The 72089-nt window shown below is 41.8% G+C and overlaps 3 protein-coding genes across 5 annotated transcripts; 2 read left to right on the top strand and 1 right to left on the bottom strand.

Moving 5' to 3' along the window:
* The first annotated feature begins 26759 nt into the window (after positions 1-26759).
* On the top strand, positions 26760-32488 carry LOC306793089 (uncharacterized protein). 2 transcript variants are annotated; one of them, XM_079290542.1, is made up of 3 exons: positions 26760-26863; positions 30502-31025; positions 31392-32488. In XM_079290542.1, exons 2-3 carry the CDS (start codon positions 30508-30510, stop codon positions 31528-31530), a joined length of 657 nt encoding a protein of 218 aa, XP_079146668.1. In that variant the 5' UTR covers positions 26760-26863; positions 30502-30507; the 3' UTR covers positions 31531-32488. The 2 variants fall into 2 exon arrangements, with proteins under 2 accessions (XP_079146668.1, XP_079146667.1); XM_079290541.1 differs by having other exon boundaries at positions 26850-26975.
* A 794-nt stretch (positions 32489-33282) lies between these two features.
* chrna2b (cholinergic receptor, nicotinic, alpha 2b (neuronal)) lies at positions 33283-42049 on the top strand. Its single transcript, XM_079290540.1, has 6 exons — positions 33283-33441; positions 37635-37783; positions 38373-38417; positions 38610-38719; positions 39804-40971; positions 41360-42049. Exons 1-6 carry the CDS (start codon positions 33375-33377, stop codon positions 41483-41485), a joined length of 1665 nt encoding a protein of 554 aa, XP_079146666.1. The 5' UTR covers positions 33283-33374; the 3' UTR covers positions 41486-42049.
* Positions 42050-42178: 129 nt separating this feature from the next.
* Positions 42179-59175, bottom strand: ptk2bb (protein tyrosine kinase 2 beta, b). Of its 2 annotated transcripts, XM_079290539.1 has the most exons (31): positions 59056-59175; positions 54791-55020; positions 54254-54432; positions 54063-54150; positions 53746-53825; positions 53409-53471; positions 53108-53162; positions 52842-52982; positions 52666-52740; positions 51927-52028; positions 51648-51765; positions 51441-51480; positions 51173-51204; positions 51002-51046; positions 50813-50910; positions 50334-50415; positions 50142-50242; positions 49819-49934; positions 48802-48902; positions 48477-48566; positions 47190-47394; positions 46893-47001; positions 46718-46777; positions 46508-46633; positions 46201-46353; positions 45928-45963; positions 45081-45105; positions 44940-44974; positions 44566-44700; positions 44337-44417; positions 42179-43613 (listed from the first exon to the last, which is right to left on the bottom strand). In XM_079290539.1, exons 2-31 carry the CDS (start codon positions 54983-54985, stop codon positions 43398-43400), a joined length of 2982 nt encoding a protein of 993 aa, XP_079146665.1. In that variant the 5' UTR covers positions 54986-55020; positions 59056-59175; the 3' UTR covers positions 42179-43397. The 2 variants fall into 2 exon arrangements, with proteins under 2 accessions (XP_079146665.1, XP_079146664.1); XM_079290538.1 differs by having other exon boundaries at positions 45928-46353.
* Between the last annotated feature and the right edge of the window lie 12914 nt (positions 59176-72089).

Below are 72089 nucleotides of genomic sequence, written 5' to 3'. Positions count from 1 at the left end.
AGCAAATTTCATTCATCGACAGTAAAAGCCATATCATTCTCTGGGTAGCAATCTAATTCAATTCAGGTAATTTCAGTCAAATGGTGTTATTATCTAATTCAGGGAAAGGATGATATTACATCATTTGTTTGGGAAACGCGGTCCGCTTAACAACTCGGAGGCTTTGAAGTGTGAACAGTAATATTTTCTTTTGAGGCTGTCAACAAATAATAAAGACAAAACTGGGAGCTAACACTTGGGGAAACAATGCCTTTGTCCCAGCAGACACCCGGGAATTTAATTTAATTTCTATGTCCAGTGAACCTTCACAAATCTGTTATTCCACATTGCATGTTTAGAAACATTTCTTATGGGGAGTCTATTATAAGCTCTAAAAATATTGTGGAAATATCAAGGTTAAAAGTCGTTCTCAGAGACACCATCTAAGGTTACCGGTACTTATCTATTCCCCCTGTTGAGATAATCACTAAACCTCATCCTGTGATTCAGCCTGTAGGTCAGTTCACGCATGTCATCACACAGAGCAAGAAACGACAATAACACGATCAATCTTCCAGGTCCAGTTTTAACAAAATGACTCGGTAGATAAATGAAACATTGTAAAGTCTGCACCATCAAGGAGTCATTCGGTCGAATTCCATTATTGATCTTCGACACCTGTGTATAAGCTTACAACATTCATCACGCAGCACGGAGATCAATACATAGATTACCTTCAGAAACAATAACCCGACGCATGCCGAGGTCAAGCTATTTTTACTAGTATGTTGTAGAGGACGTACAGGATACGGCAAAATGACTTTCAATGACACATTCGATTATGTTCATGTAAAAACTAGAGACATGCATTGTTTGTTCCTTTAATGATGAGTATAATCGCCGCTGAGGTTTTCATTCTATTTGAATCTATTCTGTTTGGATGGACAATAGAAGATAGTGGAGGAGAGGAGCGAGAGATTCTGTGTACCGGTAAGTCAGGAAACAGCTTCAGAGCGAGAGAGAAAATAAAAAAACAAGGTTTAGTTCCAATCCGTCATCCATCAGGGGCCTCTGCTATTTGAGCGGCAGTCTCATTTACCAGTCGCCAGTTCAATCCGAGCATAGCCGCTGCATTCAGATACAGGCAAGCAGGTTGTCACTTTGAACATGTTTATTTATTCTCATTCCAGGAGGTCCGCATGCAACACGAAGACAGCCGGTTCAAATTGATTCTCTGGTACAAATAAGAAGTTGGGAGACGGAGTGGGAGTGAACCGTCAAGTGTGGCGGCTGCTCCCATGCACTGTTTCTATTTCTGCTGCTGCTCACAAAATGCACCCTGGTAAATAATAACCTTATTTTGTGAAAGGCTTTGCTCTTATTTTTTGAATTCTTATTTTGGGCAGAAAGAAACAAAGTATTATACAAAGTATTAAACAAAGAATATTGTTTTTTAGAGGCTAATACTGATATCAACATTTGATATTCAAATTATTATGTTTATTTGCATGAATGCACATAAAGTCTCGCATTTTTGAGAGGGTTCCTTAAGTTTAGATCATAAAGAATTATGATGAAGAAACTTGTCAGCTATCTCTGGTAGACACAATTAAACACAAGCATGTTACATTTAGCACAGACAGTGTAAGATGAGTATGATTTTAATATGTGATCATGTCAGCATGGTCCTGTGTTTAATACTTACTAACAGTGTAAGAACTCCACATGGTTTGTATTTACAGCTTTCCCTACTTTTTATCCACATAAATCTCTTGACGTTGCCAAAGAAAGTGCACCAAGCAATACGGATGTGTTTGTAATTACTTTTTCTATGTTAGCATTGAAAAAAAACGTGTATGTTGAAACTGATATCAAATGAATTGGAACATGGATGGCCACATACTTTGAAACATTCTACAATCTCAGTGTTTTCCTTAAAAGACGGTGAAGTCACTGAAGCGAGCAAGCAGTTCACTCATAAACGGGGAAAGTCGTTTTGAGTGCTCGGTGCAGCGACTGATGTGTCGGTGTGTGTCCATACATACATACAGCATAAACAACTTGCAAGCTGAATGTGTGTGATGTTAAAGAGTTCATCCACATTATCAGACACATAACCCCCTTCCTCATTCAGACTGCGCGCTGCTTGTGGCTTTGGTCATGTAGCAACAGAGAGGGGTGATTTCTGAAAGATCCCCTTGAGGGCATTTCACTTGTGAACTAAGCTTCTCAATATGGCAGTGCACTGCCGGGGCTGACAACTGAAATCCAGGCTTTTCACAACCACAGCCATATTGGCACTGTCCATTAATAACATTGATGCTTTATCATCTGGTCGTTGCTGTGGATGTTGGTATTGAACAGCTGTCAGCGCAGACAAATGAGAGGTTGTTTCTCATTTGATGTACAGTATCATTGTGCATACCTAATGACTGCCGTTCTGAGCAGAATAAGTAATGTATGTTCTTTGATAAATAACATGAATAATGCTCTTTTATGCATCAGTGCCACCGTATGTATACATATCGATAATTTGTCCTTCGTGGTCCAATTATTTCTATTCAAACATCTTTTAACCTTTAACAAGAAAATCAAGCTATTCAATACAATTTAAAAAATGTGTCTTTTATAACTCAGGATTGAAAAACTCATTCTGTCCAAAATGTCACAGAGAGCCGGACTTTTTCACAGCAAACAATAACCATGGCAGTGGATGATGAATGCCATATTCTGGCTGATTGAATGAATTCTTTTCCTTCCTCATGAATTTTGCTGCGTCAACCCTTATTTCACCCACTCTATTCTGGTACAGTCTGTGTTCTGAAGTTAATTCCTAAGCCATCAAATATATATAGCTGTGGAGAAAAGTCAGTGCTGGCTAAAAAAGAAGTCAAGCTACTTCTAAACATTGTAAATTGGTTCAAGTCCCACGAAGTTGAGAGAGTGGAGAGAATATGCACCCATAAAGAGAGAGGACAAACAATAAATCAATAGCAGCCATTGATGTACAGCTTTGACAAAAGCCTTCCAGTTTTATTCAGGTGCACTCAGTCTGTTAAGAAGCTACTGAAGACAATCATTGATCACACTCAGTAATCGGTGATTGGAAATGACAAATTAGAGCCCGACAATAAATTCAGACCACCACAGAGAGACCTCAAATGTGACTTTGTTACAATAAGAGAGAAACAAGGTTCATGTCTGTAGTGAAGTTGAAAAAGGCAGAATATTTACTGCCAAGATTTTACAGTTGTGCATTTCAGCAGTATCTGCATGTTCCAAATAATAAAACACAGTTAGCGGCTATAATTAATCATTTTCGATTCATTGTAACAAATTCCACATGAATGTGAAAGAGGTGGCTCGAATCAAACACACGGATTTTATCGCCAACTCTGCAGTTCCCCTAAATTCTACCAAAGAAAATTCTCTGAACTCACTGTATCATACCAGCCCAGCAACAAACAACAAACAGACAAAGTTAGTGACGAGCAAGAGAACATATGGAGCATTTAGTAGCTGAAGAGACTTTTTCAAAGCAGTTGGAGGAGACCAAAACAGAGCTAAAAGGAGAGTAAATATTGGACTTCCATACATCAGGTGGACACAAACACAAGCACAAATGCTATCTGACAGCTGTATGAATATGCTAACATGTTTTCCTTATCAAATGTAAAGGTGGATAATATGCCATCGTTGTATTAACAGCTTGTTTCAGTTGCTCTTAAGTGACCAAAGAGAGACGCTCATGGCTGAAGAATACATTTGGCACAGGAGATGGGACGTTTACTTGCACCACCAGTGACCCCACATTATCTGTCAACACAAAAGCTTGTGCCTTCTAGTACCAACCTGTAATTTCTGAAAACGTTTTTTTTATTGCAGACATTTAGGTTAAATACCCGCACATTTGAGGGTTCGTACTTTTCTTTTACTGGTTGATGCTCAGAGGGACTTTCAGTACAATATATCAAGTGATCCACGGATTTACAGAGGGATGAGCTTCACAATAACAGATGACTGGCTGCTGTCAGGGCTACAAGGCTGCTAATATATCTCCGTGAACGTCTTCAGACATGCAGGTCACAGGCATGACTGCGGAAACGTGCGTGCGCACTCACACACAAGCCATCTTCATCATCATTGTCTCAGCTCAGGTCAGCACTAAGTACTGCCATTTTGTTTCGATGGAACACATTTTTGTTCTGTGAATTTTTGCACCATTTTTCTTGAGGCCATACAGTACTACAGCATCTACCGAGGTCATAACTATTCCTGGCACTTTTCTGAATTGCAGGGACAGTTTGGTCTTAAATCACGGCCCCTGGCAGAATAATTATAAGCGTTAGCTGGGGGGGGGGGGGGGGGGGGGTCTGCAGAGGTGACTCAAGGCTGAGGCCTGGCCTTGGGGCAAAGCAGCACTCTTCTGTACATGTCACCGTGGCATTACTGATTTGATGGGTTGTTTGTGTGCTGTGTGTGTGAAGTGTGAAGAACGGTTGTGACAACAATTTTTTTTTTTTTCAACCAGCAATGCTTTGACCTGTTCCAGCCATTTACTGTTTATGAATAGAAAGCATTTATGGTGCCAGCGTTTTTGGTTTGAAGACTCTTCTATCTGCATAAATTGGAAAGGTGTGCTACAGATTTACAGAAAAAAAATACAGCAGTATTTAAACATGTCAAAGACATCCTTTTATGAATATAGGACATCAAAACAATCAAAAAAAAAAGTGGACACCCATCCCCATGGCGTTCAAGTTAAGATTGTTTCTCTGTTCATACTCAGCATATGAATTGCTCCTGTATCCTCAGACTGTATTTTGACAGTCAGGGAACTTCCTGTCAATGTTGATGACATATTCTTATCCCTTTGGCAAGGTTATAGGTGTCTGTGTATTACATTACATATTGGGTGATGCTCATGAAAAGGCAGTTCAGAATACAGATGACTTCTCTCTCCGTCAACCTGGGCCGATGATTAATACTGACTACAGCTACAGTGAGGACATTGGGCTGGACACCGTTTCATCCGTGAAGTGAATGACAGATTAGGAGCTAGCTACTGTTAGCTATCGTTGCCTCGAGAGTGATCAAAGGTAAGAGACATTGGGCATTTTGTTCGACTGTAGATGTCATAAAAAGTCAGAGTGGTTTGCATGCTCGTGTAGCTATCTCTCTGCAATATCTGTGACAGTGATACTGAATCAGGGTACGAACTCATTGATTGTCCTGTAATATATGACTCCTCTAGTTAAGCCATTGATTACTGTCTCAGCAGAAACGTGGGCCAGGGGATAATAGATGCGATCATCAACTCATTAATTACACTTCATTCCAACTGGCCTTCCTCCTATTGAAGCAGTAAGTCATATCTCAGCCACTGGACATCATACAATGCCACGCTGGTGATCAATAACAGCAACTATCTGCCTCATGTTGATTCATATTGAGCCACATGAGTGTCATCAAGAGGAATATTGTTACATTTGTGAGGAAATTCTTGTCGCGGAATAACTGAGACTGTACTTCCTCTGACATTAATTTTCCAACCAACAACTCTTTATTGGAAGTGACGCATTATAAGACGTGTTAGAAATCAACTACTTCTAAATAGCTTTGAGAGAACTGCTGTAATTGCATCTCGGTAGAATAAACGTCATGAGTTTTGTTTGGCAAGGTTGAGCGGAGTGAAGTATTAAGTCACTAAATTTCCCCTTGGTGAATTTCATTCCCCTGGTCAGCATTGCAAACAAAACGACAGCTAAGCATCTCACATACCTACAGCAAACTGCAAACAGCAGCATTTCTAAAAACAGCCTTTACGCAGGGGGCAGGGTTTTGATGTGGTCTGTTGCTATGACACTAGTCACTGGCCGACTGTGAAGTCAGTCATGATGAAACGCCTGCTGGCCAATATCGACAGCCTCCCACATCCATTTGAAAAAGACGCAAATTCCTCTAATTGTAATCACAGCGGTCTGCATGTCAGAGGGAAGAAACGAGTGGCCCGCGACTCGAGCTTTTCCAATTTAACAGCGACCCGAGCCTTAAAGTTAAAGTGATGAAGATCACAAACAGGTGGGATGAATTATTCAGATCAAGAGTAATCCCGGCCCCAGGTGACGATGAAGGTGGACTGTACATCAATCACGAGTCTGTCCGGTGGTGAAAGACGTGTTTCGGCCTGGATTCAGCGAGCAGTTTCAGATAGCTGTTGGTCGCTGTTGTTTACGGCAAGTAGCCACATATAACATGGGCGGAGGTGGGAGCAATGGAATAATTGACATGTCGCTCGTGAGATAGTACCTCCTCCTCCTTCTCCCCTCTGAAGGTAAGAGATTTATGATGCAGTGATTCACAAGCATTTACAGGTCTGCCATCATGCACTTAGTCTGCAGGAGAGCCTCCCTCTCAAGGCTTTGCAGTCTAGAGAGAATACAAAATAATAATTTGGCATTGCTCTGCAGATGTGACAGGAGAGAACCTGCTCTGTTGTCGCTAAGAGGATGCTGTGAAGGTGAAAGTGTTTCAGAAGGACCGTACTTTCTCGTGTCTGTCTATTACTGCCTCTTCAGGTCACCTAGCAACGCTTGTTAAGACAAACTTCAAGCTGACGGCAAACTTTGGGTTCAGAAGCAACAACAATCCAAGCAACAACAATCCAAGCAACAACAATCCATGCAACAACAATCCAAGCAACAACAATCCAAGCAACAACAATCCATGCAACAACAATCCATGCAACAACAATCCAAGCAACAACAATCCAAGCAACAACAAGCCAAGCAACAACAATCAATGCAACAACAATCCAAGCAACAACAATCCAAGCAACAACAATCAATGCAACAACAATCCAAGCAACAACAATCCAAGCAACAACAATCCAAGCAACAACAATCAATGCAACAACAATCCAAGCAACAACAATCCAAGCAACAACAATCCATGCAACAACAATCCAAGCAACAACAATCCATGCAACAACAATCCATGCAACAACAATCTAAGCAACAACAATCCAAGCAACAACAATCCAAGCAACAACAATCCAAGCAACAACAATCCATGCAACAACAATCCAAGCAACAACAATCCATGCAACAACAATCCATGCAACAACAATCCAAGCAACAACAATCCAAGCAACAACAAGCCAAGCAACAACAATCAATGCAACAACAATCCAAGCAACAACAAGCCAAGCAACAACAATCCAAGCAACAACAATCCATGCAACAACAATCCATGCAACAACAATCCAAGCAACAACAATCCAAGCAACAACAAGCCAAGCAACAACAATCAATGCAACAACAATCCAAGCAACAACAATCCAAGCAACAACAAGCCAAGCAACAACAATCAATGCAACAACAATCCAAGCAACAACAATCCAAGCAACAACAAGCCAAGCAACAACAATCAATGCAACAACAATCCAAGCAACAACAATCCAAGCAACAACAATCCAAGCAACAACAATCCAAGCAACAACAAGCCAAGCAACAACAATCCAAGCAACAACAATCCATGCAACAACAATCCAAGCAACAACAATCCAAGCAACAACAATCCAAGCAACAACAATCCATGCAACAACAATCCATGCAACAACAATCCAAGCAACAACAATCCAAGCAACAACAAGCCAAGCAACAACAATCAATGCAACAACAATCCAAGCAACAACAATCCAAGCAACAACAAGCCAAGCAACAACAATCAATGCAACAACAATCCAAGCAACAACAATCCAAGCAACAACTCCCCTGTCCTTGGACCTCTTGCTCTCTGTCGCTAACAATGCACACATATGTGTGTAATTAGAATATGCAAAATAGAGATGCAAAATAAATCAGTTGTTGATTAACAGTGTAGATGTATGTGTGCAGGCTAATGTTTTGTGCTCTGTTTAAAGCGCAAAGTCCATTTAATAAAAGCTATTATAACTGCCATGCTCGACAAATATGGTAATCGGAATAATGGCTAAACTCTTCAGTGTTGACTGCAGCCATAAAAACCAATTAGGAAATGTCATTTGGCCATATTACTGGAAAATATTGCCTTTTTAATAGCTCTCAATATTGCGAGGAATAGAGAACAGACATCACAATTTTGAGCTGGATCTATTCCAGACAAATCACTCTGAGAATTAAGAGCTGATTTGCTTCAAGACCTCAATCAGGATAAAGTCAAATTAGCCTTAGAGCTCATTTATACTTGTCAAATAAAGGTAGACAATATTTAGTTTATAAAGAAAAATACACTATGGAACCTAAACACACTTCCAATAAAGTTTGATGGCAACATTTGGTCTTTGAAGTCTTGTGAAACTGCAAAAAATAAGTACTGGAACAAATTCAATGATTGTAATTACACATTTAAAAAAAACAAGTCTCACAATATGTAACATATTTAAATTCAACCTGTAGTTTAGTTTAGTTTACGAGCACAAAGGAAGTGACAAGAGAACAAGAGAAGTATATAACAACAAACAGCATAGCATGTGCAGTAGAGGTAAGAAACCCCAAAGGTCTGATAGTAAATCTCCCCTCTATGTTTTACAAGATATCCGAGAGCAGACCTCTGCATTTTATGGCATATTGACCAAGAGTTTTACGGTAATAGAGAAGATGAATATCCTTTGCTTGTCTGGTTGGAAATGAATCGGAGGTTATTAAAAAAAAAAAGCTGTGAAATACAATTGGTAAGATGTAGTTTTTTAAACATTTATACAGATACATGGTTGATAGATCGTCAATATTTGAAAAGGTTAAAAGATTTAAGCTCTAGAATCAATACAGTAAGTGACTCCTTGATCAGCCTGTAATTGTATAAAATGACTCAGTGCAAGATACGGCCGTTAGCAGAAAGTAGAGGACAAAGTGCAGTCATCGCCACGTCAATAGAACGTCTCACATGTAAAGTATTTAACGTGTTCAACAACATATACGTAACACATAGTTGTGATTTATCAAACGCATCTCTTCACAGTGAGTGGTTTACTGAATTGACACGAATGACGGGAATGTAATTTACGCACAAATTTGCTCATGTCACAATTTACAGACAAAGCCCATTGTGAACTAGGTAGTGATGGTCTGTCATTTTTTTAAAAAGGAGAAAAAAACTTTACACTAAACTAGTGGCCACTTCTTATTTCATTGGAATAGTTGAGGGTTCTTCAGTGCATTGTTTCACCAACAGAAATCAGACACTAAAATAAAATGGTGGACACGAGTATTGAATGCTCTATATATTAAACTGGGAGTAGTTTCTGACACAGCCATGTTTTATCATTTAATTAAAGCTGCCACGATTCCTTTTCAACGCATGTTGTCATTGATCAGCCATGAAAGGAGACAGAGGCTGCAGAGACGAGGTCCACCAATCAAAGTAACACTTTGACTCAGGTTTGATGTTTTTACCAATATGTTGTATTCGATTTCACCATGGCAGTGCATTTCAAAGTGTTGCAGTCTTTGTGAAGTCCGTTTACCCGGCTCTTGCAGTGCCATACGTCCTGTTCTATATCAAGGTGAGCTTGCTGAGAAAATGAATAAATACTTTGAGGTTTGGCCGTCATTCAAACTGCTGTTTATTCTGCTTTTTTTTCTTCTTTAATATATTTTGATACAGAAAAGGGGAAATCTTATAGCCGGACACAGTTGATGAGGTTGTGAACCCTGGCCAGCCTCAAATTGTTGGTCTGCAATATTACTCCGTGGTGCACTGGCACACAGAGATATGATACTGAGAAAACACATTTTAACTTCAGCTTCAGCTTCTGATTATTATTATTTTTTTTTTCTCTGCAGTGTTCCTTATTTACATACTGACTGAGGGTGGAAAAGACACCTAGCTAATGAGAAACTCTGCTTGCCGTTCTCCATCTCCACTGCTTGAGGCCACGTTTAGATTGGCCAAGTATTACTAGACATATACATACATATTGTGGCTTTTCTTTTCTGGGATTTTTCACTATGAAATGAAAGAAAATGCATTAATATCGTTCCATAAATATTTTTTTAATGCACAACACCTACCCATGAGTTAACTTACCAGTATTAGCTGGTCTGAGCTAACTTTGCTGCCTTATAGCATGCTGGTCATTTCAGTGTTTCAAAAGCATTCATTTCACTATCCTTGTTTGGCATCTACAAAATACATCAGCTAAAAAAACAGATGAAAAGGCAGTCCACAGAAAGAGAGAGAGAAAGAGAGCTCACACAAGTTACAAAACTTCCTCGACCAAGAACCATCTCCACCAAAAAACAGAGATGGAAAACAAAAGAGTGCCTTCTTTATGCATGCTAACCTTCAGCCACTTGTTCTCTAAAAATCACACCAGAAATACATGTTAAACCCACAGTTCATTTTACCAGCAGTTTGAGGTATGATAATATCAGTGGCTGGTGGGCACTGGGATGCCTTAATTCCAATTTGTCCCGCAATTAAGGATTTCAAACCTCTGCTCAAGTATATAATCCACTTCATTCATTTTCTCAAGTTCGCTGGCGGTCGATTAGAAAGTCTTCCCTTTTCCAAGCGAGTGTTGGCGCCGACTATAGTCATCAAACTACATCATCTACATATCTACATTAAATACAGACACACTCTGAGCATGCGTATTCGTACTTTCCCACGGACTATACACTTTGCTTTGTGAGAGAGGGGCTAGCCTCACAGGCCACCGTAGACCTACTGCGGACACCACGAATCGGGAGAACGCAGTCTGAAGCAGCAAGACGCTGGCTACTTAACACGATGACAACATTAAATCCTAACACTAATGATATGCAATTTAGGAAGATGCTGTATTCATAGATGATAAATTATAAGTGATCAGTGAGCTTTGAGACTTAATAACAACATAATGTGTATGCACAGTACTCCAAGATGACGACAGGTGGGGCTATGGCCAATTTTGTTTCTGAAATGAAATTGGATTCCCATTTATAGCGAGCAATAGGAGCTGGGACGTATTGTCCTCTCATCTCTTCGCTGACTCCTCAGCGACAGTTGGTGTTGAGGGTGTATATCACAACTGATTAGCACAATCACTCCACTGCTCCAGTATAAACAATGGAAAGGAGAAGCGTCCAGGACAGCAGAGTGGGCTTTAATGGTGCCAACTCTGCATCAGCAGGAGAGAGGACACAGTGTGTGTTTGTGTGTTGACTGAGTGATGATGAAAGACAGCAAATAAATCCCCACCTGTGATGAACTGTGCGCACACATGTCTCTCCTATGTGCACCTGTGGTCCACACACATGTGTTTTCATGCTGATCAGGAAACAGCTTTCAAGATAACTGTGAAAATCGATGATAACATCTGTCGTGAGATTCAACTAAGAGCCGAATATAGCAAGGGGGCATGTTTACAGTCGCTCCGGTGAGATAGTGCATCACTTCTTTGAGCAGGGTTTTTTATGTTAAAAATGTGTAGCAGGCATTGGAATCCTTGCCCTGCTTCCACCCTAAGCTTACATAAATGTGATTGTACAACAAACTGCGAAATTTGAACGATATCGGTGTTGGAAATGGGGCTTATCCTAAGATTCAGCTTCAGATAACGATGACATGCGGCTGTAGATGTTTATCTTGAGCACTTCCTTTTAAACTCAACTACATCTGTGTCACTGTGCACTTTCCAGAGTTTCTCTTTCTTTTGCATCAGCACGCCAGAGGCTCTCATCGCTGGCTAATAATGGACAATAACCTCCAGTTGTATGGCTCTCAGTGTGCCGGGCGGTAAGATCAATATGGCTGACATCGCCTCCATGTGGGTTGTCTCTGTTGGGAGTTCAGTGTGACATTACAAACTGAGAAATTTGATGACGAGTAACTTCACAAGCTCAACAAACCAACTGACTGTTTGTGACCATTGTCGCAACCTTGAAGATATACGACAACAGCTGTTATGCTGGCAGTTATGAAACCTAATCAGAAGGTATTGCTGAGTTGGAGTTGGAAAGTGAAGACAGATTACTGCCGTGGACTTTAGAGCTCCTCTTTTAATCAGCTGGCTATCAACACCGGCTCGTTACAGCTGCACTGACAGTTGGACAGACCCGGCCAATGTGCTCTTCCACTTCAGAGAGGTAATACAAAGTGGCATCTTCACTCACAGGACACAGGAGAAATGTGAAATTACCCATACCACCTGCCCATGGTCTTTGCCACGCTTGCTTTCAAGATAATGAATTTCTGCAGGCAGACTCATTGAAGGGAGCACCACTTCGCCACACTGCACAGCTGCACCTCAGCAGCGGAAATATTTCTAAATCGGCTCATTTGTCACAGGTGCTATACAGGAAAGATAATTCCGCCACACTGCAAGACTTCTGAGTCATCTTGTCAGAGCAAAACTAAACTAAAAGTAAAAAAAGTCGAATGTATTTTCCAGTAAAACATATTCTGTTCAACATTTAGAATTCATCTGTTATTCTTGGCATCTACACTCATCTATTTTAAATCACAGCTGATGTTATAGGCTGTGACTTAGGAGTAGTAGTAGTCGTCCACTAATCAGACGACCGGTGGTTCTGCAGTCTATATGTTGAAGTGTCCTTGGGCAAGATACTGAACCCCAAATTGTGAGTGTCAGTGTGCATGTGAATGTTTATTGCTCCTAATGAGCAGGTGCCACCTGGTGTGGTGGCACCTGCCACCAGTGTGTAAATGAGAGAATGCTTGCTGGTGTTGCAGTCCATTTAGCATTTAGCCTTTACCAGTGACATGGTATCGTAACATAATCGATCAAAGTAGAGATGACAAATACACCAAGCTCTGTGTGTCTGAGTGTGCATGCTAGCATTTACAAACTAGCCCAAAACTAGCGCTGAAACCATTTTTAGAAACTTGATTACTAAAGATCATCGATGCAAGTTCTTTGCTTTGTTAACACCCCTCCACCCCCGTTAGCAGCCGGTGGGCAGCACGGGCCTGCTTGGCTAAATAACGGAGATAACGGCTAACGTCAACAGAGATTGCATTGAGTGATACCTCTCTGGGGTGTGTGTGGAAACATCTCTGTTGATGATGAACACAGGAGGCTATGGAAACTGTCAGTCACGAGTGAAACTTAAGGGCTAAAAACATTATTAGTCATGCCCCCTGTGCCTCCTCACAGTGGAAGTGCATCCTTCACTCTCTCACTGCTTTCCATCACCTTAATCTAGGCCCTAATTAGCAGCTAATAGGTCCATTTGTTCCACTACAGGAGCATGGAGACCTTTGATAGACTGATAAATGTGTTTCAAAATAGTAGTTGTTAATTCTTTGTGGTCTACATTCCTTCTGAGATTTGATAGAACAATCAATTATTCAATCTCCAACTCTGATATTTATTTAAAAATGGCATTAGGGCCTCTGTCATTTCAGATTTCTTTTTGCTTCATTCATTTGTCACTGAAAAACTATTTTACACAGACATCTTGTCTTGACTAGTCGTACTCTAGTTGTCAACATATGAATTCAATATTTTGCTCTATTATTTTTTTTAGTTCCAACAACAATGGAACTGCATCACAGCTCTTTGCTTTTGTTACCTGGAGTTCTTAAAAGTGTACTCACGCGTAACCCCTGACCAATGACAACGTCAAGCCCACTTGTTTGTTCAGGACTTAATAAGAAATAATGAGTTTTTAAAGTTACTGCACACAACAGCAGTAATTATTCGGTCTATGAGACAAGCCTGATACTTTGTTTACTTGTCGTTCATTTGAAAAAATTGGCTCATATGTTTTGATCAAGATGTTTTCTTTGCCAAAGTTAGATTAATTTCATTCAAATATTGAAAAGGGATCATAAATCTATGTCATCAGCTTTTTTAGGTGAGCTTTGGGAGACAACAATGCAAGTGTTGCTGATGATAAAACCTATAGACTTGATTAAAATCTGTTGTAAAATTGGTGTCGAATGGAAAGTAGAAAATGTATTCGTAGCAAACAATAAATCATCTGGGATTCCTTAATTGACTTTCCCTTTAAGGGACTCAAATGTCCTCTCACTTTCACTTACTGTGATGAGAATGAAATAGGGAATTGCACAGAGCTGCAGAGTGTTCCCTGGACGCCCTCTATAAAGTGTGTGACTAAGAACCGCATATAAGTACAGGATCTACAAAGAAGAGGAGTCAGCAAAGCCAGAAGAAGTGTGTTCGAGGAACAAACCAACATGTTTCTGTATTTGAGCTCCTTTCATGTGAAATATCGTATTGCTGCCGACCATTTTCAAAAGCACAATAGGTTTGTGATGGATGAATCATTTCCTTACATTCAGGACAGTCACTGGTTGCACAGAGCATTTTAAAATATAAAATCAGAACTGTCTTTTGGGGAGAGACTCCTCCACCTCTAAACAAGCTTTGGCAGTAATAGTCGAAATCTTATCTGATCATGTCGTCATCATTCCTCCACATCTCTTTGAATGCATTTTTAAACTCCAGTGGAATATGCCGAGAGTGACTGAACCTGTAACCTGAAAAGGAACAGTGGTCCCACTCTTTCCTAAAAGACACTGGTCAGGTAAATACATTTCAAACAAAAGAATTGAATTTGAATTGTCATTTTTGTTTTTAAATATAATTGGCAACAAGCTTATGGTCCTCTCACCAGTACATTGTTTGTGTATTTGACACTCTATAAACAAACCCCGTTCATACCCTTCAAAATGAATAAGCGTGTATCCTATTTGCATAATTGGAACATTTTCTGTGACTTCGGCTTGGAGCTGGAAGCAATGAAATAATATGTGTAAACAGAAATGACACTGGAACAAAGTACGAAGACCTTGCCAGGTGTGGCACCAATCAGCTGTGAATTGAAACAACTGTCAAAATATATATTGTTAGATCTCATTTACTCATCACTGTCCTCTTAACTATAGTGGCTTATATTGTGCTGTTGTCCGACACGGCCATTTATGTAAAATGTTAAATAATGTGTGGGATGGGTCAGGGTTGGTGAAAATACTTTTTGATGACTTATCTTCGAAACTTCCAAATCTACAAAAAAAAAAAGGCAAAGCCAATGGGATTCATCCTCTGTACACCATGAATGGCTGTTTCATGGCAATCAATCCAATAGTTGAGATACTTCAGTCTGGACCTAGACTGACCTACTGACAGACCGACATCCAGAGCCACGCGGCTAGTGTGGCTAAAATGCTCCCAAATGATACGCCTACTGTAGACTACTTCCATTATGGAAATGGAGGTAAAAATATTGCAAATAATCAGCCCACAACTCCTCCTGCTTTAGACCGTTTTTTTTAGAGTTTGAGCACATGGGAACAATTTCTAAAGTGACCAAATACAGCCAATTAAAACTGATTTGCCATTACGCACCCAAAAGCCTGTCAATACCATCATTCCGATGAATCACACTGATAGAGAAGTGGGTCTCGAGCACAGAGCATCCAGCAGGAGCCCATAGCGGCTGCAATCTGCCAGTGTGGGGAACGTAAGCATAAAGTCCCGACAATTCAAAAACCAAACGTATTAACCTTCATCATACCAATGAGCATCAAATAACACAAAAATGAATACTGAGGCCCGATGTGGACACAGACTTGTCCCTTATCCATTCCCAGTGTCTGTGAAATGTGAGCCCAGCAGTCTCACAGCGTCGTTCTGGTAGAAGCCCTGTGCCTTGTACTGTACATGTATTGCCCGCCAGCATTGAGCCATGAAGGCTAAATGATAGTTCTCTGCATCAACATGGAATTTGAGCTGTAGAGATGGACGACAGTCTTTGACCCTGACTAAAGCCATGCCATCAGCTTGTTTTGTAACTAAGCACAGTAATGTGAGAGGAGCAATACAGCATTGTCCTGAGCTGAGCCCTTGACCCAGAACAGCTCACACAGACAGAAGGGGTGTTGACCATACAAAGGAAATGTGTTGTATAAGTGCCATCAATGGACAAGGGTATAAAGGAGAAACATGGTTCATAAGTGCAAAGGATAACACAGGGGATGGGAGTCCTTGGATATGACGAAAAATACCCTTGTAAAAACGCTTCTTTTGAAACACATTTCTTTGCGCAGAATGACGACCACAAAGAAAAGTATCGAGGTAGTGACAGTGAAATCCTTCAGCATGTACCCTCTTTATCAAACCTCTTCGTGCATTTTGATTAGACTAGTGCGGTGCCCGTTCAAAATGTGTCTGATCAGAACCGGCTCATTGCTTGGGCTCCGGTATTGCTGCATGCAGATTTCTCGAAAACCTGTTATCCAAACAACCTTGGGTCATGAGCAACACACCCGATAAGCGTGAAGTCAATCGCATGAACTGCTGTTGAGAAAATGACTGACAAATATGTCCCGTAGATCTCCGGTCCCTGTGGTCCGTCTTTCTTCATCTGTGCTGTAGTCATGGATGTACAATAAGAACTGGATAAGGCGCCACCACTTAGTCTTGCTTCCTCGTTTTTCCAGAGGCCAGTATTGCAGCGAAGAATCCTCCAAAAAGCATTTTCCCCATGGAGCACTATTACAAAAGAGAAGTCTGTAAAACGGTTGCCAGGACACCTCGAACTGCAAACAGGGTAAATGATATTTTACTGTTATGAATTTTAGATCCATGGAGGTTTTATATTTGTGAATCTTTTTTCGAGCCAAGAAAAGTGATTGTGGGAACTCGTGGGCAGAGCTAGCGGGAGAAATACGACTGAAAATAAACCCAAAAGCTGGAATACTTTTTTGGCGTATGCGCCAGGCGAGCAATTCTCATTGTACTGAATAGGCCCCAACTTAGGGCCAGGAATCTAGTTCTTAAAATACACCCATGACTGTGAAAGAACGGTTGATATTAAGATCTCGCTCTAGAGACTTCACTTCCTTGGTTTTTCCCCAATACACCCGCCAAGTGTGAAGCCCAACCGTAACAAGGCTGACCCGTTACGTTTTCTGCCATTTTTGTTCTCTTCTCGTTTGTATTTGTGCTTCAAGTAGTTGTAATGAATATCTTCTCATTCACATTTTGCACATGACGACAGTGAACCTTGCAGTGTGTTCTCCCTGATGGCCTTGATCGTTGCAGCCCCCGATTCGAACTGCTTGCTTCACTGGAGCAGTGACAGACAAATGAACACTTAACGTTTCTGACAAATGAGCAAGCTACACTGCTGCTGAAATCAGACATACCAAAACATGACACAGGAAGAAGATTAAATGTCTGCAGCCGTGCTTGTAGCACATAGAGGCTGCAATTTGCACAACAGCCAATTCAATGGTCTTGGAGGGAACAGCAAACCTGAGCTGAAAGGGTTACTCTTCACCTAGACAGGATTACTTCTTAACAAAAAGGCTCAACAAACAAAAATATGTTTTTTTCAAACAACATACTCATGGTTAGAGCCTCAACAGCGCTAGAATTTGTTCCGAGGGTGGCGCTACAGGTACTAAAAGTGATCGCTAAAATTCGTTATAGCACGAATGTCTTTCGCAAAATGATCTACAATCCTCCGTTTACACTGTGATACATCTTGTGTGCTCATGGACATTTTGACTTTCCAGTGGTGCTAAAGGTAATGTCAGGGGGTTATTAGAATCCTCCTTTAGGGACCATGACTATCTCCACAAAATATCATGCCAACAACAAATCCACAATGCTTAACACTTCCTAAAGCAACAGAACTATAACGCTGCCATTCAAGGCAATTTTCCAAGATGAGGATGACCCTAATATTTGTCGAAAAGTCAAACTGATACATTCGCTTCAAAACACTTTGCATCCACCATGAGATTGACTGTCCTGCATCAAACTTAATTTCAGCACAGTCTTGATGGATGGTGATGAAATTACATTTTATTGTTGTGCTTATGTTTAAGTGCCTATTTACAATGTTACTAAATAAAATGTACCATTGCGGAACTGCGTGTACAGTTGCTTTTAGCAGAGTCGAAGCTATTACCGGCAGTGACGGTGTCTCATCATCCAGTAATGTGCTGCAGAGTGATAACTCAGCAGTTCAGGACACACACACACACACACAGAAGTACTTCCATCATCAATAAAGTCTCTCTCTGTGAAGCCCGTAAAACACATTTTAGTTGACAAACTAGACGTCTCCTGTTTCCTCCTTTTGTCTCCTTTGCCTTTTGAATTTGGAAGGCAACCACCTAATGAACAACGTAATCACCTGAGCGGGGTTTCCTCCCCAAACAAAGCAGGTTGGAGGTGTCTTAACACAGCACCTTCATGCATACAGCAACATTTAGGATTCTAGCAGGAAAGCTGCACAAGTGAGACGTGAAAGATTCACGAGTGACACCGCCCATAATCATAAAATAATACAATACACATAAAAGGCTGCATCAAGAAGTTGCCCCCGGATATTTTGTTGAGACAACGCTTTGACAATCACGCAATATCTATGCTGATTCATTTCGTATTCAACAATACCGGCAATAGTTCCTTCCACCTTGAGAGTTCAAGCTCTTCATTGAAATGCAGCCGATGAATTTTGTGCAATACATTTGTGTGATGCTTCAGACGGAGCTTTGTAGACGGGTAATGTCCATGTCTTAATGCGATCATTGAGCAAATTTCATGAAATATTGTGTCACGAATGATTCTGTGAGGGAATATGTGTGTGTGTGTGTGTGTGTGTGTGTGTGTGTGCAAAGGTGGGATAGCAGGAAACACAAAGGAAATGAGGAGCATGAAGCCAAAACACCAGAAATTCCAGACCCCAGCGTGCTTCTGGATAACAGCAGTAAAAGTGCTCAACTACAACATATTTACAGTAAGCTAAAATCAGTGTTAAAGTTTGAACTGTACCAGGAGTGTCCCAGTGTGTGGCATATCCAGAGCATCACCACCATTTAATCCTCGGCTGCTCAGTGGAGCACACTATTATTTTCTGGGCCTTACACGTTACACGTGCTACAGCCCTCTTTTAAAAGTCAATGTAACGTTGGAAATTCAATTTGGGACTGGAGTGCACCTTTTCCTGGAACTATTATTCTCCCACATTAGCGCTCAGTGAGTTTGCACACAATGTGTGGAAATCCCACGATTGAAGCAAACTGACGGGAGCCCGAAGGACAGCGTGATTCCCTCGGAGCCATCTTGAGTGCGTTCGGCACCGCTGTGATCTGAATGGCAGGCAGCGGAGCAGTGTTCCTGTTTGAAAACCAACATCAAGAAAGGATGAATGAAGGCTTGACTCCAGTGCTTTTTCCAATCAAATGGCACTTTTGGAGATAAAAAACGAATACTGTATAAAGGTGAAAATATGAAACTTCTTTCTGATGAAACTTGAAGCCAAATCTTATTGAGCTATAGGGGAGAAATACAATAGATTATTTCTGTTCTTTGTCTTCATTCAGATGGATCAGCACCCAAAGACCTGCTGCACTCTTGGAATCCCAGTGTTCAATTTGCCACACAAGGCTGGCTTGATATCTGTGACCCTGACCCTCACAATCTCTCAACATGCCTCTTTTTGCTGCCTGGTATTGATTAGGAGTCCCTGCTTGGATGAGGACACAGCTGGGGTCTTGATTCTCACTTTTCTCCCGCTGACCTGCCTCCATTACCAACCAGAGAGGCACAGAGAGAGGGAGGATGTGAATGATACCGTGCAGCTGACTTGTTTACATTTCCTGTTACCCTTCTTGTTGTTGTTTTTTAGAAATATCCACCTCAATTTGATTAAAAACTACTTTTTTCTTCCAATGCAAATCAATTTGTTTCAGATATTTAACAAAATGATGAATAAAACAACATTTCATTGTCTTCTATACAGCAACAAATGATTTCTCACTTTAAGAAACACATTTTTGAAACCAGGCTGCTGGAAAAAGATTGAAAGTTTCCTTTTTTTAAGAAATTGGGTTTTTTGTACAATTCAATTAAAGACAAAAATGACGTGATAAGATAATACGGAGGATGATGATCAAGGGGGATATAAAAGAAAACAACAAAGCTACAGAAATCTTTCTTTGTCCTGTCAACTACGAGACATTCTCACCTCTTCAGGCCTGTAAAATACTTCAAATCAAACAATCATTGAGTTGATTCTTTCCTGGATGGAATCAAACAGGTCCATGCCCTCCTCTCTGATACAGAAGGGCTCCTCAAAGTCTATACAGTAGATGTATAGAAAAGATCAAACGTATCATAATCGTAAAAAAAAGATCAATGTGTCCGACCTAAATCAAACAACCTCAGCACGTGAATCTCCAACTGTGACTTACATGGTATACAGAATTAGTTCTTTACTTGCTGTAATTGAGTAAATTGTCGCCTGAAGGTCCTTTATCGCTTTTCTAACAATATCCTTAACTTCATGGATATTTGCAAGGAAAGGGAGAGACAGGAATAAAAAGGAAGATAAAAAAAAAATAGGACCAGAAATCTGGATTAGCGTGTGGGAGAATGCAGGAGACTTAAAACCTTAAGGCGTGCTGCCTGCTGAAGGTACTTTGCTATTTTAATATTTGTTTGGCTTGACCGTGGCGAATGAACTCCAAGAGCTCTTAAATGTTTCCTTTGGAATATACATGTGTCACGAATTCCCCTTCATATTAGTTTGTTTTCATCCTGTCTGCTTGCTTTATTAACTCTCCTGTCATTTCAGATCCTACCATTCACACCCGATCAGCTCTCATTCCCCTCACCTGGTCCTCCACACCCATCTCACCTGCAGCCCATTCCCTCATTAGCCCTCACTATTTAGGTCCCCTCACTTGCACTTGTTCGCTGCCATGAACTTGTGTGTTTTGCCAAGTTCTCCAGCGTACCGTTATATTCATGATCTGCCTGTTCCGACCACCTGGTGCCAGCTTTCAATACCAGACACATTAATATTCCAGCAGAGAAAGCCTTTTTATCACCACTCCTCTAATCGTTGCTGTCACAACTACTTTTAAATTAGCAAAACATGCAAGCTATGCATTTACATGAACAGCACATAAAGACATCCCGTGCACGAGGTGGACACAGCATGAGCATCTGTAGAATCAAAGGCAATCCAACACAATGCTGCCTTTGTGAAGATTGATTTTTGTTGAAATTGTGTCGGAGTGCTGTTCATCCGACGGCATGGTAATATAACTGTAAGATGACAGAGTCGAGCGATGGCTTCCATTATGCAGTCATCTATTTTGTCCTTGTGGTCTCCAGGAAGCATACAAACATGGATAATTATGTTAGCCTGATTACATTTCGACTTGCCTTCTCACCATTATCTCTTATTTAGCCAGGGATATTTAATTGCATTTAACCTAAGAAAACTGGGATGTAAAAGAACACTGCCTTTGATGCTGCAGACACGTTGTGTTTCCATTGGTCCAAATCAGTGTCAGTCTGATTGATCAGTGTTCACAATATCCTCGGGCTGTCTCATTTCCTGCTGCTTGACTTATATCACGAGGTCTGGATGGAGGTCTGCGTTTTTGGCATCGGTTGTGAAACACTTGACAAAGCCCAGACAGCTCGTGCAGAGCCCTTCGGCTGCAACACGGATGCAGCTTACAGCCTCGCAGTTTCCACTTAAACGCCATTGAGGGTTATGGGTTCTGTTTTTTTGGGGAACAAGATGTGGCGCATTAAGTGCAGTCAAGTGTGCAGTTTGCAGAGGGCTTGATAGCACTTTTGGTATCTTTGTGACCCCTGGCCCTTTCGGTGATGGGGTGGGATTAGAAGGGACCAGTATCACACAGTAGCAGTCGGTGTGCTCGGGGCTTCCATCAATCACAGCCAATCATGGCGGGTCTTGTGCCTTTTGAAAGCACTGCACTTGCCGTACAGTAACATACTGACAATTTGGTAATGCAGCATCAGCAGAGTCCTGGCCAACTTCTCGAAAGAGCAAACTCATATTTTTGTTCAGGATGTGCAATGTAATCGTATATAAATGTTTTTTTTTTTTTTAAATACCACATGCCCAATCTCTTTCTCAGCCAAGTCACAAATGTGCGTAATATGCATAATGATTCACGATTTAGTTTGAGATCACAATAACAAAACAAAAAAAAGGCCATTTTGGAGCATCTCAAGGATTTCACTGCCCCAACCGTTGCACTGCAGACACTGAAAATCTGTGTTTGATTGTTTTACAACATCCTCATGCTGGCTGCACAAGATGTAATCAAGGCAAGGCAGTGGAACTGTGTGGCTTTAGGGAGTCAATCGGCTGTTGTATGGCAGATGCCAGTCAGAATTACAAAACAATCGACAGGGAAACCTGATTTAGAGGCATATTTTTGAGTAAAATTGTATTTTGTTTCCATCAAGAAATGTCCACTGGTTGACTCATGTAGATCAGAGTGAAACAAGAACTAGCAGGTAAATATAATTTAAATACATTTGTATTGGTCTACGGTACTAATTTCCTCGCTGACCGGAAACATGGTCGATACACACTGAGCAGACATTGAAGCATTTTCTAAAAGGCTTGGTGTGTTTTTCGCATTTTTGTAATCCATAAGGGTTGAAAAAAAATATCCATGAACAAATCCAAATACCAACATTTAAAACCAAATACCTACCAAACGAATGAATAACTTATTAGTCAACATTCGGGTTAAGCCAACTAGATAAATGGAAAATAGAATGATTGTTTAATATCATATCCTAATTCAAAGCTGCATTAAAGGCTGATTCATGTGGTTATTAAAGCATCCTAAAAGGGAAATCCAAAAAGGTAAATATGTCAGACAGACAGTGATGTGATATGCTTATATCGAACATGCAAATGAATTTAAGTCTGATATCGGATATCCAACTTAATATGGAATGTGTGATAGCCGACTGAAATGTGTTTAATCCTCTTCTGAGAAAAGTTAAACATATCAGAGATCTGTCGATGTTGTTGTGTCTTGGGTGCCTATTAGAGGTCGATAAAATCCATAGACCTCTTCCACGCCCGTAGTTATAATACATTGTTCTGCAGTAGGTTTCATGAATCATTCAAATCGTTGCTGATCTGGATGATTGGTAGCCATCAGCAGCTGTCATGAATTTGTGTACCTCCAAGAATAAGAATTGAATGTCTTTTTTTTCCTTCTTATCGGTGAACCCAGCTGCCTGTGGCACTATTCCAGACACGTGCACTATCTTTTCTTGCCGCTTTGCTGGCTTTTATTCTGCATTGAAGAGACAAGAACATCTGTGGACCAACTGCAACTTTTCATCAGACATATCCTCAATTCATATTCCGAAGCTACAACAAGACATGTTATCGTCGTAGGACAGTTGGTTTTGTTTCCTTTTGATTTTTGGATACATTTTTTGCTTAGTTGCATAATGTATTTCCTTTCATGCAGAGCGTTACGTATGTCGGCTGCTTTTGGGGGTGCATTCAATTGCAACGTTTTTTCGGGTCGTTGTCGGTGCTCGTTATTTGAGGTCAGTCTGGTGTGTCAGGGCTCTACGATATACAACATATCACTGTTAAAGAATATCCACGAGCAACAGCCCTATACATTTCACAGAACATTTCCAGTGTCCGGCTTATCAATTGTGACACACATCCCTGCCCGTTACTCCGAAGCTCCCTAATCTGAGCAGTAAAAAAGGGAACATGGACAAAGTGGCAGAGAACACTGGTTCTGGGCACTAAGAGAAGAAGCCTGAACTATGTTGGGCTCCCAGAGTGGATTAGCAGAGTTTATCAGCTCCAGCACACTGTGGCACTCATTGCTTGTGCACTGCTGTGGATAAGTGGCTGTTGGAGCGCAGAGTCCTTGGCCCTGGTCAATAGCAGCCCTCGGGGGACAGAAGGTGCTGGTCAATTGGAAAACGCTGAAACAGTTTCTTGGTCAATATATTCACGGTTACAGTCTAATCTACTATGTATTTTGCAAACGCTCCAGTGGAACACCGTGTGAATTCATATTTTTGCTTTCATTTCAAATCAAAGGCGGTGTAGTACAAATATGTATAAATTATATTAGAGTATATTGAACAAGATTAAACATGAATTTCTTGAATATCAACAGAATTTCTTTGGAAAGTTTTCCTCAAATTAATTTGTTATGCCTTGCATGCTGAATTAAAAAAAAATACAGTTTTAATTACTCAGCTTTAATCATCAGAACCTGCCGCACAATACAAGTCCTCTATGTCTCCCAACAGCAAATCACTTTGAGGTTTTAAAGGACATTTCGTTCAATCATCCATCTCCCCTTCAAAGAAACACTCAGCATATGAAGGACAGGATTTTTTTAACCTGTTGTAGAATTCAAACAGATATCCCTAAAAGAAACTGCTGTTTCATGTAACATTCATTGCAGAAGTCAAGGATGTTGTAGTCAGTTGGGCCACATTGCTTACATTGAGAATGGAAAAACAGCTCCCATATGGCGCATTCCTTCCTGAGTAAAATTGAGCATCTTGGACATGCTACATGCATGTCTCAACATGGTTGAGGGCTTTTAACTCTGTGATGGTTGACAGGACCATCTGGCTGCAATATGAGGGCAACACGTGTGACTCAAAAGGTGCTGGTGTCAAGCTCTTTGAAATGTTAGAGTAAGAAATATGCAAATAATACAATAAACAGAAAATGATGATGACATATGTTATTCTGTTGACGTTATGAGAGGGCGTATGAAAACTTTAGTAAACTAAACATGAACTATTACACGAGTATGTAAATCATTATGTTGATTTAGATAACTGAGGAGGCTTTCACATGTAACCGCACTTTAACCTCGCACAGCGTCTCCTCTGCTCATCCCTCTGTGTGTGTGTGCGAGTGGAGGCATACCTCAAAGTCATGTTTGTGAGCCCTTTCCCCCCCAAACAGCCGCGTTTTGAGGCTGCTGTCTCCGGGCATTAGGCACCGCCTCTTCATCAGTGCCCGGCTGCAAGCCCTCATGGATTACACTCCGACATTAAGCAACAGTGACAACGACTCAGCAAGATATTTAAAACAAAAACGGAGCTAAAAATGCTAACAACGCTACATTTTTATACCAAACTAAAGATGCGAAGGTGACCTGAATACAACGTGAGGCGAGGAGAAGATGATGGTCATCATATCCTATTTCAAAGCTACATTAAAGGGAGATTCATGGTTTATTAAAACATCCTAAAAGGGAAACCCAAAAAGGTAAATATCTGGTATCTCTATCCGATATTCGACTTAAATGTGTTTAATCCTCTTTTTAGAAAAGTTAGACACGTCAGAGACCCGTCAATGTTGTTGTGTCTTGGTTACCGATTAGAGGTCGATAAAAACCATAGATCTCTTCCGTGCCCTTTGCAAATTCAGCCTCTGGTGAGACATTGACCTGCGGTAGGTGTTTTTATGAATCAGTCAAATCGTTGCTGATCTGGATTATTGGCAGCCATCAGCAGCTGTCATTAATTTGTCTTTTCCTGTCAGTGAGCACACCTGCCTGTGGCACGATTCCAGAAACGTGTGCATTCTCTTTTTTAGCTGTTTTGCATGTCTTTCATCCTGCATTGAAGAGACAAGAACATCTGTGCAGGCTAAGGGAAAAAGAAAAATACCCCATTTATACCTGGCGTTAAAAAGCACTCTGCCTATACAACACTGTCAACAAAACAAACACAGCTTGGTCATCGGATGAGAAACTCTTCCATCTCCATTTTATTCTAAATAGTAAGTCTTTTACATTGTGTTGTGCAGCTGGGATGCAACAATAGACGGTGGAAGCAGGTTTCATTTACGAAGCCAATCAAAGACACACTCAAAGACACACTCCATCAATTTCACAAACAAAAGACCAGCAACCGTATCACCAGAGACAGGTTGTTGTTGACAGTTTTTCAGAATATGTTTTGTTTTTTTCAAAGTTCAGTGCTTTATAATCCGTGTTTTAGAACTCTTGCACTCTGTAACTATATGGTTACATTGGTGCATTTTGGCCAATTCATCTTTTGCTCTCCACACAGACGGTTTACCTGCATGCAACCAAAGCCTGCTCAGAGGTGATCGGTCAACACTACCAAACAAATACAAATACTACAAACGGACCACGAGCTGAACTCTTGTGATACCAAAAACTTGTCCTTCAGATTCTGCTGTCATATGTCGATATCTGTTTATGGAGATAACGGAAGAATGAATTTAAATCGTCAGAAGATAGAAGGGCACAACATTACCTTTTAATACCAGGTGTTAATGGGATGAAAGCTCCTCGGCCTTGCTTCAACCGTAAAACACCAATTACATGAGGTGGAACTTCAATAAAATACCTTTTAATGACAAATTAGTTGAAGAATTCAAACGCAAAACTGATTGGTTTTTCGTATCATTAATCATTTTTCATTGAGTATTAAAGAAATGTTCTAAATGAAGTTTCACTCGTGAGAGTTAGATTAGAGGGCAGAACTACACCCCCTTTCAAGAACTCAGTGTCCTTTTAAGAATACATTTCATGAGAGAAAATACAACTAGACCACAATATCGGAGCTTTATCAACCCAACTCAACTCAGTGCGTTATTAATCTGTCACCATTGCAGATTGTCTCGGTTTGGAGGTCATAATATCTGCTGGGAAAAAAGCTTGGCGTTGCATTTCACATATTAAAATACTTCTGACACATCTAATGGGATAATACCGAGAATAAATAAGAAATGCATATACAGCACGGTCATAAAACGCACATTTACCCCTCTGCTATGGAACCCTCGAGCTTCCTCTGTCCCCCACCAGAGCCCAGATGTGAAGTAGATTACTCCCCCTCCTTTTGCCAGCCCCTCTTTCCACTGCAAAGAAAGAAATCATTCAGTTTCAGCCTTTTCTACAAACATCCCCCTCCCCTCTACCTTCCCCTCCCAGCAGCAGTCAGGAGCACACAGACGACCACGCTCTCCAGCCAAACCCTAATTGTGTGTGTGTGTGTGTCTGCATTTTTTTTCCCTGACATGAAGAAGGAAAGGAAGTGAGTATTTGTTCTCTGAGCCTGTGAATGGTAGTCCTCAGACTTTAGAATCGTTTGAGTGGGCTGAGAAAGTGGAGGTGGCAGAATTTAGCTGTGAATAACTGGAGTTTTGGTAAGTTTGTCTTTTGGATTCTTAAAACTTTAGTTATAGTGTTTAATGGGAAGCTTGGGCTTTCTCACCTGGCGCTGACACCACTGGTAAAAGGAGAGAAACATAACTTAAACTTCAAAACAACCCACTGCTAATTTCATAGGACACCTCTAAGTATCTTATGCTTATGTCTCTTGAATTATTATGCTGCCAAGTCTGTCTCTAATTTACATGAAACTCATCACTGAACCTGTGAGGCCTCTCTATGTTGTATTGGCTCTTTGGCAAAGACCTCGTTGTCATCACATTGAAGCGGTTGAGTGTTGTGACACCTGTGAAACATATACCTGTTCAGGCTTTGACAAGAGGGGGCCACAGGGTTGAGCTGCAGCTGCATCACAAACAACCAGATCAGCTCTGACCCGCAGCTAAGGGATGTTAGTGATCTCAAGATGCACTGTGACAACTAAAAGGCTGGAAAACAGATATTTCATTGGTAAAGATATCGAAACCATGCAATTATGCCAAACATCCCCTTGTTCCAGCTTCTGAATCGTGTAAATTTGCTGCTTTTCGGATCATGAATTGAATAGATTGTAGTTGGAGCTAGTTTTTTTTTCTGACATTTTTTGGACCAAACCAATAATCGAGAAAGTAATCTCAGTAGTTCTGATTAATTTACTCAAAACAAGGGAGGGAAATGAATCCTGATTTCTTCAACGATTACATATTTTAATGTTATTGTGCAGCCTACACTACAGTAGCATCAGTGTGCATTCTGGCTAAGTTGTTCTGGGTATTCAATTAACATCAAAAGTGAAACAAATTCATTCAAATTACAATAGTAAATCAATCAATAATCACTGCACTGCTGTCACAAGAACCACGAAACAAGGTGCTTTTCTTTGACAATTAAACACAAGTGAAGGATACGAATGAACTTATTTCCCTCTGCAGGCGAGCTTCTGCTATTTCAAGCCAAAAGAAGAGTCGGCCTATAAAAGCCACTCCAGAAAGACAGTTCCTTCACAGCAGAGCCAACAAGCTCACCACAGGCCACAGAGCGTCGAATACAAACACTGTTTCAACTGAACCACAAGACGCCAGCGTGGAAATTGGGCAGATATTTTCCAAAGACAAAGGCCGCTGCTCCTGCCAATCTGTGACGAGAGACGAGCACGTGTGTGGAGACGAGCACGTGTGTGCTTCTCGTTAGCCGGCCTGTTAGAGACCCAATGTCACTAAATGTCCTTTGCCTTTTACTGCTGAGACGGTGATTGGACACAGATACCATAAAGCGGTATTTTAGGATGACTTAAATTTCCACTGGCTTCATTCTGTCATTGGGCTGAACAGGCTGTCACTCTGTGCCATGCGGTTTTGATATATATATACACATCCCAACAAGAGCAGTACAAGTTCAGAGGAATAAAGAACCTTTGGACACGCTGTACTGCAGCTCTCACTCATCTGATGACAAGTTTCACACTCGACTCACCTACAGCAGCGCTTTCTGACTCATGCTAACCCAAAGTTATAGGTCAACACTTTAAAATGTTTCTGCAAATATTTGCCCACTTGACGGCTCACATATATACGAGTGGTGGGTTTAAAGGACAGAGAATGACGAGTCACGGTGAAGCAGCAGATATCTATTGTAATACAAAGGTGTTTGGAAATGCTCAGGGCGTGAATAATATCTGAAATATTCAAACTGTCCAAATAACCAATCATTCCTCGTGACATGCGTCTCCGCTGGAAATAACTTGTTAAATCTGTTTTATTCCAGTTGATTACATCAGCCCGTCACTTACACTGGACATGTCAATCAAAAGAAAATGAGCAAATGCATTACTCAAACGTCACGATGCAACACTGGATGCCTCTGCTTGCAGTCTCTGGTTTGGATATTTCTGTGTACTGTTCTTACAGCTGCTGTAAGTAATCAGAAACAGAGGGGGGCAGAGAGAACGGCCAACAGTTGGTTGCTTTATGTGTCCGGGCCACAGCCCAACTCATCTTAAAATAAACAGACAATTTTACGGTGTTGGAGCGAGTATGACTGGGCACTCACTCGGCGTTTCTCGACAAAAAGGTGCAAATCGACAACTAAACTCAAATTTTCGTTCCAGCAATGAGAAGTTATAATTACAGTCTCAAGGCTGCTGTTAAAGTAGACTGCAGCTGAAACCAAATGCCCTCATAACAGCACAGAAAGCTCTGCAAAGCCGCTGCCTCACAGGCCGGGTTTGGGTTTTTAAAAATGTATTTCCAGATGCACAAGAGAGGAAATGCATGGCGCTCTGCAAAATGGTAAAATAACACTGTTGCCGCCTGACTATTACACATGCTGAGCTGCAAACACTTTGAGTAAACTGAATCCCTTTGTGATGAAGTCACGACTGATGTTTGGCATTTTGTAAAAAGCAGCTCCCTCACTGTACTCTCATAAGTTGTGAGGATTTACGAGGTGAATAGATTTTATGAAAGATCCCCCAGACAGCCGCTAGTTGCCAGAAGCAACACAAAGCACAGCTGTAAAAAGGGTGTTTGTCAGCTTTTACAGACCCAGCTTAACACAACTCTACTGCATCTCTTCAGCCATGGCCAAACCACAGAGTACGAGGCCATCTACAGTATTTAATCATAACACAAGCAGCAGAACTAAATGCTGATGTTTACAGCCCTGGTGTTAGAAAACTGTGGAAAAGCATGAATAAATACATTTATTTATATATATATATATATATATATATATATATATATATATATATATATATATATATATATATATATATATATATATATATACACAGTAACCTGCTTCTTTGACTAAATATTATATAATGCCATGTCATACCATAATATAAAGGTATGTGGTCAGAGACATATTAGAAAACTTCAGGAAAAAGGAAATGTTAGCTAATAATTTACACATTGCTATGAAATGATCACTGCTAAAATATGCAGTGTGACATTCAGAGAGTCACTACAACATTAAAAATTAAATAGAAGCAAGTTGTATAATGCTGAAGGAGGAATGTCGACTGCCAAATGCATGGAATAAATGTCTTAAGGTCCTGAAAGGTCAGAGTTAAGTCGCCTCAGTGTGGTTTAGACTTCACGGCCACCAGAGAACTCTTCTTTTGGCATAAAGAGGTTTAAAACATGGAGATGCAGAAAGTACAATGGATGAACTTTAGGTTAGACTTTTAGCTGTGCTCATGTTCCCGAATAAACAGCCGGTGGATCTTTGGATTCACAGTTCAGTGAAAAATGTAAATGTTTATCTCTGATTACTGAGGAGGCCGAGTGGAGAAGCTGTGATTTATAAAAGGTGATAGTGGACAAATGAGGGTCCACACTTAATACTCCCTCAGTGCTCCAAAGGTCTGCAGAGAAATAGATTTTTTTTTTAAAGATGTCTTTAAACATGAATCAGCATATTTCCTAAAATGTGCGACAACTCCTCAAAGGCGCGTCTTTACCTCTTAATCAAGTTCACAGAAGTTATTCAGTCGCTCACCTCTTCCTCCTCTGTTTGCAGGTTACCATGTGGTGGTGTTGGACGCCCTTCATCTTGGCCTGGGTATCCATGGCAACCCCAACGTTCTGTCAAAGTGGAGATTGGGGTTCAGGCTTTGACAACTACTCGGCGATAATGGCCGCCAATGACACGTCTCAGGCTGTCGGCGATGAGCCCGTGAGGATGGGACACAATCAGGACCGGATCACACCGGCAGCTTCCTCGCCGACGCTGCAGCACGAGCCTCAGCCGGACGAGTGCTCGGTCCATTTCGGCACGAGCGCCGCTTCGGCTCGAAGGCTGAAGGCCCGGAGAGAGGCGATGGCCTATCTGCAGGCCATCCAGCATGGCAACAAGGCAGTGATGGAGAACCTGGTGCAGTTTGTGGGGGCGGAGCTGGGAGACCAGAGCTACGAAGATGTGATTAAGGAAAATGTCGTTGGGATCGCAGAGGACAACAAGAGTTGCCATGAAGCTGTAGAGAAAGCTGAAGAGGATCTGGAAAGGCAGCTGGAAGGGGAAGTGTTTAACGCCGGAATGCAGAAGTGAGTGGAATGAATCTGTTTTTCGAACAAATGAAATGTTCTTGGTTTCTTTTTCATGTCTACACATGCAGATATTATTCTACAAGGTATGGTGCACCTCTAAGTTGACTATTTTTGAATATGTCTTTTTGTCTCCGACGAGCTTTGCTTTATATCTGCTATATGTCTTTCCTCTTTACACAAGCTTTTCCATTACATAACCAGCATTAACAGAAACCATATGCATTACCCCCCCCCTCCCTTATAATGTATTTAACGTCCTCAGCTTCTCTGTCACTTACTCCGTCTCTCTCCACATCTGATCGGTCTTTCCTTTACCGTCCCTCCACCCCCGGTGACCCTGGATTGTCCGTCCGTCTGGAGCAGAATCAGAGAAGAGTCGTTGGCCTTTGAAGACATGTTCCGCGTTGCAGCGGACATCGCCGACAGGCTGGAGGTCTCCTCGCAGGCCCTGCACGCTTCGTTCAACAAGCAGCTGAAAGACATTGCCAAAATGCATCGCTGAGGAAGTGTTGGAAAAAAACTGTTTGCTGCTCTTTTGTCATCCTCCAACTCGGTGAGCATGTTCGGTATCAACAATGAGTCATGGTCAGGCATTACATCAACTGTATAAGTTGAAGGGAAAGTTAAGAGAATGAATGATTGACACAGCAAAAACATTTAGTTTGGTAAAAAAAACTTACGGTATAAAAATATTACTTTCCATCCAGGCACGACTCGTGGAATTGGGTGAGGTCACATGTGGTAACAGTATGTGGTGCAGGTTTGAGCCAAGTTGAGTGTTTATGGATCAGACTAGATTGGCGGTCAGAGACCAAACATAATGGCTCTGTTTTCTCCAGAAGGTGTGGATGGACCATCATGGTTTCAGGGTGAGGATGGAGGCCAGGGTACGCTTTAGGATAAGTAGTGGGTTCCAGTGGATGGCATTGTTATAAAGCATTGTTATCTGTTGTTTGGAGGAATGCAATAACCTGTGGATGAGGGAAACAATCCTTTTCTGTGATTAGGAAGTAATGAGAAGGAAACACCAATAAAATCCTGATTAAGCTCTTAAAACGCATGCAGCGCCTCTGAATCTGCACAATGTTTGCACAGAATATAAACCTTAGGATCAGTGAAGCAAAAACTATCTTTGGGTCTCAGCTGGATTCACCTGTTCAAATGTGAGAAATGTGCTTTTTGTTGTGTATCCAGCTCCATTGTGCTATTCTCACTTTAGCCTGTTTGAAATAATGTTTGAAATAATCAAATGTGTAATGAATTTGTACAATGCATAATGAAATATGTTGTATATGTTGTTTTTTGTTTTCTGCATGTGTTGCCAGGCTTTTTCATCTTCTACTCATATCAATATTTAAGGGGGACTAAATCTTCACAAGGCATATTCATTCACCTAGTCTGCCCTCTAGCTGTCTCCCACAGAAGCAGGGATGTTTCAGTTGCTAGTGGCACGTTTTTACGCATCCTCTGTTTTACAAAAACAAATAAACTATCAGTTGTAGGCTACTATTTCTGAGAAAACGGGAGGCAATTTCAGTTATTGGTCGATCATTTCCCACACATGCAAGTTACCACTTTTACGGTGAATTGTGTGTGTACGATCGAGCGAGAAAGGAGGAGGGACTGTTATAGGTACCAGATGAAAGACGAGAAGTACTCAGACGTGTCCTGTCTTCTCACACTGGATGATGCGGTTTTACGGACCCAGCCGATACCAGAGTGGCCGCTAACAACGCTTCTAATCATGGAAAAGAGCGAATTAAAATTTGAATGGATATCGAATACTTAAATCGGGGCACCAAGGACGCGTAAAATCTTGGCACCGTGCGTAAAAAGGTGGAATAGTTTGGATAATACATACACAGCAATAAAGCCGGACTATTTTTCATCAACGAATTACTTGATATCCGAGTTCGGCATTATTATGATCTGGTACTTTAATTTGCAAATACAGCAGAGATAAGATACGGTGTTCCGGTCCCGCTCCCTGATTCAGCACCGGATGGTTCACTAACTCAGGCGCGTGGACAGGCTTTCGGAGCGCGCAAACAAGAGGTGCATGACTCGCTCTCATCCCGTCTAGGCAAGGCTATAGTGCGAGCAGTGACGCATACATCGATGCGGAGCTTTAGGAGAAAGTTATTCAGTCAGAGTATCGTCATACTCACTCCCCGCCCACAGAAGTAAACGCAGCTCTACTGAGGGTACCGGGCGAAGTTCTCCTGATATGCCTCCCGGCTGCGAAGATGCCAGGTTTCGCTCACAAATTACGGTTTCAGGGTAACGTTTTGACAGCGGACGGAAACGTCTCCGGTGAAGTGGGACTTCTCAATAGCAGAGTGCAAAATGGGACACGACCACCTGTTCTCTGCGAGGACGACCGTTCTCTACTTGCTGCTTTTGAGTCAGTCAGGTAAGCACTTTTCTTTAGTGTGTTGTACAGCGGCTTCAACGTGACAGCATGGAAACCCACATTTTACCTCAGCGATAAGCTAACTCTCAGAGTGCTGCACACCATTTATTTGCACTGTAGTAAGTGATAAACTTCGAATAAATAAAAAGTTACGAGGCTTAAAAGTAGTTAATTGTAAGCTCACCTGTCAGTCAACACCTGCGCGCTTGCTTTCATCGAAAACTCCCACAATGCTTTTCTCCTATATAATTTCAATTATCGCCATATAGGAATCCCTCCACCTTTCACTTCCACAGCACTTATTCTTCGTTTTAATAAAACATATAACACAGAGCTAGTGTTATATACTCGAGATGAATGACGCAAGCTTCTTTCTGTTCCCATCTGAGAGTTTGGTGTCCTTACCCATACATCTAGAAGTTGTCAGAGAGAGGCAGCTGCGCTTCACAAAAAATGTACAAATCCTTCGAACAGTGGGAGAAAATATTCCACACAATATGCCACAAAAGCTTAGTAATAGTCATATTTTCAGTAGGTGTTAAGATTTGTTTCATCAAAACAGCAATGGGTAAGAGAAAGATGCATATGGTCAGAATTTGGAGAAGGTTTCAGGGTTCAAGCCCAGAGTTAATACTGTAAATATACTCCATACATTGTGCACAACTTTCAAGAGAACATATTGGTTGGAAATGGTAGAATGTATTAGTTTAGAGCTGCAACGATGTATCGCTTCGACAACTATTTTGTTCATCAGTTTGAGTCATTTGTCCAGAAACAAAGGAAGAATTCTCTGATTCCAGCTTCCTAAATGTGAATATGTTCTAGTTCCTGTATTCCTCTGTGACAGAAAACTGAATATCTCAGAGTTATGGGCAAAAAGAAGACATCTGAGGACGTCAACTTGGGCTTTGGGTAACACTGACCGCCAATAATTGAATCAAGAAAATAATCGAACAGTCGTAAAATGGTTAATTTCAGTTTGACTTTAAAGCCACCAACTTGACAGTGGAACTCAGGGCAGCTTTATTTGATTCCGAGCTTCTACATTGACGTTTATGAGTTCCCCTTTAACTCGAATGCAGGTAAGAGTTAAATGGACAAACCAGTGCTCACTTAGAGGTCTAAGATAACGTACGTCTTCGTGTGGCGTATGAGAGAGAGGGGGTTTAAAATGTACCGTTGCTCTCGTGACATGCTCCAGCAAGCACACGTGCAGGTGCTTGATGGCGTGCCAATCTCGTTATGTCACTGACTGAGTTCAGCTTTCTGAATTTCCTGCAATTTCAGTCAACTAACAGCCATTTTTTGCCTGTTTGCTTTTTTTTAAGTGATCTTTTTAACTCTTAAATATTTGACAGCCCAATTTCACGAGAGCGCCTCTGGCTTGAGAAGCTGCTGACTCTTATCATCTAAACTGGTCAGTGTTTTCATACGCCTCGCCAAGGGGGTTGGCCACGGTACAAAATGCACGGCCCAATGTGCTGGATGTCGGAGGCGTCGTCTCATTTCAAGTATCTGCTGGCAGGAGGAGCCTTTGATCTTTGGCATCCTTTCTTTTGTCAAGTCCCACATCTGGTCCCTTCCCCAGATGCACGGACAGATGAACATGTGCCGCCCTGACTGTCAAGAGAGCAGATAAGAAGGCTCTGCTGCATGCTTGTTTGCCAGAATCAAATTAGTCCGTGATGGCAGGGGATGAGCCCAAGTGCACCATGGGCAAATTAATTCCGAATTCATACATGTCTAATGCCTCCTTTTTCTTTCTTTCTCCATTTTTTTCCAACAAACAATTCCATGTTTTCTAAATTGTCACTTCACATGATATCCACAGACCACATGTGTAAGACTGCTGTGTTACATCGACTTCATCTGCATATTTGTCCAGGCTTCCTCTGTTAAAGACCCTCGGGCTAAGGAATTAGCATGGGCAATAAATCATGTTGACAGATTTGCATGTATCCTTCAGGTTACGTCCAAGCAACATTTAAGCTCCTCACCTGGTTATCCTCCACTGGCCTGTCCCACACTAAAGAGTTGTAAATACTTGTCAATGCGGTCGTCAGAACCACGACTCGCCCATGGCCAGGCGATGATGTGGCCTTTGCTAAGCAACCGTGACTGCTGCCAGATGCAGGTGGCCCAAGGTCTCGTTTTATGATCTTTGATGGACGCACACCTCATTACATCCTCACGCTGTCAAAAACGGAGATCCAGAGGGAGGGAGTGTTTATGGCATCTAAACCCAAATATATTGATTTTCTTTTTTTTTGTGAAATATTGATTCTTGAGGCAAGATGCATTCTCTGTCTGTACATTAAACAACGAGTATAATTTGATTACACACTCTACACACTGGCTTGTTGCAGTAGTCAGTGGTGTCATGAGTCAGTCTATAGGTGACTAGAAATTCCATTACAGTAAAGCCAATTGGGGTTGTTTATAAACAGTGGTGCCATTACATGGTTTATTTAAAGTTAATTTGAGGAACTTTTAACTGCTTATGAAATTCTCAATTAAATACTGATGCCTCTATATGACCTTCATATCAGCAAGACGATTGGCTATTTCTTAATGTTTGTCATCGGTGCCACGGGGCCGGATTCTGCGCGAAATCAGACTAAATCTGATTTTGGGTTCACCAGAGAGTCCTTCAGCTCAGACTCCAGCGGGGTCCTCCAGCAGCAACCATCCCGCCGCAGAGAGACCCAGATCCGGCTTCGCAGCCACCTGCAACCGGCAGTTGGAAGCTCCAGCAGGAGGCTCCACCTCCAGCCAGCAGGCTAGAAGGGAGCCAGGACTGAGCAGGAGCAGACTGTCAGACCCTGCTGGAGTAAAATGAGTCTAAAGGGACTCTGGTGCGCTGAAACATTATCACTTTTTTTTCCCCGCAAGGACTTACAAAATCAACGCAAAATTAAAGTTCCTTGAAGTAGCTTTCAATGAAATGAAATGTTTTTAAAGTTATGTCCCACTCAGTACGTATTTTGGTTGCAATTATTTCGAAAAACAAATTTAAGGGATGCTGATCAAACATTTCTTTCTCAGTTCATATTTTATTCAATTCAATTCATTTTTGTATAGCCCCAAATCACAAATTTGCCTCAGATGATATATGTTGTTGTTTTTTTAATCCAGTAGCGATAAGGGAATACACAAATGTAAACATGTTATCATCACCCTCTGCCTCAAGTGAAAACTGAGTTAATTGTTTCATGCATCAGCTGTAACACAGAGTGGCAGACAGCTCGACAATAAACACCCTTCACTGGTGAGACATTAGCTCACCTCCACGTAACACAAGCAAGCGATGATGTGTGCAATTGACTGATGAAGGTGGAAGCTGTAATCCCCAAGAGGAGGGATTTACTGTCTATTTCATTCTGCAGAAAAATAAAACAGTGACTCAGTTTGAGCTTGTACGCAAATCTGTCTCGACTGCATATTCCTAATCAATTTGATTAAGCCACCCCTCATTGTGAAGCAACACGTACATATGAACAACATTTGAGGGATAAAAAGAGAGGTTGCAGCTGAAATGGTGTTGCTGCCGACGGACAAACTTCCCCAGTCTCCACCTGCTCACCTCAAGAGGTTGTTTTTTTTAAACCGACGACTCGCACGGGGAGCTCAGATCAAGAGATCAGAAGATTTGCTAAGATGTGGGAAAGTCGATTAGACTTTACCAAGAAAGGTCTGGGATGTTTAGAGGAGACTGCTGCGCTGAAACACGAGATGTTCTCTCGCCTTCACGCCCAAAAGCCACGATATCATGCCGGCCTGATCCACTGCAGTTTGTTACGTGAGGATTAGAGGAGAGGATGAGAGAACATGGATGTGATCTCTATGTACTCTATGTAATTTACTCCTTTGGTCTCCCTCAGTAGTCACTTTACATGCATTTATTATCATATCATCAAATATTAACTGCTGAACAAAACTCACACATTATTACTGTCAAAATGACCTTGATGTCAACATTTCTAAAGGATATTTGCACTAACACCGGTTCGATTTCACAGTTTCATATTATTTAAATGTAGATAAGTGCATATTCAAATTTAAAAAAGAAGGTGAGCGTGAAATTGTATCTGGAATAGTGCCGTGTTGTATAAATATACCCATATTATATCTGTCCTCAATAAATGTTTGTTTGATAAAGATTGTTTTAATTACAAGAAAGAATGTATCCGCAGCTCTTTGTCACGAGAAGACCTCGCACGCCGAGGATGAGCTCTTCAAGAAGTTGTTTGCCGTTTACAACAAGTGGTCGAGACCCGTGCCGAACATCTCCGACGTCGTCATTGTCAAGTTCGGACTGTCCATCGCACAGCTCATTGATGTGGTGAGTCGTCACGCGTGTCTGTCCAATTCGTACAGTGCATGAAAACAATAATGGAGGCGATATTTAAAACACAAGCTATATTTGGTGACGTGCACGCTGCTTTTAATGTGAACCAAAGATTTGATTCTCTTTGGAATATAATGAGTTTGTTTTAGTGAAGTTGCAGATTTGTATACATCCAATGCAGTGCAAGTGCAGTAATGTATCCCTAGAGCTTTAATTAGTGTGTTTAATATTCCCTATATTTGGGAGCACTGCAACTTTACCCGACTTTACTCCGTTTTATGTGGTTTTTCCAACAGTATGGACTCTTTGGCATTTTAAAATACAGCAGCAAAAACAAACTTCATGCACCGTCTGCCCTGCCAGAGAAAAACTGTTACAGAACACTTCACATCCATCAAGTTATTGACGTAAAGATGCTGCAAGCTATATTCGGGTCTCCTTTGACAAACCTCAAAGAACCTCTCTCTCATATATTCCTCTGGCCTTAGTTGACAGACGTAACTCAGTCTCTACTGTCTCTCTCTGTCTCTCTCTCTCTCTCTCTCTCTCTCTCTCTCTCTCTCTCTCTCTCTCTGTCTGCTAGGATGAGAAGAACCAAATGATGACAACCAACGTGTGGCTTAAACAGGTCAGAAAAATGTGTCCGTATTGATTTATGATTAAGATTTTCTTTTTTTTTTCTCAGAGGGGATCTGGTGATTTCAAATGTTAAGAATATGAAAACCTACATCTACAGTGCTCATTTGACAACATTTATGAGGAATTGAATGACAATCAAGGATCATAGCCCGCTACAGAACATGTTGTTTGTGTCTCTCAGGAGTGGAATGACTACAAACTTCGCTGGAACCCATCCGACTACGACAACGTGACGTCCATAAGAGTCCCATCAGAGCTCATATGGGTCCCAGACATTGTCCTCTACAACAAGTAAGTGCGATAAGAGACGAACATGTCGGCAACAAATAACCTCACCATTAGACCTGCAATTATTGTTTTGTACATATTATTATTCTGCTCTTAATTCACAGATTAATTGTCGGAAAACCGTAATCAGTGGCAATCACAATCTCCCAGAATGGAAGGTGACTTGTTGTTAAACCCATGAGTTTACTCTCATAAACGATAAAGAAATCCATAAGGTATTCACAACGGAGCAGCTTTAACCTTTTAACTTTTTGCATTTCTGTTGCTTAAATGATAAATTGATGACTCAAACGGTTGCCGATTAAATTTTCTGTCAATCAGCTTAGCGGTACATTGACAAAGCTAAGCCGCTCTACTCCACATAAGCACGTTATTTAATTGGTTTCATCATCAGGTCACGCCAGCCACTTTTCATGACACGCAACAGTGGACCCTGATACAGAGTAACAGCTACACTCAAAGTGATATATTGGTTCAAACTGATGCCTCTTTACTGGCTGTCGTATGGTATGAAAATGGCGCCATCTAGTGATGATACAACATTCTGATCCTCTGGTTATATTTCAACACACTTCACTTTGGAAAACAGCTTTAAGTCAAATTATGATTTAGCTCCAACAGTTGTTCCATTAACTGCATTTCTATTGTGCATCGCTGTTCATGCGTGTTGATGCTGTCAGAGGTGTAATTGCTACAGTGTGAAATAGATTTTGAGAAAGCTCTCCCTTCTCCTAATTCCACCTCAAGGAGCTTAAACTGAGCGCGTTGATGACGGATTTCTGCTCCATCGAGCCGGCGAGATCACAATCTGTAAATTACATTTTCTTTCAAAGGTGTGAAACTGATGGTATGATAGCGACTCATCATAACGTTTTCAGCAGAAGCTGTCATCACCATTAAAGCGATGAATGGAGGGGAGATTACCGGAGACGATTATTATTGGGAAAGCAATACTTTTACGCTGCATAGTTTCTAAAGTGAGAAAAGATCCTTTTCTCAGCACAACGGGCAGTTGGAAGCAGGTTTATCTGCTATTTCAGCCTTAGTTCCCAGATATTAAAAGAATTGAGGTCTCTGCTTTTTCCAGCGCTGATGGAGAGTTTGCCGTGACCCATATGACGAAAGCTCACCTATTCCACACCGGTAAAGTCCGCTGGGTCCCTCCTGCCATTTACAAGAGCTCCTGCAGCATCGACGTCACCTTCTTCCCCTTCGATCAACAGAACTGTAAAATGAAATTTGGCTCCTGGACGTACGACAAGGCCAAGATCGACCTGGAGCGAACGGAAAACACAGTGGACCTGAACAACTACTGGGAGAGCGGCGAATGGGCCATCATCAACGCCGTGGGGACGTACAACACAAAGAAATACGACTGCTGCCATGAGATCTACCCGGACATCACCTACTTCTTCATCATTCGAAGGCTTCCCTTGTTTTACACCATCAACCTCATCATCCCCTGTTTGCTGATCTCCTGCCTCACGGTGCTGGTTTTCTATCTGCCCTCGGACTGCGGTGAGAAGATCACCCTGTGCATCTCCGTGCTGCTGTCCCTCACCGTTTTCCTTCTCCTCATCACCGAGATCATACCGTCCACGTCCCTCGTCATCCCGCTCATCGGCGAGTACCTCCTCTTCACGATGATCTTCGTCACCCTCTCCATCGTCATCACGGTCTTCGTGCTCAACGTGCACCACCGCTCCCCCGGCACTCACAAGATGCCCCGCTGGGTCCACGCCGTGTTCCTGAACCTGATCCCACGCTGGCTGTTCATGCGGCGGCCTGCGCCAAATGGCCGGCGTCGCAGGCTGTTGCTGATGCAGCAGGAAGCGGCGCTGGTGCGCCGGCAGGGACGGCTAACCGGGTTCAAATCCAGCAACTGCCTCAGCACCTCGGCGACCTGGTTAAGAGATGGGACCACGTCAGAGGACCCCGACAGGAGCTCTTATGAGGATTTAGAGCTGGGAACGCTGACGTCGTACTTCTCCTTTCGCCCTCCTTCGCCCAGACCTCCAGGGGCGACCCCTCCACCGCAACAGAAAAACCCTCAGAACAGCCAGAACCAACAGGAGGGGCCTGCAGGGACAAACATACTTTCAATAGGGGCCAGAGTCAATCCCACGCAGAGGCCCACTAAAGCCGATAACACAGTATCAGACTCATCATTCCTGCTTTCACCAAGTGTTATACGCGCTCTGGAAGGGGTGCACTACATTGCAGACCATCTGAGGGCTGAGGATGCCGACTTCAGCGTGAGTATCAATGAAATACCACTTCTTCTAATATCAGAACGACACCTGTCCTTTATATCTCTCTGTTGCAGCAAAAACCGTCCTTATGGATAATGTTTCAATGTACTGTGTGCCAAAGATGCCCTTTGTTATAGCACTAATACAAATATCATAGTATCCCTTTGAGCTCAGTGAATGTGAAGTCCAGTTTAAGATTGTTTTTAATCGCTAAAAGAGAGTGAAAAATCGACTGACATTACCCAGGTGGCCATAAACACGACTCCAAATATCCGTAACTGTTAGATGTTTGCTTATAAACTATGGCCATCACAATAAGAATTTCATGTGCAACTTTTTCATTTCTTGTGTTCTCTTATTTCTCTCTGTCTCTTTCTGTCGCTCCACACAGGTGAAAGAGGATTGGAAGTATGTCGCAATGGTGATTGACCGCATCTTCCTGTGGATGTTCATTATTGTGTGCCTGCTTGGGACCGTTGGCCTCTTCCTACCCCCTTGGCTAGCCGGCATGATCTAGCTCACGGGAGAAGGTCCTTAACCACCACTAGTTAGTGAAGTTCGACATTCAAAATGTAACTGAACTCTCCTTCAAGACTCGGAATGTGAAAAATGTATGTAATTTGCTGCGTTAGCGGGTTTTTTGTGTGCTAATTTTAGATCCTTATAACTAGAGTTGCATCAAAAGGGTCTGTCCTCTGTACAGTGTCCATTTTAGGGGATCTGACTCAGCTTGTCACTTGGATCAACTTCCATCCATCTAAGCTGCACTTTGTTGACCTCACCTGTAATGTTGCTTTGGTTGAGTTTGACCTAAATGCTAACATTAGCATGTCAACATGCATACTCATGTTAATATGTTAACGTGCCAGTGTTTAGTATGTTGTCTCTTTCAGCATGTCAGTTAGCGTCACATGCTAGCTAAAACAGCATGGAGCCAGAGTCGGCATATACTGGACTCGACACACTAGCTGGGGTCATTTGTGGTGCTTTGGAGAGAATTTCCCATTTTTTTAACCTGTTTTTTTTCTCACGCCGCCATGATTACAATTATTTTTGAATGACCATACTGTGTAATAAATACCCTCTTGAAACCTTTGAAAACTCTTAGGTCATTTTCACCACACTCAATAAACGCTAGGAGTTGTCCTTCCTAAACATAGAACATCTAGATTTAAATATTCACCAAGTGTTTCAATGAACAGGCATGTGCAGTAGTATACATCATTTATTTTTACATCACGTGATTTACGTGCTAGTAATGGACATTGTACAAAAAGCTTTCTCCTCTCAAGAGTGCCTGTCACTTTTCTGACAATCTATTATCCAAATTGTTCTCGTCATCTTATAATTTTAATATAATGCGTCACAGTCAAACTTGAGATATCTACTGTATATATAAAACACTTTTAAAAAAGTAGACCGGCTTTCAAACTATTTGGTTTAATCATCTTAACATTTCACTCGGGTCACGATCACATTATTTTGCAATTGTTTTGTTTATCTCTGCTGTAAAAAACGATTGTTTTTGACACATTTTATATTTACAAGGAAAATGAAATTTCTGAGCAGATAATTAAGTCAATTACTCACCAATCACAAATGAGAACGGTCAACATTTAATGAAGTTTGTCTGAAATGAAGGCATCGTAAATGTGATGCCAAACGACCATCATTGTTAGCATACATGCTACCTTGATAAGCACATACACTTTTTTCCAAGTTGTCCATGCGACCGTGGTGTAGTCCATTCACAGCTTAAGGTTAGCGAACGTGTAAGTATCATAACCTTTCCAATGGAAAAATCCCATTGATTCTTTGTCGAGTGAACAAGATGCTAAGTTCTGGGGTTGGCCAACAAAAACTACTCACACCTGCAGCGTTCTGTCGATTGAGTCTATCGCCACCAGGGAAACACGGACTTTCTGGCCCACCGATGATGCGTTTTCACATCAACCAGCAAAAGGAAGCAAAAAAGGGTTGGGAGTGACGATAAAGATGGAGTAAAGATGGGGCATTAGTTAGGAGCATGACTGATATTATGGCGGGAAATCCTAAGAAGTGGCCAAGAAGTTTCTGTAGTGAATCCCCAGATAAAAAAAAAAAAGTGTAAATGTGGAGGAAGAATTTAAGTAAATAAAACAAACCGATCGATGCCGAGGACAGACACTCCTGGAGCCGGGGGAGATCCGGTAAGCTCACCTGCAGGCATGCATCATACGCAGCGCTGACAGTGTAACTCTCATTGCCAGAAGGGGGAGACAAAGCTTCACCACTCCAGCTTTAACAACACACATTTACAGGTATGGTGAGGATTGACAAAGCCTTAATTTAAGCAGTTTGATCACAACAAAAAAGCTCAACTTTGTGCAAATGTTATTTCCGACTGACAGATGTGAATCGTTAGCTCGAATGGGAGAACTTACAGTCCACTAGGGGGCCACTGGCTTGGCTAAGTTGGCCCTGACTCTGGCTTGGTCCACAGCATCTAACATGTTCTTACTGTCCATAGCCAGATTGTGTGCTGCAGCCAGCATCTGTTTCTTACACTCCTCCTTCAAAGTGGTGATGGAATTCTGCTGGGCCAGCCGCATTTTGCTGATCAGCTCCGCCATGTCGTTGTTCAGCAGCTTCTGGGTGCCCTCGATCTGTGGGGACGGTGAACAAACACAATAGATGGCACTGTTGGCCTTTTTCATGGAGGACATTTGGCCGTGTCACAGTTGGAAAAGCACAGGTGAAAATGATAAAAAATGACTGATTGCTGAATCCCAGTTTCGGGGTCCTGGTATTGAGCATGCTGGCTCACTGTCACAGCGTATTGGGACACTTGAATATAACAGAGCCGTCGTTAATGTCATTAACAACACCTGTGCTTTTCCTACGATGACAATTAAAGATGCCTGCTGCATAAAAGGCCTATGAACACACCTGTACAATATTTTGTGATGCAAATAAATAGGGCACTACCTTTGTGAAGCGTATGTACGTTTCCTACAATTCCTACAGGGATGTGTTAATTCAACTCAACTGCATTATACTGTCAACTGTTCTTGTTATTTTGTCCATACATTCTGCACATATATGGTCCTTTACGTACGTTGTTGTTTCAAGAAAGCAAGAAATTCGTAAAATGAAAAATATCTGAACTCTTGATGAATGAATAAACATGGCTTTGCTCAAACTGCTCTAATGTGAAAGCTATGGATTTGTGGGTGTCCTCAGGCCACAAAATGCTCATTTCCTCTTTGCTGCTTTGAGTTTGAAGAAGAGTGATGTCGCTTTTTGTTTCTTGGGAGAAAAAAAAAATCAATAAAGACAGGAAGGAGATGAGAAAAGATGGCAAACAGGCTGCAGAAAATATACTGTACCTCAGTCCTGACCGACTCGTGTAAGGTGGGCAGTATGTCATCCACACTGCGAATCAGATCTCGTAAAGCCATGCCAACAGACTGTGGGCAGAGATCAATGCAAGACATGAATCAGCTGGATGACCCAACAAGCTTGTTTTCCATTACAAGACATACACCTTCAGTTTGCTTCTAATGTAGCAACAAACGTGAAAACTGAAGTGAAAAACAGGGATGTGTCCCGGCGTACCTGGACAATGGTGATGTATTTCTCCGGTGGCACCTCTATGATGTCGTTCTTGAGTTGGACAACAACTTTGACCAGGTCCATGACGTATTGGTACACCTTGTCGTCTGAGCGGTCCAGCTCAGCTGTGGGCGCAGGCTTAGTCGGAGAGAATAATGTGTTTCAATGATACAAATTTTCATCCTGTTTCCTTACACAAAGGATCACTGGGCCCTATTTCAATGCATGGTGTCATCAATTTCCCTTCAACTGAAGGGTGATTTTACTTGAAATGACTCCATAAGTCATAATGAATTATCTTTCTCTAAAAATCAAAGCTAATACAATTAAATAGTCTTGTCAGTGGGCGAAAAAAGATTTAACAATATGTAAATTACCTGTGCTGTGAGCCTTGGGGGCTTCTCTGGAGGTGCTGCATGGCAGAAAGATGAGAGAAATGAAAGTCAGGAGGGTTTAGAGAGAGATGAAAGTGCCCAGAATGACTCAAAATGAAATGTAAATGTCTTCTAAGCACTTACAGTGTTCTGCGTCACCTTCAGGGGACTAAAGAGAATAGAAAAAGAAGAATCTCAGGAGGACTAGAAAATGTTTCAACACTACAAAACAATAAAATGTTTGACATTACAGTCATTTACTGGTGTGCTCACATATTAAAAAAAGGATTTCTGTATCTGCTGCCCTTCAATATAATTTAAATTCCTTCAATATTTTTAAACTATATTACAGTTCAAATGTCATGTGTGAATATGTAAATAAATAAAGTTAACACAGGCAGATATTGCCAAATATTGGTTTCTGTTAATGGCTTAAAATGCCCATTTAAAAGATAACGACGACGCAAATGTAACTCTGTAAATCAAATCATCAGAAATGGTAATTTATTGGTTTCTGTGCCAAGAGACAGAAATAGTTTCACTAAATGTAGTCGACACCTCGTGTTTAAACTAGGATGTGTAATGTACAAATTAATTTAAAGCAATTTATTAGAAATATGCACAAGCCATAATCTAGGACCACTTCAAAAAATGATCGGCGGGCCACAGTTGGCCCGCAGGCCATAGTTTTGCCACCCCAGCAATAGACATTAGTGCGCATGTAATGTGTATTTGAGGATAAAAAAAAAATATTTTAAGATATACTATTAATGCCTAGGCTGTTTTTGTCATCATTGCACTCCGCTTGAAATATCACGAAGACTACACAAGCTACATGTTGTGTGGCATCATGCTGACTGTTTGCTCACTAATGGGAAGAAGAATATGTTGCCAAAGAAAACAAACTGGGCCCAGAAATGCGAGACACATTGCCAGAAAGCATTTGGTAACAGTGACTCTAAAATCACAGTTTGCATCAGAGTACACCTACCGCTGGGCCGGCAGCGTCTTCTGGTCCCATGGGGTCCTGTAAAAGAACAGGCAGGTTCATTTTATACAATATGGTCATGAACCCGCTCTCTGGAACTGTTATCAGGGGAACATTCAATTTAAGCCTAACAGGGCGTCGAGAGCGGACAAGTGGGTTGGTGTTGTTTAACGATGCCTCGTTCCACGTAGCCTCCAGGGCCACGTTCAACAGAGTGGGGGGACACAGAGACACAGAGAGGGGGTTGACACAAGTTAATGATGCTCTGTTTCCCACCAGGAGTCTCTCCTCCTTCTCCAGCCACTTTTCATCCTCCATCATCTGCTCTTTTTGCCGGCGGAGAGTGCTCTGCATGTGCCGTCTCTCCTTCTGCCACCGGAGCGTGGCTTCCTCCCTGCTGTTTGCTTCCACTCGGAAAAACTCGCCCTCCTGTAGTCGGTGGAGGATAATGGATTAACAACACACAACGCCTTTTTTTGGGGTCTCTTAATAATGCGTTCATTATGAACTCCAGCTTCATCGACGTTAGAACACGTGACTTCTAATGTCGGAAAAGTGACACACAGGCAAGAGTCTTTCTTACCCCTATGCTGCGACGCCGAGGGGACCTGATGGCTGGCAACCCAATAGTGTGCATGGAGTCGACGGGGGACTGGTATTCAGATGGTCTGGCCAGGTCGGGTGAGCTGGCACACAGAGCCTCGTTCAGCTGCACAGACACACAAATCACTGAATATAGTTTAGAAGTCCGTCATCTTGGAGGTTACAGATCACCTGGGGTGCGCTACAGTACCTGAATGTGTAGACCAATACTGAGCGTGTTCCCGAACCGCCCTGGTTTCATTCTTGAAGGCTACAGTGAATTGTTCAAAATATGTGTAAAAAAAACAAGCACGAACATTTCAGGTGTAACATTTCATTTGAATAATGTGCAGTCCTTTTGTGAAATCAGTGGCTGAGATCCGTACCTTGGGAGGAGGTTCGTTGAAGTTGAACTTGGTGTCGAAGATTTTGGTGGAGCGCGCTCTGTCCCTCTCTCTCTCCACTTCCTGCTCCTCCTCCATCTTGTGGACATCACTGACAGATTTTGGACAACAAGTTACTTTATATGATGTCTTAAGAGAGGAACAAAAACATATCTAATGGGTTGTTTTATTGCAGGTAGGCGGATTGATTCAAATTAAAACAATTTTCATCTTTACAAAGGCTACGATATACCACAGAGTAACTGGAGCTTTTAAAAAAAATATTGAATAAAGACGTACCTGATCTTCACCACCAGCTCGGTGAAGCTGGGTCTCTCTCTGGGATCGTAGGACCAGCAGCGGGTCATGAGTGAGTAGAGGGCAGGAGGGCAGTTGTCTGGCTTGGGCAGCCTGATGCCCTGCTCAAGTTGGTTGATGACGTCTCTGTTCTCGAGCCAGAAGAACGGCTGCTGTCCACAACTCATTATCTCCCACATACATACAGCTACGGAGCAGCGCAAACACAGAGAAACAGAAGGTTCTTAGACACACGCTTACCGGGACGCATTGTTCAGAGGGGAACGAAAGAGAGCAGCATGATGTCACGAGGGCCAACGGCGAGGCAAGGAACAGCTTTTTTACCACGAATACTATATTAAGAAAGCTCAATTTAATTGTGATGGTGAATAAACAGAGGACCACACACAGACTATATTAACCTTTTTATTATAAGACCATATTATTACATGCATATTGTTATTAACCATACAGAATTATATAATAACCTTTTTCTTCAAACAGCATTGTGCTGAATCAAAGATAATCCACAGAATGAATCACTCTTAAGTGCATGACACTTATTTAATAAAATAAACTTGTTCAATAAGACAATATCTGAGATCTACCTGACTGTGTGGCATTTAATCTATGTGTACTTCCAGGTTGAAAAGCAATATATTCAGATTGCCACTTTGTTTATGGCGGTTCACTTTTTCTATGTCTTGAAAACATTGAACATACTTTGCTTTAGGGGAGGACATAAGGCAGTACTATTGCACCGGGCATATGAATAAAGAGTGTCATTCAGGTTCTTATGCCTTGTTTGCTTTTTACCGCTCTCAAGAAGAAGAGGGTGTTTGAACAAATCATCAAAGGTCAAAATATGCAGATTTTCTATTTTTGTGTCTGAAATCGAAATAATAGTAACAGACATGAGGAGCTAGATCTAAGATTATGATTGTGAACGGTTTCATTTAAATGTATAAATAGATATTGGTATGAAATGCACCAGATCACAGCGTGGCTATGAAGTGGACCACAAGATGGTGCTAATTTGGTTAAGACAGGTAGAGATGTAACTTTACAACTCAGTCGTGTAATTAGGAAACCCTGTACATGGTCTATATACAAATGTTTATAAAGTGGTTGTTCAGTCCATCATCCCTGTTTGCCTGCACGAGTCTCTGTATCAGTTCAAGTCATCTTTACCAGCTCATAAAACCAGCAGTGCCTTTTGAGTGAGGCTGGCTTCCTGAGCTGTTGTGTTTTATTTCGTTATTATTCAGATGTTTGGTGTCACAAGCTCACCAAACATCCAGACATCACTGGCGGTGGTGAAACGTCTGAAATTGATGGATTCTGGAGCCATCCACTTGATTGGCAACCGAGTAACAGACGCTGCAAAGAAATGGGAGACGTCGTTATTATGTGGTCAACATTTTCGAACAGGGACATAAAAAAAGTGCATTTTCCAAACGTGGCAACTACGTTATTTTCTGTTCCATCTTTACTCGTCTGTCTATTCTGGCAAGGATACAGTATATATGTGTTTTATGCAGTACAATTTAAACAATTAGGTGTCCAAGAATATAAAGTGCAACAGTCAAATCAGCTTCCTAAAAGCATCCCTTACCTTTGTAGTATTCTTCGTCCTCAATGTATCTCGACAGACCGAAGTCTCCGAGCTTCACGCAGTCTGGACTGGCGACTAAGATGTTCCGCACAGCAATGTCTCTGAGACAAAACACGAATAACACAGAAAGAAAAGTTCGGCTTTTTATGAACAGATGGAGATGAAACAAATGTAGATTATACAAGCAAAGTCTGTGGCCCCGCCCTCCTCTCTGGTTGACCTGAATTTGACAACTATGCTCTGCCGCCTCAATTGCAGCAGAAAGTAATACAAAAGGAATCTCTGCATTTTCCACCCAGAAAGTAATTTCCTTTGTCTGTGTGTCTCTTCACAGGGGATTGAATCCAGAGTGGCTGCTTTTGCTGCCTGAAACCTGATTGATAACATTCCGCAGAAACATGCTTTTCAGTCAACTTTCTGTGAAGGTGTGTCTTCGTGTAAAATATGTCAAGTTCCTTTCTCATCACCTTATATTTACATTTGGATGCTGTTTTAGCTTTTTCACGAACTATATCTATCGATGGGACCGCCAACTTGCCTTTTTTCCTCACCATCCCTGTGAATCAACACTGTGCCGCAAATAACAAGATGAGAACATGCTGTGACTCGGCATGATGGGCACAGAACATTACAGGTTGTGCCTCTTCTCCTACGACAGTAACAAAGGACCTCATTCATCACACGCTCCTGCCTGAGAAAATCACGCGAGTTTCAGCACAGACATTATCACTTCATACAAATTCAGTGTGGATTAGCTGGTCACCGTGAATTCGTAGTGTTGTCGAAGTGACAACTTTGTCAACATCATCGTTACTCTCTCAACATGAGGCCTTGGTTTTCTGCAGAAAGTTTTAGGGGACCCGGCTTTACATGCATATATTACAACATGGGTCCATCACTTTACAGAAGATTTGTCAGTTGATTTGACAAATTGGTCGTGATTATTATGTCACAAACAAAAAGACAACAGCCGTATATATCTCCACTTCCTGGATGACAATAAAAGGAGCCTCTCACCTGTGTACCATGTTGACCCCTTCGAGGTAGACGAGAGCCTTGCAGATCTGCAGGCTGTACAGCACCAGAGTTATATTTGTCATCGTATTCTGGTTCTCTGATAGGTAGTTCCCAAGCTGCAACGTCAACAGTTGAGGAAGTCAGGAATTCACTTATTCTGCACTCAAAGGCAGAGCATTTGTCACACTTCTTCTTCTTCTTCTTTCTGTCACGGTGAGATGCAGGAATCTGGCTGCGACGCTACGACTCGAGCCAGAACTGTCCAAGATGTCAGTTCAAGTTATACAGCACGACTGCATTCAAATTCAGATTGTCCCACTCACCTCTCCATGCTGATAAAGCTCCATGACTATCCACACAGGATCGTCCTCTATGATTCCGATCAGTTTGACGATGTGCTGATGATTGAGGTTCTTCATAATTACTGGCAAACACAAGAAAGTTCACAAAGTAATTGTCAGAGCTATTGTTATCACATTTAAATCCGTATAATCGACCATTTTCTTTCTGATTACCTGCTTCACTCATGAACTTCTCCATCACATCAGGTGAACAGTCTTTGCAGGTCTTCACCGCCACATTAACCCTCTCGCCACTCTGTTAAAATCAACAACGGAAAAGGACATATGTGACAGTTAACTGGTATTCTTTGAGGTTTTGGACTTCTCAAGATCTTAATTTAGGTTTTAGATAATTGTGATAGGCAGTTTCAGCAGCAGCAGATTAACCGACAATTAAAATAATTGTTAGTTGCAGCGCTACTACAAATGTAATGCCAGTCAACGCGCAGTTAATGAGGTGTTATATTCTATAATTACATATTTTATGCAGCGATTGTGACTCCTGGTAACACAAATATTTTATTACTTTATATTTCTCCAAAAACTTCCCATCATTAATGGCTGTTGTTAGTTTATAGACAGTTATATAGTTGTTGTTTTTATCCTTTTATGCTGTTAGTTTTGATATCATTCAACTGGGGACATGCACTTACATCTTTTTTGTAAACTCCATCGTAGACTTCCCCAAAAAAACCCGCACCAAGGATCCGGCCCAGAACAATGTCACTCCGGTCGATCCCGTACTTAACAACTACAGAAAGAGATTTAAATGTATTGACGTTCAAAAGTCAGTTCACACACTCATCATGCTGCAAAAACATCAATACAAACTTTGAACGGACCTGATCTCGGCCTTTCATCGAGAATCTCACAATAGATATCCGACCCTGAAAACAATAAAAGAAAGGTCAATATGCATCTAACTTGTTCGCGTAAGATAATGATATAACGGAGGTGCTGTGTATTGCATTATACATAGAGCTTATGTGAAATTATGAAAACTGTCAGCTCACCCATACTGTGTCTGGCCGAGCTGGTGTCTCTTCTGCTCCAGAGAAAACACAGAATGAGAGAAAGCCCCGCTCGTAAATTTTCAACTTATTGCTCCTCAGAGCGCTGACAGAATGATTCAATAAAACAGCCTTTCTCATCAATAACTCTTCACTTTTCACTTCTTATTACAACCAAAAGGAATTACTACAGCTTGAACTCTGCAGCTACACTGAGGCCGAGAGACGGCACAAATCATCCAAAGGTTTAAAACAGCCAACATCCACTCACTCTGTGGGAATCTCAGGTAGGGCACTCTGCACATTGGCATCTAGGGCAGAAATTAGTCATGATAATTCAATTAACTTTATACAATACAATACAAGTTTTTCAGAACGCTTCTAAGGCATCCAACGATGCTCCATAGTTTCAAACAACATATGTGTTGCTTCAACCACGGTGATGCTGCAACAGGGGAAGTGTCTGAGTCGTACGCACCTTTGTTCGGTCGGTAGATAACAGTTTCATCCGTGTCATTTTCCAAGCGGCAGTAGCCATCAATAAGGTCCATCATGTTCTCTGCCATAGGGACTGTGGCCACATTGATCGACAGCCGCTATCAGAAACAAGACAGAAGGGCAACGCAAGCACGGGTCAAATATCCTGTGCAGACACTTTCAAGAGTAAATGTATTTAATTAGTATTAGTATTAGCTGTTCTGTATCGTAACACTGTACAAAGTAATACTATATGAGTAGATAGTGTTGTGGTACTCACTTGTCTGGCCCCCTCTATGTTGAGGTCTAAGAGAGCCTTCCCATCGCTCTGAGATAAGCATTGTATTTTCTTGATCTGTTTGAAGTCGGCTAGAAAAACCGGCTGAGGCACGAAAGAGAGGAATGCAATAAGTTAAATTATGGTGGGACTGATTCAATTTTACAAGCTGTGTTAGATACACTGTAGTGGCGTGGCGTCCACTGACGGCAAGAGACAAGTTTCTTTTGTCTAGACTTGAAAAATCCAGCAGGAATAAATTCATACTACGACCACTAATTCATTTATACAACTTTCAGAGCAGCCAGTTAGCAACCAGCGTGTCGACTTCGGGAGTTCATTCGTGAGCTTGAGAGGTGCTGGTAAGTGGATTTAGTTTCCTTTGGACAGAGCCAGGCTTGCCGTTTCCCCCCCGTTTCCTAATTAGCGCATGAATTCTTGAGTTATGGCCCAAAAGACTGTTGTGTGAGGTTTTTGCAACCTTTGATCGAATCAGTTCATGCTGGAGTGCAAGAGGACGGTCGTGCCAAATTTGAAGGAATTCTATCAAGCCGCCCCTGAGACAATGCAATCACGAGAATGGACCGGACGGACGGACAGACAACCCGAAAAACATAATGCCTCCGGGCCACGACTGTCGCCGACGTGGAGCAGAGAAAATGCTGCTGCTAAGCTCGATAGATTTGATATACAACACAAACCAATGTAATATATGATATACCGACATCTTCACGGTGCTTACCGCTGAATTCTTCTGCGTGCGTTGGCGAATCCCCCTCCCACCGATGACCAGCTCCACTGCTAGACTCCAACCTTGCTGTTGACAAGTGAGCGTGGTTAAATGTTTGTGATATTAATCTGAACAACAGCAGATTAGGATATCACCAAGACTACCACAGGATGCAGGGGGCTACTCACCACTAGTTCACATGGGAAAACCTCTTCATCGTAGCTGCTGACCTCTTTGAGGGTCTCAAAAAACTTGTTCATGCAGTCGTCCTCCTTGAGTGTTGAGTACTGTTGAAACGTTTGCTGGATCAACTTCCGTAGGTGCCTTGACTGGATCACAAGCAGGGAAATTTAAAAAAAATATTCTTGTATGTAGACTCTGATAAAGGTGCGATTGAGCACCCAGTAATAAATACAGAAAATACATTTGTGGTTTCGTAGTAAGGATAGTTCACCTTCATGCTGTTAATCAGCTGTTGAGGAAAGAAGAGGTCCAGGCCCACCTCTTTTCTTCATTTGTAAAGGAGAATTCAGGAAAACAGTAAGAATAAAAATTTGAAAATATATATATTGCTACCAGATTAATATAGCATGTTCAATGTCCTCTTTGAATAAAACAAAAAAAAATGGTAGTCAAGCTGCTACAAGGTGTGTGCAACATTATCCAGTGGGGCTTTAAAGGAGTTTCTTGAATTCAAGGCTCACTGTCAATCCGTGCAGAGTAATAAGTGAAGTTATGAAATGAATAAAACGTACTCTAGCAGCTCAAAGTTGGACTTCTTCTCCAGACCTTTTGCATTCATGTCTTTGTAGAACCTCCTGAAACAAGAAAACATATCTCAGCCGCTAATACATTCTACACAACCAAATGTTCATCATCCGAAACTACAAGTTACTTTATGACCATAATCTGGACATCATCGATTATTAACCCAAAATCACGAACATGAAACTCAACACAGTACATGCTGTGTAACACATGGACAAGTTGTCAAATAAAACTTTAACCAACGCCATCAAATCGGTGTTATCACCGCATTTAATAAAACAGACGTTTTGAGAGCAAAAGAATGAGAAAACCTCCGTGACTCACCTGATCTCCAAACAACCGAGCTGCAGCGCCATCCCATCACTGACCTTAGAGGCATGATACTGCATGTAATCACTCCGCACCTGGAGCAAAATCAAAGAGATTTATATTGACAACACTGGCCAACAGCATGTATTTCATATTCTACTTAATGCTGAAAGGTGGTGATGACAGACTGCTTTCCTGTGAACTGATAACCTTCTTTAGTTTGATACAATATATCTGTGTATACCTTCATCAACACAAAAGCAGTGAAGGAAAGCGTCATTACAATGCTTATTGACACCACGTAACAAATAAAACACACTGAAGCTTGTTACCTGTTGGTAAAAAAACACCAACGTAGATCTGTCATCTTTGAATTTTTCCAAGAAATTGACGGGAACGTATCGGATACGAAGGTCATACCTGCATTGGGAAAAAGAAAACAAGCGTGTGCAAGTTTATCAAAAGCCAAACTTTGAAATCAAAACACTGCACAACAGATAACGTCCCGGTAATCGATCTGTACCTCCACTCAGCTTCCACGTGATTGCTCTCGTAGCGTTGCTCCACCTCCCCAACAGTCATATCTGGATGCAGCCAGTGAAGTTCTTCCGACTTCAGGTGCTTCAGCAGGAGACCGTAGCATCCTGCGTGTTCGATGTTCGGCCCCAATCGACCACAGATCAGAATCGACCGAATGATAGCCTGAAGGAGACCGAAAGAGGATATCTTTTAAATATCATGAATTTCGAGTGATCCTTTCTTTTTATTGCACTATGTGGTTGATACTTTCTTTATCATTTATGCAAGGGCGAACAAATTAGCTGTAAAAGTAAAAAAAATGTGATGTTTGCCTGTTGTTGTACATGGAAAGAAGATACGATTATTTGCACACTGATAAAGGAAGGGCCAATCAAAACAGGTGTCTGGCTCAAATACAAAACACCACCTCCTATCTTATTTGTAATCTAAAGCATCTCAGATAAACACCATTCCCATCTTCATCACAGTCTTCGGACACGTTACCTCCCTTCCCCATGTTTTTTTTTGGGATTACTCTCACCCTAATTTGCCAGGAGCTGTCACATTTAACCAGCTTGAAGTTCTTGCCCACGTTGTTGTTGGTGCAGAAGCACACTTTGAGGATCTTGACTGGCCCTCCGTCTCCAGTGGATTGCGATTCGGAGCTGCTTGTGACGCTTTGTCTCGGACTGGCCACCTTCCAGGACAGGGTGTCACCGGACATCACCTCATACATTCTCACGAGTGGGTCGGCACCATCATATCATCAACCTTTAGACGAAGGAAAGAAAAGTTCAATTCAGATTTTAAATGAGTCGTGAAGCGTTAGGGGTCCTTAAACTGGTTGCAATCTTCAACCCTGAAGTAGACAAATTAGAAACAAGGAAGAGTCAAATCTGTTTCACATAATAAGGTGCTGTTTTTCTCTTTGACAAAAAGAGTACACCTTGTTCTGTGACTTGTTTCATCATAGTACTACTATGCTACCATTCACATTCATGCTGTGATCTTGTGCCATGTGGTGTCCATGACTCACATCATTTGATTCTGAGATCTGCTGATTACATTCCTTCCCGACTGTGATTGCAAGTGAGGGCTTGAGTGATTCATGTAGGAAAAAATGGTGACAGTGTGGAGCCTTGTATACCGTTCATCCACAAAGAAAACTCCAAAAATGAATATGCAGTGTTTAAAGTTAAAACCACCCGTTTACAGACTGACAAGGACGGTGTCGTAAAGCGAAACGACGCCTAAATCTGTCCGAAACCAAACAGCATGATGACTAACCGACTCGTGGAGTAACTTCTTAGCTGTGGGCCGTTATGCAACCTGTGTTGATTTGTCCTACTCGCAAGAGTCTGAGGTGGAAAAACATCTCAGTGTTGCAGGGAAGTAGCTCGTCTGCCCTTCTTGAAGGAATCATTTGACATTTTGAGAAGAATTGAACATCATATCTGTCTGTTTAATGTTAAGCTAGAGCGTATAGACTGGAAACAGCCAGCTCTGCCTAAAAGGTAACAATAGAGTGCTGCGGGCTTTATGCATTTTTTTCTCGGCTAAACCCAGAAATTGGCTTCGCATTGGTTCCCCTCCGCAAAAAGCCAATGGGATTTTGTGTTATTGCAGAAAATAAGCACTACTTACACGTGTTGTTCAGCATAACCTTCACAAATGAAAACCACTTTTGTGATTTTACAAGCGTAAATGCAAAGTAAAACGTTTGTCGTATGACTTCGCGTTACCACCACTTTGCCATTGAAAGAAACCAACATTGAAAACACAACAACATTGACTTTGAGACACCGGAAGCGGAAGGTTTTAGGACTCATTCCTCATATTTATCTGCCTACTCCCTCTAAAGCTCAAAATCGAATAAGCTGTATCTTTGTTTGTTTAATACGTACAAAGGGGGGTTTCTCTGGGCCGAGCGCAGTGACTTCCTGCTTCACACTCCGGCTTGTTTGCTATAAAGGGACTGCTAGGTGGATTTATTTAGTTCCCTTTGGACATAGCCAGGCTATAGCTGTTTCCCCTTGTTTCCAGTCTTTGTGCTAAGCTATGCTAACAGGCTGCTAGCTCCAGCTACATATTTACCCGACAGGCAGAATTGAGAGTAGTATCAAATCTTCTTATCGAACTCTGAGATTAGATGAGCATTTTTCCAAAATGTCCAAAAAATTTCTTTGAGACATGAATACCTCAAAAAAAATGCCCCCCAGCCAGAGATCCTTCTCGGACCTCTTAGCTTTAAACAAACATGATGACGGACGCATACTACACATCATAAAAACCTGAGCACACAGACGCAATCACAACTACACACCTGGAAATGGTCAACTAATACTGATGAACGCCTGCACACACTTTGACTGAACTTCAGCTTACATGTAGCAAAGAGAAGGGCAGCAACCAACTGATGCATCAAATAAAGAAATCAGGGAGATACATCCAGAGCTGCTCCCACCTTAAGCCCCCAAAACATGAGTCTCTCCATCATCACACTAATATTCTGCCCTGTCAATCAAACATCTGATGGCATGTTGACTCAGCAAACAGAGTGAGAGCAGATCAGTGACCCACCTCACAATAGCGTCCGTCAAAAAAGCGCCATAACGTGTTTTCTCATAAATGGAGAGCTCCGTGCTGTCAGTCTGCTGCGAGGCGGAGCTGAGCTGTGTTAGTTCCCCGCTGTTGGACGAGGTTGTGTTTTGTTAGCCTGAGGCCATGAATTCCACCAGCAGCGCTGTGTGTGTGTGTGTGTGTGTGTGTGTGTGTGTGTGTGTGTGTGTGTGTGTGTGTGTGTGTGTGTGTGTGTGTGTGTGTGTGTGTGTGTGTGTGCGATTGGTGAGAAAGGGAAAGAGGGAGAAGATGAAGCGTGCAGCGTGGCCGGCATGTTGCACCATCACCTGGGTGTGGGAGGCCTGACAAGGGGGGATGGAGGAGGGGTAAGTTTAGGATTCATTCTCGGGGGGGGAAAAACATCCATCCATGGATTTGAAGTACGTGGCGCTGTGGATGTACAAATACATTCCTTGGCTCACGTGAAAGAAACAGTGAGTCAGCCTAGTGACAGATATACATCGCAGGTTGCTACAAATGTTCAGACAGAATTGCTATCAAATGCTCTTTAATCAGATATTAATGGATTTAAATCATCATTTTGTTAATATTTTACTGTTTTATCCCAAGCGCTTGTACATTTGCTTGTATTTTAAGATATTTGGCTTATTTTGCAAAAAATAAAAGAAGGTTTTTGTATTTCGTAAAGTAAGATCACGAAAAAGGCGAATGTTGAAATGATGCCAAGCACCGGGCTCTTCTGTTCTTAATGCGATCACTGGATTTCATCTTGTGTGAAATCATCACTGAGCTCACTCAGGTATCGGAAGTCATGATAATATTTTTGGACAATAGTCTACAAGGACAGTCTCGTCAACAACAAAGGCCCCGAACTAAAATCCCCGATGGCCAGGAAGTCCTTTGTCCTGTGAGTGTCTTTTAACAGCTCTCTAGTTTTTCCAGCTTTCCAGCCACACGGTTGTGTTGTTCTCTCTCTCTCTCTCTCTCTCTCTCTCTCTCTCTCTCTCTCTCTCTCTCTCTCTCTCTCTCTGTCTCTGTCTCTCACTCTCACTCTCTCTACACTATTTTCCTAATTGTTTTAAAGACTTTATTACTTTAAATTAGTCCAACAGAGAACAATGACAAGCTGACTTGTCAATTGCATTCAGTTTGCATCTTGTTCACAATTTTACACAAAATCAAAAGGGATCTGAACTGAAAGATTGCTTGTTTATGAGTACTGTAGGCAGATATTGTTATTGAATTCTTTTTATATCCAATAATTCAGTGTGGGTTGGGCCTGTATAGTTCCTACACAGGATCATTTGAGTGTCTCTATAAGTAAATAATGGAAGACACACTGCCTTCACCAGAATCTGTCATGACTTGCTCACCTGACTGAATTAATCTCCATTCCATCAAGAAGTGTTATCAGATAGTACTTGTGGGCATTCTAAGAAAACTGTCAGTGGCAAATGCTCAGAAATCACATTCAATCACATTCCACCCATGCTACCTACGGTTTGTTTGTTTTTGTATCAGACCGTATTTTCTTTTCCAAAAGGTAATTTGAGAAAAGGGGAAAGAAAGACAGGGTGTTTTTGAGAGAAGAAACTGACGCTTGCATAACCGTTACACACATCGACAAAGCCCTGAATTAAACAGTGTGAACGGATGAAGACAGAGTGAGAGCAGCAGGTAGAGTGAAGCCTGGTTTCCTGGTACAGGCGCTTGTCAACACAGGCAGACAGGCCTGCACTCTGAACAGTGCTGTGCTGAGGGTCTGCTCACTGCACCGTCATGACCCCAGGCACTGGAATGTGGCTGGCTGCTTCTTCACCTGCACAGACTTGCTTTGATAAGGAACATGAAGCTCTCTCGCTCTCCCTCCCTCTCCCTCTCTCTCTCTCTCTCTCTCTATGGGAGAAAATGGCAGCTAGTTCTTCACATTAAGCCATTGTAATCAATACCATTGCCTTGAACAAAATGCAATTATACAAGCTTCAAAGGCAGGTTTGACATATTACATGGTCCCCCCAAAGATAAAAAGAAAAAATATGTTGACAGCCACAAGCAACCTGAAGGTTTAGGGTCATGGAAAGGTATGAATGCAGGTCTATATGTTTATTTCGTTAACCTCTATGAATGTGGGCACATAGCACTGTTAGTTGTAATACCGCTCCACGGCAGATGTTGTAAATCCCTCCGCTGGAATAAAACTACGCGTCTATTCGTGGTGCGTCTTACCTGGTTGTGGTTTGATTCCTCGAAGAATAAAAGCCTGACAGAAGGTGTTATTCCTCGCGGACAGTCCGGGCCTGACAGCTTGACTCTCACACTGAGCAGGTGGCCACTCCCTCACCTATGCAAGTCTCCCGTGAGGTGGGCCCACTTCCTTATTTCATGGACCTTATAAACTGGGAATATGGCGGCTGACTGCCTCGGACCTTCCCCTGCAAAAAAAAAAATGATAAAAAATGATGTTTTATGGCACTTTTTGTGAGTGTCATAAAAAAGTTTTGGACTGGGGAATTTCCAAACCTTGCTTGTCGCAAAAATACGTCGTGTAACTAAGTTTTTAGTCAGAAAGAACTTTAATAAACACAATAATTACTTTACATGCTCATTTAAACCTGCCTTGAAAGAATACGACACTGTGTGTGCATTTCATTTGAAATGTGGTCGTTCATTTATAGCTTACCTTCGACAATGTTGTCCCTATTTTCTGGCGTCTTCACTTCACTGTTTTCGGTGTTATAACGATGTAATTACACGACCTGAACAGCAGATGGCGCTACAAGCTAAACAAAAAGGAAAGGACTTGTAATCCGACTGTAAAAGCCTTACTTGCCTTTATACTTCATAGGTAGATTCAGAAATAATTTAATGGATGGATTGGAAATAACAATAAATGTGTGTGTGTGTGTGTCACAAATATTTTCATAAAACTTTATTCAGGAAACAGAATGTACAGCAAGAATACAGGGTAAGACATAAGGTATCCAAAGCGAAAAGAAAGAAAATGAGGAAAGCTAAATAAAATTGACTGACTAAGTTCCAGATTGATACTAAACCTGGCGTTAATACTGCGAAGTTTTGTTTTTGTTGTGGGAATATTCTTGTATGAATACAAGCCATTCGAGGCTGTACTTTGAAATTTGGCAGGCAAGGCTCCCTTTTGTTTACGTTTCTAGCCTCATTGCAACAGAACCACCAGCTGTGATGTACAACTGAGTGTATGAAGACACAAGTATCCTAATGTTCAAATCCTTCACTGAAATAACAGTCACGATTTGATAGTTTAATCGTAATACATTACAAGTTGATGTCCTACATTTGTATCTTATTGAAGGGAGGGAAGTATCATTACCACAATGTCCTTTCTATCTATTATCATACACCATATTGTTGAATTGCATGTGTATGCAATGTGTAACCAGCAATTAAATGTTGTAGCTCATAGAGGTCGAGCTAATTTAACCATTTTATATATACTTTTGGGTAGTGTAACTTCAAATTCAGACGATTAATAAAGAATCAAACAACAATTTGCAAAGTAAAGATATAGGTGATTCTAGCTGTTAGCACTGTAAGCCTGCAAGCCGCCGTCTCAGCCGTTGCCATAATGAGAGCCGCTGAGAGGCAATGGAAATGCTTCCAATCTCGTGTAATGCACCTTTAACTGGTCGTATGATTTGGTTTGTGAGTGAAAGTAACTCTGCAGAGTAAGCAGTAACTACAGCTGTCAGAATTAAGAAAGCAGCATAAAATGGAAACACTTAAGAAAAGTACCAGTACTTAAAAAATGAGTAAGAGTAAATGTACTTTGTTACTTTTGACCAATGGTATAAACTGTCCCCAAAAAGTAACTTGTAAATGAAATGCGATATAGTAGTTAATAAACATGCAGGCTTCTCAACAGAATAGGAAGAAACATGTTCTTAAAAAAAGGGTCATCTTCATGTAAAATGCATTGATTTTTAGAGCGTCATCTTTAAGTCACTCAGTCATTCCTTTCCCTCCGTGAAGCATCCAGTACTATGTTTCTGTGCCCAGAGGAGTTTGGAATAGCTGTGTGGTGCAGTGACAGCTGTGAGGGAGTTCAAGTCTGGGTCAGAACAAGACCAAACAACACCCCATCCAGCACACCGGAGCAGTGTCAAGGGCAAGAATCCACAACAGGTGCCCGTCAAGCCCGGATTTGAATACATTCAGACAGTAGCAGGCGCAGGCTCAGCACTGGTAAGCTTCAGCAGATACAACAGTTTCCCTGTTCGCTGGGCTCTCTGTGATCATTAACACAAGACGTTTTGAGACTCCTCTTGCCCCGAAACTCCTAAATCCTCACCTTCAAACCCCCCTCCTCTTCTACTTGTGCCCTCGCTGGGTGCCACCACCCTGCATCGAGCTGTGCCAGCATTTAGAAACATAAATTCGGGGCACACGGCTGGTTTTGAGGCACGTAGAATGTCTCTTCTCCAGGGAGTGTGAGGTGTTGAGGGAGAAGTATCAGATATGTTATGGCAGCAAAGGAGCTAATAATATGATTCACTGTTATACCAGTTATCCTGTCATCGTCGTGGGTGTATAACGTGACGATTGAATGGAAAACATTCAAGCAATATCACACTGCACAGTTATGCTTTGTCTGATGTTTTGTTGATTCTATACCGAGGTCCTGAGAGGAACTTTAATTGTGTTATAGCTGGAATGACAGGTGAACAAAAACTCGACCATGAACAGAACATGCATGTTGAATTATCGTCGAGCAACAAGTGCAGCGGTGCAGGAAGTATAGTATCCTATACTGATGATGTAAGAGTATTTGTAAAACTCCTATAAACTAAATGTTAAGTAAAAGTTCATGAATTATCATTTATTTAAGTAGTTAAGCAGCATTTTTCCAGTGGTTGCAGTTCTGTTTCTGTCCACAAGAGGATTTATAACACAAGTGATCTGATGTTGCATAAAATGTGGTTTGTCATGTTTAAAAACCTTAATGAATGACTTTATTCTACCCTGAAGACATTCTGAGGTTGAACAGGAGTTATTTGTAGCGGCTGCCCTTTCATGAGGGATAACGTGTTATAAAAGCTCTGATGACTCCCACTCCTGTCCAAGCATCCCACCCTACTTACCGAAGTCCCCACCCTGAAAAGCTTGCTGTGCCAACGGTTGACGTGGTATGCTTTGATCTTACAGGTCCGCCCCCCCCCCCCCACCTCCTTATAGAAACCCTTGCCCCACCTTCCGTCTGTTTCATGATGTCTAGAATATTTATCTTTCCCCTGATGGTCATTAAGTCCACATTCTTCCAGCGGTGACCTCTGAGGTCAAAGTTTTGTTGACATCACTTCTCTGACTAATGGCTAGAGATGACTTGTCCCCGTTTCTCTATTTGCTCACCTTTTGACTCGCGGAGCGGACACCTGCGAGACAAAGAGGTGGGACGGCAGAAGCCGCGAGGAGAACCGGGGGAGTTATTTGGTTTGGTAGCAGGTGTGTAGGTCTTTGGTGTTTATGTGAGAATGTCCTGTAAATAGGTGGTCATTGAGTCCCTTCCAAACTCAGCGGGAGTCCACAGTGTTCATCGAGGTGTGAAGTGGCCCGGGCCAAGGAGTGGATTATAAACCTGGCCCGCATTACAATAGAGGCGAGAAGCAGCAGGGGCCCCCACATTACAGTTCAGCAAACAAAACCACAAAAGCACAAGAACGTCCCATGCGTATCCTTAAAGAGGTAGTTTGAATAGAGAACTGTTGTTTGAAATGATATACAATTAAGCCTCCTGGAGGAAAGAATAAAGGGCACAGTGGTAGTTAAATGGTAGTAAAAGCATTAAAAAGAAAAAACCAGCATGCCATTAAAGACAGGTTAGACCGGTAAGCACAGGTTAGACAAAGTTGATAACATCACGAAGCCCGATTTAGATTTTCACACAGGCTGTCAAATGCTTTGGAAATGTGATGTTAAATGGTAATCCTTTGACTTCGTGTAGCTATTTCCATTGTTGAATCGGTGAAATACTTACATTTAACTTCAACAGTACACAAGAAAACCGAGAAATACTGCTCTTGAGTCCGATTTTTTTGTAAAACGTAAAGCCTTATCATGATGAATGAGATCAACTTTATTGATCCCATGCAGGGGAATTTAGAACAACAAACACAGATGCATAGCATGAGTAACTTTACAGGAGTCACTCTGAAAATAAATCTACACAACACAAAATGATGCATGAAAAATCACAAGTACTCTATACGCCAAAGTTTACTGAGACAAAAATAGTGTGACGACAAAAGGAAGTTGCAATAAAATCGAGATCCTGTTTTACTTTGTCAACAAAAGAGTAACACAGATCAAGAACAATAGAAAAAGTAGAATGCCAGTAAGCTCCTGTATTGCAGATCTTTATTAATTGGTTTATTATATATATATGGTTATTTTTGTATGTTACTTGGACCCAAATGTTGTATCCTTTTGTGTCAATAAAATAAACAAACTAACCAGTAAAAACACAAAATACAATCATGTGACGGTGACAAATTCTCAAAAACCTGCTAAAATATACCGCCGAGCCGTACAATTTGATCCATTGTTGAGATGACAACATTGATTACAGCAGCTTTCATTTAGGAACTGAGCATTGCTTTCATTGCTCCACAGACATGATGTGAATGGGGCGTTGATTTCGTTGACCCAAAGGATTTCTGTGGGATGGCTCGCACTCAAAGGAGGTTTAAATTCCAGGTCACACACCTGTTCTAAATGCCGGAATATGAAAGTTATTTTTGGTGTGGTAACTTAAATCGTTCTGCTTCCATAAAGTTGCCGCCCTTTTCAGATCTTTATTTTGCTTTCCAGTGAGTGGTTATTGTAGAGCGACGCGAGTTCACGGGCTGCAACAGAACTGGGACGCAGAAATAACCTCCAATTAGACTGGACTTTTATTTATCGCTCTCATTCTCCTTTGACTCGATCGAGACAAGGCATTCGTGGGACGTCGTCCAGAGTGAGTATACTCGAGGGAGTGTTGAGACGTCTACACAGGGCAGTGATGGCACGGCTGGCATGCGTTGGTGGGTTTTACGAGCGTCAGCTGCCGATGGCATCAGATGGTGTAATAACATGACAAGAGGTCGACTCGATGAGGACACACGATGACGACAGGAGCGGTCTTCAGCCCAATGAGGCGAGGGAGAGTTCGTTAGGTGTTTTCTTTGTGCGCCGCAGGAAATAGTTGAGAAGGTTTATGAGACATTAGTATAAGGCACTTGTAGTATCAAAGCCTTTTAACATAAAGGAAGAAAAGTTCACTTTGGGGGGATATTTGGCCTTTATTAGATAGTCAGTAAAGAATTGACCAGGGACGAGGGAAGAGAGAAATGGGGGATGACATGCAACAAAGGTCCTTGGCCACAAGGGAGCAGAGACCAACAGCTCATTTTCAGTGTTTCCCGCGCATTGTTTCAAACCGTTGCAACCCAATTCACAGTAGGCCTTCGATTAGATTGTGGAAATAGGGAATTTGCCCATAAATGAATGTTCCTGACCATTTTTACTGCCAGTTCCACATCACCTCATATTATCTTAAATAGGTAAACCAGGTATTTCAAAGAGATATATACGTTTGATAAATCACAACTTCAGGGCACCCCAGAAAAAAAATGCATTTATATTTGAAAAGAAAAAAGTTTTTATTTGTTTTGGATGTTTATTTGTGATCCTGTCACTGAACGCTTTTCAGCCGATGTGACTCTGTAGTGTAATATAGGCAGGTTGTGTGGACAAAGCACTGTGTGGAAGACTCGAAACTGACATTAAAAGGTAAATTTACCCAAATTATGAATTAGAATTTACGAGGGACTAAAGAAATCGGTACAGTGATACTGTATCTAGACTGAGATGTTTCTGCAAAAATTTTCAAATGTCATTTTCTTCAATCGTTTAAGCACCAAAAACTAAAAATTCACTGACCTAGATTTGTATTGTGGTGGAAGCGGAAATCTCAAAAGACTGAAATCTCGAAACAATCAGTACGGCGAAATACCGTCATATGCAGACAAATTGTCAATCCACATTTTGTGTGTGAAAGGTAGAAATTGTAACATCATAACAAAATAACAACATCATTTGGCGGAACTGACTCTTTAACATTAGATTACTAGTGTGACGTCAAATATCGTTAACATTGGTCATATACTTTATGTGCAAATCAACATGCAAATCAACATCAAACTGAATCACGTTTCCGTCAGCTAAAGACACTGATTATAATTGTATCCACGCTAACCGAAGCAAATAGCATTGAAGTGCCATTGAAGTGCTTTATTCTCTGTCAGTTTGAAGGCATGAGAGACGGAGCGCAGACAAACATCCACTCATGCTTCCCTTGAAAATGCTTTTCTGCACACACTCACACGCGCCTGCTTGCACATGCACAAAAACAAACACACTCCCTCACCACATTCAACCTTGCAGAAAACAGAGGGGGGAGGGGCAAAGAGAGGATGATGTCACCTCTGTAGACAGCTAAGCCCAGGCTTGAGATAATGGTGACATTTCAGGGGAGGTGATGTCATTATTCCACTGCTACCTCCCCTCCTCCCTTTCTTTCCCCTACTGTCCTACCCCCCCCCCCCCCCCCCACTCCCCCCTTCCTCCTCTCCTCATCATCAGTGCAGGTGGCCGGCCAGGCTCTTTGAAACACAGCGCAGAAGAATTACCTTTTGAATAGGCGCTGAGCATGCAGGCAATGTGAACCCAGCGCCCCCCCGTGCTGTGCTCGTAGCTGTGACGCGTGAGACTCTTTCAATGCGTGTGGGTGTCATGTGGGTGTCATGTTGGATGTGGGTGGTACGTGTTGTAATGTGTGGGTGTGCGTGTATGCCTTTGGGTTATGGCTGTCCTTTCTTTTCGCCACTGTTTAAACTGGCGTTTTTTATGTCGTTAAAGCATTTGTGTGCATCACTCCATGCGTGCTCATGTGTCAGCATGTGTATGGCCTTCATGTCTTTGCCGCCCGTGTGAATGCACGTGCATGTCGATAGGCTTTCTGCCCTCCAACCCATTTGCCCACTGAGACCAATCAAGCAGAGAGCTGCCAGGCTGCAGGGCTGGTTGGCACAGGGTCCCTCGCTGAGCTCCTCACCCTGAGGATCTGCTCATTTAAGGTCTCCCTGACTTCACACAAACCCTTTTTTCCTTCCAGAAACCTATTATATTCTGTTTTATGGTCGGTGGTTCAAGCTTATGTGTTTTTATCCGCTCCTCAGCCTTATGCGGGCTGTGAAGATGTGCATGCTGTGGGATAGCTTTATTCAAAGAGGATGCGAAACCACATATACCTTCAACAAAAAAAACACATGACTTCTATATGGTATAGGCAACTTCACTTTCCAGAAAGTTTAATCTGAAGATTTACCGGGTATTTACATATTATGGAGATTTGGTTTAGCCTACTTCAGCACACTGGGCTGATTGCCACTGATAGTGATGCTTCAAAGCCCAAAGGCTGTTGTACCTCTAGTCTCACCGCTGAGCTCGAGGCTGCTCACCGGCAGTATTTTTATCCCTGAAAACTCACCGCTAGTGTGCTGCACTTTCACTCTGCCAAGTTCTGGTTCGCTGTCTTTCTTCCCCTGTCGAAAGGACTCAAAGCAGCGTGTGTGAGCTGTAAACAAGTTCCCACCCCCCACCCACACCGCTACACACACACACACACGCACACACACGCACACACACACACTCTGGCTGTATCTGGGCAAAAAGAGCTTTGTGAAACCATAAGCATCTGTCTTATCATATGATTGCTTTTCGTATGTCACACACTTGAATCACGGGTTACAGAAGGCTTCCCTTCACACCTAGAGGAAGTCGACCAGAAACCAGAGCACATGTCACCACCGGAGAAAGAACAACTGTCCACGAATGTGTGCAGAATACGAACAAGAACAATAACAAGGCAGCATGGCTGCTAAACACTGCGGAAATGTAACATGCGGCACACTGTTGTTCACTCCTTGCAACACAGTGACTGTGAAAATTCAGGATGTAGCAATTTTCTTTTATTCTGTCGTTATTATTACATCCCTTTGGATGCACCAATATAAGACTTGATACACTACACTCAACATCAGCACATTTTTAATTGAAGTTACAGCAAACGTTTGACTTTGATGCAGAGTATCTTTGGGAATATTAACATGCATGTCCAGCTTTAAATGTGTTTGAAAGAGAAAGTGTTGCAAAATGCAATGTTTTACATGGTGATTTTGAAAACAAGGCTGCAGGTTTAGCTTTCTTTACAACAGAAGCTCTTTGTTATTCAGAGTTTTTAATGAATACATGTTTACGTGAGGTGTCAAAGAGCTCAAGTGTGCCGAGTTAAATCATGTTTGGCAAATCAAACACACCCACTCTCGCTCAATGCCTTATTTTCTCATCTCATTTGACCTGGTTTTAAGATTTCTCACCACTATAGAGATCGCTGCACCTGTACGTGGTGCGAGACTAAATTAAATTACCAAACGATGACATGTCACGTGATGTTTAAACGCTCGCCAGTCATGTCGACCGATGAAAGGCTTTCCATCTTCAGGATGAGGATTCACAGCAATAAAAGACGTGGTGAAAATATTTACTGTGTCCGAGTGAAAGGGAGGTGATATTTCCAAGTGTTGACTGAATGTGAGGGTTAAAAACCATTCAGCACGCGGAGCTATGAGTGGGCTAGAGGTTTATGATGTGTTGCGTGTGATCGCTTTTTAATATCATGAGTACCTCCACCTCACTGCGTCTCCCTGGGGACCCTCTTTCAGTCCTGCAATGCAAAGTTAAGTTGATATACATCATTTTCAATTTGATTGCTTTCCCTGATTTGTGAAAATTGTGTTGGGTACCAACGGCAAGAAGCATCAATATTTTAAACATTAATATACTGCATGTGCTCTCGAGGTATGGCGGATAAATCATTCATATCTTGGTGGCTATTGACATATACAGACTTACATGTTATGGGCCCTGGAACTTGTCCATCGCACACCCATTGGCTGAGAGTAATGTGGTGGGAAGTTGTTTTAATTTGCCAAGACAACAAACAGGTGCACTTGCACATGAATTACCACGTACCCCTGTTTGGTAAACATACATTCAGATGTAATGACAGATGGCATTCTCAATCCAGGAACATTCATCTGCGATACACTGGTAATCGTGAAAGGAGGGTCCCCCAGGACGCTGTGCTGTCAGGCTGATGGACTCATTAGACACGCATCAATGTCTGCGCAGGAGAGGGCCTGTTTCTATCACCCCTGGGCTATTTGTGACATAGTTTCCCCTCACTGGATGGATAGTAGAAACACTAATTAAGATGTAGAGACATTCAGTGGCACCTGAGGTGTCACTGAGGTATACCTTTAGTCATACTAAATGCTCTCAGGGTTCCCTTACTTAGTTCCTCATTAGTAAGTTGCAGTACAGGCACAGAGCTGCTGGGAAACTTTCTAGGGAACAGAAACAAAACCGCACAGCTCTTTAACAACTATTTAACTTTATTTACGATTGTCAAATCAACGAATCATTTTCAGATTAGATGGCTTATTAGAAAGTGAGAAAGTCTTTTTTTAATGACTTGTTAACATTATTAACTGCAGACTTGATGGCTAATAAGAATGTGAGGTGGACATTAACAAAGGGTTGGCAGTTTGTTTTTCTTTCTTGGCTGTAACTTTCTTGAGTCTTGTCATCCTCGTGAGATTGCCTGGCGACTCTGGGAAACGCCAGGAAATCACTGTGCAAGAAAAAGTCTCACACATAACCCATGTACAATCACAATGTGCTGTTACTTGACAATAATGGTAACTGGTGAGTGTTTGATGTGCTGAAAGGCTGAATCTGTTACCTTACAAAACCAGCCAAGCTAGCTGTTTCCACCTATTTCAAGTCTTTATGCTAAGCTAAGCTAAGCGGCTGCTGGCCGTAGCTTCATATTTATCGTACGGGCGTGAGAGGTGGTATCAATCCTCTCATTCTTGGCAAGAAAGCAAAACATGTATTTCACAAAGTGTAAAACTATTCTTTTAACTTAAAATCCACTTATTGTACTTACTTTTCCGAAAGCTTCCCAGATCATTCAAAACCTAGGCAGCAGATCTTGAGTTTAGATCATTTTTGTCAATCTACTTTTTACATTTTGATTAAACATTTCTAAAAAAAAAAGTAAGACATTAATGGCTTAGTTGTTGTTGTAAAAATTTAATTAGAGTCTGTTTTGATGGATGAAGAATGTAAAACCAACAAGGTTGCCCAGCCAGAAAATGACTAGGCTGCCATCATACTTATTCCTGGGGGGGGATTTCCTCAAATCAGACTGACAACATGCAACAGGAATGCGGTGGTGCATTAGTTTGGGCCCTTTGCATCTCTTACGCTCATTGTTGGGCATCTGGGCCATGGCCCTTTTCTGTGACCCCCCCCCCCCCCCCCGATATGTGCACACGGGTGATGTTTATGAGCTGCAGGTGGCTCCTAAGTGGTCACAGAGGCCACAAAGGAAGACCACAGAAGAGATGCTTAGGAGATGACATCACTTAATCCTGATGCGTCGACGCCTCGATCACCACAGGAGCAGAGGACGTGTACTGAAATGTGTGTGTGTCTGTGTGTGTGTGCATATGCGTGGGAGGTGGCCCTGATGTCATTCTTTGCCTCCGCTGTTCCTCAAAGTCCTGTCCACCCACCTAAAAGAGGGGCGAAAGTTTTTGGAGCTATTTCTGTCCACCTGCATGCCTATCCCTTGACTTTCGACTGAGCAAACATCACTTCCCCTGCTAAGTCTGGACAAGAACTTCAAAGCAATTGCTCTAAAAAAGAAAATTCCCAGTCTGACATCATGTGGGGCTTTTCAGGAAAAAGAAGTTGGCTTGAGGATGTTGTGGCAGAGATGAGGTTCACTTTTGGGAATGTCACTGCCCTGCAAGAGCTGTAGGACTAAATATATAAAACCACATACTAAAATGAACACCACAAGGTCACTTTGAAAATATATTCAACAAATGGGATGGGTTATGAATGAAAGACTGATGAACACTTCATGAAAAGCTGACTCGTTGGCTTTAATGAGGTATTTACAGCAAGTAGTGTATTAAACTTCTGGAAGTTTCTGGAAGTAGTAGAAGTAGAAGTTGATGCACATTTGTTCTCACTTCCTCTCAAGAATGTGTGATGGAAATGTAAAGACAATAGCTTGTCATTTACTCTATTATATGATGGTGACTAGATTAAAATACTGAGGTGTACGCTTTTGCGATATTTGGTCAATATGAGTGAGTAAAAAACAGCTCTTAGGAAGTCAAAAGTTATTAGTTTTGTCCCATTTTTGTGCAAATGTATGAGCAACTTTGGGGCTGTCTGATCTCATCCTGTGCGAAGGGGGACAGTCACACAAAGAAGGTCACAGGTCATATGATGCATGTGGGCTCCAAATCCTCCCACAGCATTTAATCCACATTTGAGTCTTAAGTCGTGGACTTATGGTCTCGACAGGAGGCTAAAGGGATGGCAGGATCTTATATTCAGTCGGCGGTTTCGTGATGAGCTATTTATTACAATGTTTACCCATGTTTGTTTAATTCTCTATTCAACATTTTACTGGTTTTACTTTAAAGAAATGCAGCTTAGTAGAAACAGGCACCATCTGCATGGCTATATGTCCCTTCACGGCAACAAGCAAGACGCAGCTTTGTGTAACATACACTGTAATGAAGTGACGGTGTCATCCGTAACATAACCCTTTTCGTGGGTTGTTTACACGACTTCTTTTGATTCCGCACCAGTTGTGCTTCCAGACGTGGCGCTGGTGCTTGTTGGGAGGGGTGTGGCACATGCTTATTCAGACAGACTCAGCAGACAATGAACAAAATCATTCAAGGAGCAGCATGCAAAATGAGCCATGAAGTGTAAATGCTGGTGAAACTAAACGAGTGTCATTTTTTTTTTACTGTGCTTACTGTGCCGTGTGGCATGAACCGGCTCGATGTGGAGAATGATTTATGAAATCACCGCCACAAAATGGCTCTCGGGTGGTTTTTTTTATGACATGCATAAAATGCATTCATGACATCCAATTTAATGATGTTCTGTAGGCTATAGCTCTGACATATGCATAAATGCCATTTTGCAGATACAATGCCAAGTGGCAATGGCAACCACACAGGAAATGAGGTCATCTCCTCTGCCGGGTCACATCGCACTATTGCACTGACATATGCATATATGTCAGTGCTACTGAACCCATGACATCACTGTGGGTTTGTTTGCGCTCGGCTCCCCTGCAGTGTATGTGTGTTTGAGATAATTAGATCTTTGTGATGTCACTAAGGTCATGGACAAACCGAAACACAGGGCTAAAACACTTCCATATGTTATGACTTTAATGTTTTCGAAATTATGATCTCACGACTTATTGATGCTTCTGTAAGACTATAAAACTATAAAATAACACTGTTTATTTACAGCCATAAAACGGTGGAAAATATCTGTCCAGACATTCAGAGGCAACTGGCTTATTTCTTTCCATATGTGACTCGTATTGTTGTTGTTGTCGTTTGTCTGGGGTGAAAACTTTAAATTCTCCATCACAGTTTTCGCTTCGGAGACAGCTCTACCGATCTCCAAGTCGTTGTAGCGCACACGACACAGTGAAAAGCTATTTCCAAAGCTGTTCGCTGTGTCCTCAATGCACCCAAATCTGTGCTTCCATTCCTTCACAGCTAAAAAGCGGAGGCAGTCGTGCTGACAGTTGCCTCTCTTCAAAGCCTCTTTAATGGCACGTCAATTCCTGCTTCCCCTGGGACGGTGACTGAGGGAAGATGAGGAGACTGCTGATTGTGACTGCTGGCTATGGCGGACCAGCCAGCTGCAGCTCACATCCACTATGCCAAAATCGACTCATTCTCTCTCAAGTAGGCAGAGACATATTCGCCTTAGTGAACTCCCGAATTTAAGGCATAGCTGTCAAGACGCTGTCTGAGTGTGTGAGCGGTCCTGGATGATGATCGTTTGATCCGCACAAAAAGGCTCTGGGCACAAGACAATGTCTCCAGCCATTACTGCTAGTTAGGCTACTACCTGGTATATTCTATTATTAACTAGGCAGAGGAGAATTCTCTTACAATTAAAAAATATCTGCAGTGGGAACATCTTCATAAATATTTGATGGCATTTCTTGAAAGTCCTAAGACAGGCTCTGAACACAGCTCGTGAAATCATCTTATTTTATA

The sequence above is a fragment of the Melanostigma gelatinosum genome (genome assembly GCF_949748355.1).
Source record: "Melanostigma gelatinosum genome assembly, chromosome: 19".
Classification (NCBI taxonomy): domain Eukaryota; kingdom Metazoa; phylum Chordata; class Actinopteri; order Perciformes; family Zoarcidae; genus Melanostigma; species Melanostigma gelatinosum.
Note: the sequence above shows the minus strand (reverse complement) of the source record. Positions and strands in the feature narration are given on the sequence as shown.

Excerpts from the sequence above, each read along its gene's own strand:
- LOC306793089 (XM_079290542.1), top strand. The coding sequence starts at position 30,508 with ATGTGGTGGTGTTGGACGCCCTTCATCTTGGCCTGGGTATCCATGGCA. Across the intron at positions 31,026-31,391 it reads TTTAACGCCGGAATGCAGAA|AATCAGAGAAGAGTCGTTGG; the intron begins GTGAGTGGAATG and ends CGTCTGGAGCAG.
- ptk2bb (XM_079290538.1), bottom strand. The coding sequence starts at position 54,985 with ATGTATGAGGTGATGTCCGGTGACACCCTGTCCTGGAAGGTGGCCAGT. Across the intron at positions 51,047-51,172 it reads CTCGGCCAGACACAGTATGG|GGTCGGATATCTATTGTGAG; the intron begins GTGAGCTGACAG and ends TATTGTTTTCAG. Across the intron at positions 47,002-47,189 it reads GAGCTGGTGGTGAAGATCAG|TGATGTCCACAAGATGGAGG; the intron begins GTACGTCTTTAT and ends AAAATCTGTCAG.
- chrna2b (XM_079290540.1), top strand. The coding sequence starts at position 33,375 with ATGGGACACGACCACCTGTTCTCTGCGAGGACGACCGTTCTCTACTTG. Across the intron at positions 33,442-37,634 it reads GCTGCTTTTGAGTCAGTCAG|CTCTTTGTCACGAGAAGACC; the intron begins GTAAGCACTTTT and ends ATGTATCCGCAG. Across the intron at positions 40,972-41,359 it reads CTGAGGATGCCGACTTCAGC|GTGAAAGAGGATTGGAAGTA; the intron begins GTGAGTATCAAT and ends CGCTCCACACAG.